Source organism: Vitis riparia, chromosome 13, assembly GCF_004353265.1.
Source record: "Vitis riparia cultivar Riparia Gloire de Montpellier isolate 1030 chromosome 13, EGFV_Vit.rip_1.0, whole genome shotgun sequence".
Lineage (NCBI taxonomy): Eukaryota > Viridiplantae > Streptophyta > Magnoliopsida > Vitales > Vitaceae > Vitis > Vitis riparia.
In genome coordinates this window covers 12,913,464-12,985,552 of record NC_048443.1, presented here as the reverse complement: position 1 = coordinate 12,985,552, position 72,089 = coordinate 12,913,464, and the positions used below count along the sequence as shown (strand labels likewise).

General features: G+C 31.6%; 2 protein-coding genes across 2 annotated transcripts; both read right to left on the bottom strand.

The window, feature by feature from the left end:
- Positions 1 to 64: 64 nt before the first annotated feature.
- On the bottom strand, positions 65 to 7,829 carry LOC117928579 (calcium-dependent protein kinase 1-like). Its single transcript, XM_034848496.1, has 8 exons — positions 7,737 to 7,829; positions 6,259 to 7,235; positions 2,863 to 3,006; positions 2,564 to 2,716; positions 1,683 to 1,798; positions 1,330 to 1,497; positions 752 to 976; positions 65 to 492 (listed from the first exon to the last, which is right to left on the bottom strand). Exons 2-8 carry the CDS (start codon positions 7,040 to 7,042, stop codon positions 373 to 375), a joined length of 1,710 nt encoding a protein of 569 aa, XP_034704387.1. The 5' UTR covers positions 7,043 to 7,235; positions 7,737 to 7,829; the 3' UTR covers positions 65 to 372.
- A 27,587-nt stretch (positions 7,830 to 35,416) lies between these two features.
- Positions 35,417 to 46,539, bottom strand: LOC117929036 (SUN domain-containing protein 1-like). Its single transcript, XM_034849222.1, has 2 exons — positions 45,147 to 46,539; positions 35,417 to 35,976 (listed from the first exon to the last, which is right to left on the bottom strand). Exons 1-2 carry the CDS (start codon positions 46,227 to 46,229, stop codon positions 35,671 to 35,673), a joined length of 1,389 nt encoding a protein of 462 aa, XP_034705113.1. The 5' UTR covers positions 46,230 to 46,539; the 3' UTR covers positions 35,417 to 35,670.
- Between the last annotated feature and the right edge of the window lie 25,550 nt (positions 46,540 to 72,089).

Below are 72,089 nucleotides of genomic sequence, written 5' to 3'. Positions count from 1 at the left end.
CAGCATCCCCGGCATGCCCTTCATCTCAAACTCGGTGTGTATTCATTCATAATTGCTCCATTAGTGAAGGAGAAGTGAAGTTCACTAGGCTTAAATTAAAGGATTACCAAAGAAAGATAAAGAGACAAGTATCTTTCCCTACTACATAAGAGTACAAGATAGTAGACCTTTCAAAATCCATTTCAAATGGGAACCTGAATGAATTCAAGGAAGAGTTGGGTTGCTTCTTAGATTAAGCACCTATGCTCTTTACTATACATACAATCTTCAACTCAACAAAGTCAAAATGAAAAGTGAAAATGAACAAATAAATAAAGAGGGGATAAAGAAGAAAAAAAGAAAACAAGAACCTCATAATCGACTACTCACCAACTAATGTTTTAACGCCTCTCTAAACCCCATACTGAAACTGGTTTGCAGGCCCTTCTTCCCAATGCCTGGATTTCCCTTTTGCATCATGGCCACAAACTCATTGTAATCTATGCGTCCATCCTGAAAAATCAAAGTACAAAATTATAACCTCACAGTTCACTACAATTTGATATTAATTTTAATGCAGACAAATAAAAAAAACCCTACTGAGTTGAGTAAAGTTAGCCAACTTTTGAGTTGACCCACTAAGTTCAAGATCTTAAAAGTATCCAAGCTTGGTGCAATAAATTCTAAACGGTAAAAGATACAGCTTCTGACTTTTTCCCAACCCTTACAAGTCTTTGTTAAAACATTGAGATATTAAAAGAAAATTACTTACATTGTCCTGATCAACTTCTCGGATCATTTCTTCCAGGCGGACATCCTCTAAGCCAAACTCTTCGCAGGCTTGTTGAAGCTCATCTGGGGTTATGTAGCCACTTCCATCCTTATCAAAGTAGGAAAAAGCTGCAAATAAATGATCTTCTCTCTCAACTTTGTTTAGATGTAGTGTGGCAGCTATGAACTCCCCATAATCAATGGTTCCATTGTTATCAACATCAGCCTGAAATTCCAAGCACCAGCTGAATTAGAGAGATATTATTTATATTTCTCTGCTACTGAAAATAATAATAATAATAATAATTATTATTATTATTATTAACCTTTTTTCCTTTCCACATCCTTAGGTAACATTGTCCCCAAAGATGTGGGGAAAAAACTACAAATAGGAATAGTAACTAATACTTGACAACAGATCTTCAAATATTATGTCACTTATGGAAAAGCAACCTCTCTGCAAATGCTAAGTGCTCCTTTTGGTCAACTGATTAAATAGAATCATGACTAGAAAAATGAGCAACCTTTTGAATTGAATAGCTTAAAAGGACTGACAGCCATGGTGTTTCCAATACTTACTGCATGCATTAAATCATAAATTTCAGACTCTTTAAGATTAGCACCAACTCTTTTTAATCCAGCCTTGAGTTCTTCAAAAGTGATTTGGCCACTGTTGTCTGTATCTATCATCTTGAACATTTCTTTTAAGCCAGCTATTTCTTCTTCTGATAGGTTCTCTGCAATGACCTGAAAGATTAAACACATTGATTAAGTAAACCAAAAGACTTTTATCCTAAGTTGCAAACAACAATGAATATCTAAAGACATAATTTTGTACAGTAACTACAACTATCAAGCCTTCCAATTTGCAATATATAAAGCATGTTAATTAGTGTCCAAGAACAATGTCTTTTGCACGTCTAGAGACTTACTATAAGAGCCATCTTCTTGAGCTTGTTCATTGCTGAAAATTGTTTCAAGCGACTTAAAACTGCCGAATCAAGAGGCTTGTCAGGAGCTACACCATCAACCTGAACCCAAGGGTGACCTGCAAAAGTTTAAACCAGACATTTCACATTGATATCTAAACAAAGTAAAAGTCTTTTTTTCTTCTTTTTTTTCATTTTTAAAACTGAGATAAAAAACAGAAACAACAGAAGCAGCTAGCTTTGACTTTCTGAAGAAGTTCAAAAGAAGTTGGAAACTTCAATCAATTGTAAATAAAATTGCTGTCTAACTGTGAACAACAAGGCAGACCTGGGCCTAGACATCCTGAATAACATGCTCAAGGTTTCACCTTTTATATTCAAAATGTTGCTTACAAGAGAATAACTCCGCATCAGTTAAATTCATAAGCTCCCAAGTTTGTCAATAATCTTTAAGACAACAAATGATCACTTTTATCATTCAAAGTGCAGAAACCTAGGATATATGAGTGTAGGAAACCTCACATCTTCCATGTGATTTGTGTTTTGCAAAAGAACCCAAACACAAGAGATCACCACAAAGAGCTCCTGGAGAACCATCAATCACCAGGACAACAATGCCAGTCAAAAAGGGTGGGGATTTAAATGTCACACACACACACACACACAAAAACAAAACAAACAAACAAAATAAGATGGCCTACTGCAAAATAGTAAAAATTTAGGTGCATATTTCCACCCAATGATGTCAATATGTCATAGTATTAAGAAACAATGATTGTTTATGTTTGACACACTCCCCAGCTATGGATCAATGACCATAAGATATCATTATCAACACTTTTTTCAAAATAAAAAATAATAAAATAAACTTGAATTGAACTCACACAAAACTTCATGTGCAGTCAACCGCCGTCTAGGGTCTCGAACAAGCATTCTCCTTACTAAATCTTTGGCACTTTCTGAGATACTCGGCCAAGGGTCTGATGAAAAGTCAAGATCACCATGCAAGACCTGTTCAAATATACCTTGCTCGGTTTCTGTAAATCATCAAACAAGGAAAAGGAAGAACAAGAAAGCAGTGGGAAATAATTACAATCAGTAAACTTCATAATCAGAGATGTTAACACACAAACTAGAGAGATGGAAGCATGTTGGCTTGTAGGGTATCAAATTCCACACTCACCAGACCAAAAGGGAGGCACTCCACTCAATAAAATGTATAGGATCACCCCAGCACTCCAAACATCTGCTTCTGGACCATAACGCTTTCTCAGAACTTCTGGTGCGACATAGTATGGGCTGCCAACCACATCAGTAAATTTTTCCCCTGAAAGGAGAGAGTTATCAGTACTTGATTGGAGATGGAATTTGGAGCTTCTTCAAAGTATTTAGTAAGGGAAGAGCAATAGAGCCATAGAAATAAAACCAAACTCAATAACAAGATGCAACAATTGATAAACGAACCCGCAGGTGTGAATCTTGAGAGCAGCAAAATTGTGCAGAAAATTCCAGAGTTCAGGACCACTAAGGCATAGACTAATAATAGTGGCATTTTCTCTTTGGTTTTTTTTTTTTTTTTTTTTGAACTTTTCTTTTTCCTACTTTTGTTTCCTTTTCCTACTCATAATATTCTTACACATGCAAATGAAACTAACAGCATTATGCTAACTTGATTGCTGACCAATTCTTAACCACAAAGTTAAAAACCTAGCAAACACATTATTTTGGTTAAGGCATAATTATATATAAAATGCCAATTCCACTTACTGCAATCGTGTATAGAATAGAAGCATAGGCTAGAATAGATGTGTACAAGTTCCAGTTGGGTTGAGTTCCAGCAAAAGTTGGAATCCAAAATGAACTGAATGAAAACCTAAATCTGAATCAGACAAAATTAGTAAGGGTGTACAAGAATCTAAAACATGATGGAGCTTCCTACCCAACTTGTTCAAGTTCAGGTTGGGTTGACTTCCACAAAAGTTGACTCAATCATGAATAGAAGACCAAATAAGTAAGGGTACATAAGAATCTCAAACCCAATAAGCCTCTGACCAACCCCTAACACCACCAGCCCACCCACTTGGTACCTCAACAGTGGGTTCAAGGGAAGACCATAGCAAAAAGTGAGGTGTAAGGGGTGAGAGAAAATGGAAGTGATCTTTATCAGTAAGGTCTCAAAATGTAAAACTTAGGGCCAACTTTTGAGACAAGAGAATTTATCCTCAAAGAGAAATTTTCTGACATTTTTTTGGGTCACCCTTTATGTCCAGATATGTGTAGATAAGAGCTAAGTGAAACAACACAAATCAATGAGATGGTACCCATGTAAATGAACCAATGAGATGATGTACACTTAAAACAATTAAAAGGCATGCGGTGTACACCTAGTCGATCCATAAAGAATGGAAGGATAGTAGCGTTTGTGAACACAAATTATGGCAAATAACACAACAAAAGCACAATAATGGTATGATACCTCATAAAACACACAAGAACTTCAATAGTGCATCACATTTAGTTAGGAAACACCTCCATGAGTGACGATGATGTGCAAGCTCAAACTTCAGATTATAGAGCAGAAACAGTCTAGTAAGCAGGCTTTCTGGAATTTTTATGCCCAATAGCATAGAATAGGTGTGTTCAAGTTTAGGTTGGGTTGAGTTCCTATAAAAGCTGACTCCAACATGATAAACTAAATCTGAACCAGACCAAATCAGTAAGAGTATATAAAAAGTCTAAAACCTAGTAAACCTCTCATCTAACTTGTTCAAGTTCAGGTTAAGTTGAGTTCCAACAAAAGTTGACTCCATTATGAATAGAAAAGGTTGAAAACTAAATTTGAACCAGACCAAATAAGTGGGGGTATACTAGAATGTAAAACCTCAAACCATCTCATATACTCAATGGAGGTGAAAGTTAAGCACAATACCTAGGTAAATCAAGCTCAATTGGGCTCCTCAAACCTTACCCCCTACCTGCACAAGCATGAAGCATTTGGGTGCCATCACACTAGGCATCACTCATATAAGTATAGAAAATATCTTGATGCAACGATACGCTTACAAGACCCTCTCTCTAAGAGGGGCATGGAGGCAATTATTGAAGATATACTCTTGATGAGTGCGAAGAAACCAATGAAGCCAACTAGTGGAGGTGGCAAAGTGACCTTTTATAGCTCACCTTAGGATGCAGGAGTGGCTCTTATTTCATTCACTCCCCCTAACATGAATCTTCTCATTCTCAAACAAGTTGAAGATGACAGGTGTGCTGTAAAAGCGGCAAAGATAGTGGTGGAATAGACATAGATTCAATGATAATATTGTCAATGGTGACATGATAATGCAATAAGATTGGTGTTACTACTGACTAACATTTGTCACTGATCTTGCGAATTATGATAATCATGTGGCTTATAGATAAATCCAATGTTGGCACAAAATTAGCTATCAACAAGATATAGTGGCATATTAAGTTTTAAATCTAACCCATTTTCCAAATTGTAAAGGACGGTTTGTGGGTAAAGAAACTCATTATCCTACCTAAAATAATGACCACGATGCACAAAGTGCAGAGGAAAAAGCATTCTAATATGGTGGTTTATAAATAGAGTGGGATTATTTTTTTACTGTACCTTTTGTTTACTTGCTCCTTTCTCATCCTATGGGCTGATAGGCAAGAGTGGAAAAGAAATAGTCCCATCCAATATATATAATATCAGTCTAATATAAATATAATTTACTAAACATTATGCAAACAACGCTTATTAATGTGTCTCAAGGCCAGCAACCAAGAAAGATGGATGGTTACAATGGTTTAAGTGCTGTTCCAGTCCAAGTCTGGACAAACTGGTGAGATACATAAGTATGCATTTAAGAATGTATTAAGTTAATCAATCAAGCAATATCAATAAATAATCTGCCATGCCACTTGTAACTCCAAAAGAGATAAAATTAAAGGATTAAAGGAAGTTCATATAAAGAAATAAAATTTCATTCATTTGATTATAAAGGAAACAATATATACTTAGACACAAATTTCATTGGAAGTTCACATAAAGAGAAGAAATTAAAGAAAGCTAAAAGGCATTATTGCTGGGTAGCAAGTTTCTTATAACCATTTGCATGAGTAAATAAGCTTCACAGTGCTGGTATGCTTATAATCCTACTACTAAAGAAAAATGATGGAAATCTCACTGTAGCTAAAGTTCAAAATGTTAAATCAGCAGCAGGTTTTCAAACAACACCATACTCTGTACAAGATGGAGCATAGATTTAAATATATCTGCTGAAACAGGTTCACTAGAATCATTAACTTAAGGATATCGCAAATATCAAATGAGAAATTACATATTCATGTAACAATAAGTTTAAAAAGCAAACAACTTGAATGTCATGCTATTATGTAATTTAGTTTTTGAAGACAGTTAGTTAGAGTTGGCAACTTTATTTTTTATTTATTTGTTTATTTATTTTTGTTGGAAAAACAGCTAGAGAGTTACCAACGGGGGAAAAAATAGCAACTAAGAAAGAATTTAAGACAAGTATCACAAGAAATTTCAGAAGTCCCCACAAGTATATACCTGGCTTGAAGAAAACTGATAATCCAAAGTCAATTGTTTTGAGAAGTGAATCCTCCTCCTCATTGACTAAAAGAAAGTTCTCAGGCTTAAGGTCTCGATGCATGACCCCAAGAGAATGACAAGCCTCCACAACCCCAACTATAGTCCTAGTAAGCTCAGCTGCCTTTCTTTCAGTGTAATGGCCGTGCTGAATAATCCTATCAAATAGCTCCCCACCTTTGCATAGTTCCATGACAACATGAACTGCCACAGCATCCTCATAAGCCCCCTCGATAGATATGACATTTGGATGCCCTGCCAGGTGGTGCATTATCTGAATTTCCCTTCTGACATCCTCCACGTCCTCATCTGTTAACAATTTCCTTTTCGCAATTGATTTACACGCATACTCTTTCCTGGTAGCTTTCTGCACACAAAGAAATGTAGTCCCAAATTGCCCTTGTCCAAGCTTCCTCCCCAGAATAAAAAATTCCTTAAAGTTTCCGGTTTTTGTTTGCAACACAGATTCTATCCTAAGCCCTGCACTCGACACCCTCTTAATTTGATGGGGCTTCTTGGGTTTTGTAGGCTGCTCCTCCTTGGGGATTGTCATTTGCTCTGGGGGTTTGTTTTGGACTGGCAATGGTGACCCGGGTTCTTTAGTTGTAGCCTGTGGCTCATCCATAGTTTCTCCATTCGTGTAAGAAGCCGAGCCTTCCGGTGCACGGCTCCGCCACACTGCAGCCGACACAGATTGGAAGAAACCATTCTTGGAGATGCTTGGACCAACACAAGTATTACCCATCTGATTACAAGCTTCACTGCTTCTAAAAACTTGCTTTATTTCAACATTAAGATCTAATCTAGTTACTTGTGCTAAGCCAACATGGAGGATCTATCTTCAGATCGGAAGCCCAATATGAAAGTCAACCCCTCATTTCTATCCAGAACTCAGTGGGAACGGCGGATTGAAAGCTCAAATTAGCCAACTAAATGAGCTGTAATCGGTAATGAAACTAGGATTAAGTTTAAAAACCAACAAAAAAACAACAAAGAAACTCAAGTGATTCTCACCAATACTTTCAGATTCTTTCCATCAAAAACATAAATCAAAGGCTTTATTATTACGCAAAGAAAAAGGGAAGAAAACAGCTGCCAAACAACAGTCCAACTAAGAAAGAAAAACCAAACTTAATTGAGACGAAAACTCCAACACAAAAGTCAAAATCACTGATCAAACTAAACAAGAAGTAGAAGAGGAAATGAAATGAAAGAAAAAGAGTATGCAGAGTAGCCTCAAACAATTCAATCCGAAACCATGTAAAAAGAAAAGAAAACAAGAGTAGAATCTAAGGAAGAAATCAAGCTGACGGGAAATCAAAAATTGCACATGAAATCGAAGCGTGAAATGAAAGAGGATTATTGCAGAGATGGATCTTAATCTGAAGGGGTATGAAAGATGAGACAAGGTGGAGGTTTGGGTTGGGGGGGGGGCTTACCAGGTGGGTGGAAGCAGTTGAATATTGAAGAAAGACGGAAGAAAGAAAGAGAAAATGGTGCCTTTGGTGGCGTATGGATGTGGCTGTGACGTATCATTTTAAATTTTAATAAAAAAAAAAAAAAAAAAAATCAAATAGAATTGAAGAGGCTTTCAAAGACACCGGATGAGAAAACGCGTCGTCTGAAACTCCAATCCTCCGGCCCTTTATAATAAATTATATTAGATATTTCAATTTATCACTGTGTTGCCAAACGTTTCCCTAAAGTTAAAAATGTCTTTTGGCATCTGCATTGACTTAATAAAGTTTGCTGTTAAATTATTAAGTTACTTTGTACCTAATTTTACATCGTTAGTTTTTCCCTGCTAAACTCTTAATTTTTAAAAATGATTTTTATTAGTTTTTAATTATTAATGATTTTATTTATTTTAAAAAATAATTAAAACAAGTGGGTAGTTGATAAACCAACTTAATAACTTAAATTTACTTAATAATTTAATTTAGGTCATTAAATAAATTAAGTATATTTAGTAAAATAATTTAATTGTATAACTTAAAATCAAAAATAACTTTAAATAATAAGTAAAAATAATTAACTTATTTTTAAGTTCATATTTTTATTTTATCTTTTTATTCTCATTTCTTTTAATTACCACACTAATCTCTTTTACTACTTCACAATCTTTATTGTTATTTAATTTATGAAGATAAATATCTTGATAATTTAAAATAAATTTTAAGTTAATTTTAAAAAAATAAAAACTTAATACTTAAAAATAAAAATTAAGTAATAAGTTTTTAATTTATAATTTAAATATAATTTAACTTAAAATAAATTTAAATCGTTAAATAATAAGTATTAAATTTTATCAAACCACCCTGGAAAAGTTAGTTTGCAAATTGAGAATGAACATGCGCTATATTAGTTATAAAATTGACTTAATTTATATATATATATATTTAATCTTAGGAAATGCTGTCAAATTTTCTAGAAAATGCTTTCAATTTATGTTTAGAAAAACACTTTCCAGCTTTTATTTTACAAATAAAAAAATAAAAATGATTTCAATGTTTATTTAAAAGAAAATTATTTCATTTTTTATCATCAAAAAACAATGTTTTTTTTCAAATAAATAAATAAATGGTTTCAATCATTATTATCTATAAAGGGTTTTTCCGTAGGAATAAGGGATTAGAATGAATATTTTATTTTCATTCTTATTTCCTCTTAAATAAAAATGAATTTGATAATTCCAATTTATGTGTAGGGCAGGAATATAAGGTTGGAATTATAATTTGTTTCCATTTTAATTTTAAATAAAAATGAAAATAAAAATAAATAAATAAATAAATTATCAATAATATCATACATATAGTTTAAAATAATTTTTATTTTATTTTTAAAAAATTCACAGTGTACATGGTTTGAATTTATTTTATTTTTTTTACTTTCATTTAAAAAAATTGAGATTTTTTTTTTGCTAAATAATAAAAGGGTTATTTGATTAAAAAGGTTTTTGAAAATCTAAAATTTTGAAGTTTGACCTCTTGCCTTATTTTGGTCTCATTTGGATAAAAATGTTTCATTATTTTCTTGTAAAAATAACTCTTTCTTTTAAAATGTCTTTGTAAATACTTGAAATGATAAAGGTCATTTATATCAAAAATTGATTATTTAAAAAAAAAAATATATATATATATATATATATATATATAGGGATTAATTCATCCCTTTTAACCAAATATTTTTAATAAAAACTTATTTAGGCATGTGATTTAAAAACAAAATTGATTTTAAAATTTTAAACCAGTATTTGGTTAATATTCTTTACAAACAATTTTTAAAAACAAAATAAAATAGAAAATTATTTTTACGATTTTTTTTCATTAAAAAAATGAATTTCAAATCAAATGAGAGTTTGTATTGAATTTATTAATAAGTTTAATAATTTTTAAAAATAATGTAAAACTCAAAATATATATAATGACTAAGAAAAATAATAAATGTAATTAATGTTTTAAATTCTTTAATAAACCGTGTAATTTGTAAAACTAATTTGAAATTTAAAAAACTGATTAATTAATTAATTATAGATTAAATAAATTAATTTAATCTATTATCTTCATAATTGAGTAATAAATATAGCATATAATTACAAATTTGACTCATTTATGTCTTAAAAATTAAATTTTATTTGTTTTTATATTAATTTAAAAAAGAATAGTATTGGTCGTTATTAATCTTGAATAATTATTCTTTATTTTTTAAAAAAATAAATCAATTAATTTAATATCTATATTTTTATAATATTTATAATATATATATATATATATATATATATAATTTATGATTTTAGTATATTATTAATAGGAAAAAGTAAGATTTGATTCACTAATATGAAAATATACAAAAAAAAAAATAACATCAATAATTTTAAACTAGTATTATTTTCCTTTATTTAAAAATAATTTGAAATACATACACTTTTTAATGAGTCATCCTACTATTCTCAAAAATATCATTTTTATTTATCATGTCATCCAAATCAATTGACAATTAAAATTCCCAACAGATGTTTCATTTCCTTTTATATATTTTATTATTATTATTTTATTTGGGATTTTTTTGTTCTAAAAACTTTATAAAGTAAGAATTTGAAAAAAAATAAATAAATAAAAGAGTTTGTTCAAGTATTAATAAGTTAAAAATAAATTCTTGTTATTGATAATAAATTGGTATTTATTATATAATATTAATAATTGTTTAATATAATATAGAATAAAATTTGTTATACAAGTTTTTTAGATATAAAATGTTTTACAATATGGTTGTACTTTAATATATATAGTATAAAAATAAATAAGTAAATTAATCATAATTAAAATAATTATATATTATTAAATTGATTATTTATTATTTAATAAACAACATTATTACTTTTCGATTGGTAATTATGATTATATAGGATTTGTTTTACAATATTTCTTCTTGACATTCTAGGAAATAAAAAAAAATATTAATAGTATTTAAATAGAAATTTTTTTTGCACAATATTTCCTAAACTTTTAAGAAAATAAATTATTTCTTTTTAGAGAAAAAAATCTCAAATAATAAAATATGAAGAGAAATATCTATGTGGAAGAGTCTTAGTTATCAATTGATAGATGATATGGTAAGTAAAATGGACATTTTTAGAAATAATTAGATGACTCATTAAAAAATACATATATATCAAATTATTTTTAAATAAATGAATATAATTACTAATCTAAAAAATTCATTCTTTTTGTTATATATTTTCATATTAGTGAATCAAATTCCACTTTTTCCCTTATTAATATTCATATATTATTAGAAAATATTTATTTTAAATTTATTTGTAATTAAAAATTGTTTTTATTTTAAATAAGACTTGAATCAAATTTATTTTACGAATTTACAATTTGTGTTTCTTACAAATATATATATATATATATATATATATATATATATATATATATATATATATATATATATATATATATTTAAAAGCTATTTATCTAAAAAAAATCTTTAATTTTTGTAAAATATTTTTAAAAATAACTTATACTAGGGAATCAAAATACCTCCTAGCTAGGATAGAATCACATTTGATCACATTCCCATCATTATTTAAGTTACCCAAACGTAGGAATGAAGGAGAAAATGAATGAGATGTTCATTTTTACTCCTTATTTCCATGTATCAAACACGCCCTTATAGAAGAAATACATCTGTCTAATTTTAATTGCAGGCAAAAACAGTTATCAATCCATTAATTTAAAGAACACATATTCCGTCAAATTTTAATTGCAAAAAAATATTAGTAGTCTATTTTTTTTACAAAGTTAATCTCCATATCAGGCAAAAGAAACCAAGTATCTCCCTAAACAAAGTGAAAAATATGGTAGTTCATAAAACCAAACAGATGCAAATCGCCATCTCCATAAACAAGGACAAAATAAAATAAAATAAAAACTTCCAATCTAAATCAATTTAGCAACTCAGCTCATACAAATCTCATATAGCATGTGGATTATTATTACAAACCCAAAGTGATTCCCAAAACTAACAATGAAGAGACAGACATAATTTGGATCAACCCGAAACCTTCCATCAAATCAAATTTTAATATTATGTTGAACTACCAATTTTCTTAGAAGTTTTAACTTGTAAGATTTTGGTTCAATATGTTTATCATACTCTTTAACATCGAGGAAGGCTATGGTTTCTATCTTGCCAGAGTCTCCCCCTTCTTGTATTAGAAAATTGCTACCCCTCCCTCTCAATCGACATCGTCTTTCAACTTTTTATAAGTTTAACACTAAAAAATGCATATATGCTTTACAACAAAAACATAGTTTTCTTTTACGCTTTTCACAATTAATTATGTCTTCTCAACTTAAATACATGCTAAGTTATTTCTAATAAGATGGACTTGAAAATTTTAAATTAAAAAAAAAAAAAAAACTCCTAACATCAATTTTGAGGTCTATAGTGTCTTAATTTGCATAATGTATATTTATCTTAGTTTAAATATTGTTGAACCGAAAGTACAACTTTAACCCATAAAATTATTCAATTCATGATTTTGAATGTTTCTATCCTCCAAATCAAATTGTGAATGGTATTAAATTATAGTAGATAACTCAATTAATCCATATGGTGATTTCTTAAGCCTTAGGTATCCTAAATTTCATGCCAAAATAGGGTGCTATTATCAAAATGACACAACTTTAAAATATTGGCTCTCCAATGTCCATTGCCATTATTATTATGGCAGTGTTATTTTTGGCATTCCTTTTGGCATTATCAAGTATAAAGCCATTTTTGAGGATTTGGTTGAAGAATAGTGAATGTTAAAAAAAATAACATTTTCTATTGGAGTCTTGTGCTAAAATTTGGCTTTGTTATTTTAATATTTACATTAAAAAGCTACTATCAATGCCAAAAAATAAATTTGGCATTACTATTTTAGTTTTTGCATTGAAAATATTCTTAATTAGTTAGCCTCATCCCAACCCTACTTTTATTCAAAATATTAATCATCCTCATCCCATTCAAAAAATTAAACGGGTTGGGCAGGTATGAGAAATTCTCATACCCACCTCTCTTTACCTGTTTATTTTTTTATTTTTTGAAAATTTTTAATTATTAAAAAAAATTAATTTTTTTAATTGCATTAAAACAAATATATTTTTATAAATAATTAAAATATTATACATTTTTATAACTTATTTTAAAAAGTATTATATTATTATTATTATTATTATTATTATTATTATTATTATTATTATTATATTACAAATAGAAAAATAAAAATTAAATTAAATTAATTTTTGAAATTAAATTTTATATATAATCGAGACGGGACAAGATAATATCCAAACATGTTCCAAGTTTTTAAAAAATATCAAACTTTTTTATTTAAATTTCAAAACTCATCTCATTAGAAGGGAATGGATAGAAACCCAAAAGCCCTATCCAATTACCATCCATGGTAAAAAGTCAAAAATGAAAATATAAAAATTAGGACTCCAAATTTATAATCTAGCTACTAGAACAAAATTTATTTTTTTTTTGTCCAAATTTGTGAGGATTTGCCAATTTTTGGTTTTGCTTTGTATTTCGATGAGATTTTCTTAGCAAACAACTTCCAATCTTAATTTTAGGGTTCCTCTCTGTAGACAACTCTCCTTCCCCCTGTTTCTTTTGCCCTAATGATACAACCTATCTTGTGAGCCTCAAGTTCATGAAAGTCCTTAGGAGCTCCCATAAAACCAAATCACCATTTTATATGTTTTCCAATCTCTCTCTCATATCATTTTATGATTCGCAAATCTCTTAACTTTTTTTCTTTGTAATCGTCTTTCCTCTCTTCACTCACAACCTTCATCGCTTTATTTGAGTGATTTCAGTGATCTATATTTGAAAAAAAAAAATTCCATGAAAAAAATGGATTTATTATTTTTTTTAAAAAAATTCTAAAATATACAAAAATCGGAGTTGTATGGGCATGTGTCCATTTTTTTAATGGATCCTCTTGTCCGGTGGATGGTGCGTGGGTGGTCTCACTTTTTTGGACAACCTCAATCATGTTTGGGAAATTTGTGTTTTGATGGGACCATTTGGGAAATATATAGTTTTCGGAACCCATATTTATGAAATATGAAAACCAGCTTTTAATGTAGAAAGTTATATATTTTTCATGCACTCTAAACTGGGTGCATATTTTGTGCCGAGATTGCCCCCTCATATTTTGAGCAGTATCTTTGGGTCCATGTCAACACGGGGCAAAACTGAACTGCTTGAAAACTCAAAAATCAAAATTTGACCTTCCCACAAAAACACCCTAGCCGACGGTTCTGTCTTCACTCTCTCTCATTTGATACTCATTTCTCTCATCTTTCTTCACTCTATCACTGAGGTGAAGCAGAGAACCGTGTATAGTTTTAAAAAATTTCTCTCATTTCAGTTCAGAAGCCCTTAATCCCATTTGTTTCATCTTAGATTTGCTCTCTCTTGGTAACCCATTCCTTCTTTCTTTTGCATTCACAAAAATCTCATGTTTGTTTGGGTTTTTTCTCAACTAGGTGTGGCTCAAATTTTGGCATCTAAGAGATCATAATGAGTTTTTAAATATGTTCGTAATGACTCAATTCCATGCATTTTTCTCAATTTCTACGGTTTTATTTGGATTGGCAAATTCTTGAAACTTTACTATTTTGATATCAAATGAAGGCAAGAATATGGGTTGGGAATTATTTTGCTGAAAAAAACCCATTTGTTTTGGTTGTGGTTTTGAACTGGGAAAAACGGATTTTGAATTGATTTTCCAAAACTGAACCTTTTTTTTTCCTTTCTGTTTTTGGGTGTTAGGAAATAATGCATTTTTAGTGAAACCCATTTATTGGATTGTGTTTTTGGATTGGGCTTTGCAGTGGATTACCAAAAGGGAACAATTTTTTGGGAGAATGTATTTCTTTTGAGAGCGAAATAAGTGCTTTTGAAATGGTGATTTTTAGATTCCAAATTACTCAGCTTTTTGGGTTTTTGTGATATTGATGGTTGATAGGTGCTAAAGTTTACGTTGTTTTTTTTTTTTATGTCTATAATTTAAATTTACATCCCATTTCTTCAAATATTTTTGGTTAGTATATGTTACTCTTCTTGTTGATTAGTAATTAATATTGATTTAGAGATCCCTTTTAGAAAATGGAAATAGGAAAGGTTGTATAGGAACTGTTGGTATCCATGCAGTGGTTTAATTTCCTTAATAAGATTTTTGGAACTAGGGAATGCAAGTAGAATGGATGAAATGCATATTAAGCTATATATTTTTTGTTTTGTTTGTCTGTGACTACTCCCATTTAGCACAAAATGACCTAGATTTGATAATTTTATCAGTTTGATTTTCATATATTTATATAAAATTACTTGAACTATTAGGCAGTTGCTATAAATGCTTAGAAAAAATGATATAGGTTTTAGCAGTTAAAATTATCTGGTCAAATTTATATTTTATATATGCATGTAATAATTGTAACCCTTCAAATGAAGTAACTAAATTTTCAATGACTTAAATGAAGAAATGAAAATTTTATGACACTCTAGTCTTCAGATAAATGGTTATTTATGAATAAACGGTGCGGGGAGGAGCCATATCTCCATGGGTATTGTTCTCAGTTTTGGTCTTTTGTAGAATAGAGAACTACCTTCGTCTCCATGGTTGACCATAAACCTATTTCCATTCTGTTGCTTTTTGTATTTACTGTAACAATACAAACTTCCCATCTTGATGAAGATGCCCTTAAAAAATAAGTTGATCTAACAAAACCTTGCTTGTCATTATGAGTGACAATTTTTAGAAGTGGTGTGCTAGTTAGAAAATGTTCACTTGTCATATTAGCCTTAGTAACTTCATTCCTTAACATTAGTTAATTCCTTGGTCAATATGTAGTCTGTTTCACAAGGATATAACCAATAAGTGGCATTACATGGGCTACGTGCATAAAACATACTCAATTGCGCATAGAACTTACCAATCTATTAGGTACTACCTTAGCTCAATTGCACATAAAGCCATAGCTGTCTCAATTTTATTCCCTTTTACAGTTATCATATCCATACTCTTGATTGTGAATAAGGCCATTGATTCCCTATAAAATTGCAACGAATAGTTTTAAAAAAAAATTGTTTCACTTTATTGTACTAAATGTGCAACTAATAGTTACTTTTGTTGTCCTTAATATTCAACTATTTGGTTGGTTAAGAAGAAAATTGGTTAATTTTCTTATTGGTAGCTTCCATTGATTAGTGTATATTGTTCAATTTTTTTCCAAATCTATGTTTATTTTTCCTAGACTCAAATAATTTATTTGTAAATAAATTTCTTTATGCCTTATGCATTACCAAACGACACTTTAAGCTAATAGTCTTTACTTTGTAGGGTGTCAAAACTTGAGTTTTTAGTTTCACCTTCCGAACATAAAGTTATCTCATTATACACATGGCCACATAACGCAAAAAAAAAAAAAAAAAAAAAAAAAAAAAAAAAAGAGCATGTTCCGTCGACATGTACACAGGTTGTCAAAACCGTTTTCATTCCAAAATGGATTGAATCTTCATTTTCAACCTTATTGCAAATTTCCATATCTTGCATTTTTTTTTTTTGTCACTAACAAATCTTACATTTTTACTGTAGGAAAAGCTTCCTAAGTCCCGTTGTTCAGGGAAGAAATTTATCAATGTCATTACACGACTATCCGATGAAAAACAACAAGCCATTAAGGAGATGGGCTTTAGGGGACTATTGAGCTTTGCATGTCGCGAACTGAGGTATGAGCTATGCAGGTGGCTCATTTCACAATACGACTTTACATACCATAAACCGAATATGGCAACCGACAATGTTGTCCCTATCAATGAAGAACATGTCAGCAGGGTTATGGGCATCCCTAGTATTGGGGTAAACATGGTTGTCCTTAAGAGAACAACCTCGACCAATCGCACATATAGCCTCAACGTACTAGAACAAAACCTTGAGAATTTTCCAATTTGTGAAGAATTTTTAAAATCATTTTTAATTTGTTTCATGTGCCACTATGCTGGCACCAAACTCGATGCTTAAAGGAATTCATGACCTTTGGGACACCATTTGGGATGGTGATGTTGGTGTCCAAAGGAATTGGGCCAAGTTTGTGCTCCAATACTTAGAGGATGGAATCAAGGATTATCGCAAAAATCATCCTACTTACATCTGAGGTTGCCTCATGTTCCTATAGGTACAATAAAGGCTCCAACACATTATGCAATTAGGATGAACTTAGTTTACATTTTGATTTGAATGTCATGCTTACTGCAATTTTTTGTTTTAATGCTCCTCATCTCTTATACTACCCATGCACAACTATTCTACATGGCATACTTCTACATACCATCAGTAAAGGTTAAAGTTACCAGCCCACTAGCTGCCGCTTGGAGTGACGATGTAATCAAACGTCGATTAGTAGTTGAAATATCAACATTCGGTGTTTATGGACATGTGCATGTATGCTCTAACTCAACAAAGTTTTCCCTACATCTTATAAACAATATTAGCTTATTCAACTAATGACCAATTTGTTGATTATCTCTTTGAACTGTTGATGCAACACGCATGCACAAGAGCAACCAAAAAGTACACCCCACTTGAATGTACCATCAATAGCTTCGACATCCTCAGCTTCTGAGGATGCTACCGAGGTAGTACATGCCCACTCACCACGTATACCAGTTCTTCCATACAATGAATACAAGTATATAAAATTTTCCACTATATAATAGGTACTTCATATTGTAGACCCCTATTTGGGGCTCCTCTTCTATGTAGTTTTTTTACCAAGTGTCACAATCTTGGGAGAACTGGCAACATTTTTGGAAGAGTGGGGGCTAGTTTATGGAGAAGTCGAGCATGCTAGGACGTGTGGCCATAGACACCACCACCTTGCCATGGTGGTGGTTGAGGATGTAGACTGGCTAATGGCTGGAACAGGTGAAGACTTGCAAGAGGGGATAAACAGAGAGCAGGTGAAGGCTGGCAAGGGGTCTTCATTTTTTAGGAGGAAAAAAGAAGAGGATTTGGAGGAGGCAGAGAGTTTTTTCGGATAGAGGAGTGTGAGGTAGGAGTCGGGAAAAGGCATTGAGGAATAAGGGAGTTGCAAAAAAAATGGTTTTGAAAAGGAACTGAAAAGGAGGAAAAACATAGCAAAAGGAAAATGAGGAACATAAGGTAAATATTAATCTTGATTTCATGTCTCTGTTTTTCTCGTCTGCTCCTTATTCTATTGATTCTTTTTTTTTTAATGCAATATTTTATGCTCAGTTCTGGTGTGGATATTGAGTCACACATTTGGTCTTTTGGTCAGTCCCAAAGATGACTTTGGATTTGTTAACATTATTTTATCTGCCATTGTTATCCTGACGTTACCTGCTTTTTTTTTTTTTTCCCTGCTGAAAAGTAACCTCAACTTGTTTTAACTTTGTTGTGAAATGCTCAAGAATCATTTTCCATTCATGTTTGATTTAATCTCCCCCACCCAATAGCAAGTTCACTGATAATCTATGCAATGGAGTTTCCATTGATGTCTTGTGTTGTTCATTACGTTATACTCTATTTCTGGAAACGTTTCCTTGCTATAATCTTCCTCTGTTTTCGGTTCTTACCCAAACGCATGAGCTATAGAAAGGTATAAGGTGATGGGGTTTATGGGGATTCAAACTGGGTTCGGATTTGTGGGGCGGCGGCTGTCACTGAGGAAGTCGTGGATGCCCGCGGATCAGCAAAGACTACAGCGCCTAGAAGATGCTACTGGTTCAGCATTCATGTTTGTTATTGGTATTGCCAACAATAAAGCAAAGATGGCAGAGCTACAGTAAGCCCCAATACGAAATGTTAGCTTTCTTCAAAGTTACCTATGCACTTTTTTGACTTTGAGTTCTTTGTTAAAGTTGATGTTGACATATAAATAAAATTCCAAGGATTGCATGTCACTGCTCTTGGCAAAAGAGTGTTCACACTCTCAAACTTACCTTGGATGCATGAAGAAAGGCCCGGTTTTCACTAACCCAAAAGTCATATGTCATTTTATTTATTTATTATTATTATTATTTTCTTCATCTTTTGATGCCAAAATTTAATTTTTAAAACTTTAATTTTTAAATAATTTTTCAAATTTCCAATTTTCAAATTTAATTTTTAAAACTTTAATTTTCAAATAATTCTTCAAAATTCCAATTTTTAAATTTAATTTTCAAAACTTTAATCTTCAAGTAACTTTCCAAAACTCTAATTTCTTTAAATTTAATTTCCAAAATTCCATTTCCTAAATTTAATTTTTTTAAACTCCAATTTCTTTCAAATTTAATTTCCGGAATTCCAATTTCCTTAAAATATAATTTCCAAAATTCAAATTCTTCAATTTAATTTCCAAAATTTCATTTCTTCCAAATTTAATTTCCAAAATTCTGATTTCTTTCATATTTAATTTCCAAAATTCCAACTCTTAAGTTTAATTTTCAAAATTCCAATTCTAAAATTTAATTTCCAAAATTCCATTTCCTAAATTTAATTTTTAAAAACTTCAATTTCTTTCAAATTTAATTTTCGGAATTCCAATTTCCTTCAAATTTAATTTCCAAAATTCCATTTCCTAAATTTAATTTTTAAAACTTCAATTTCTTTCAAATTTAATTTACGGAATTCCGATTTCCTTCAAATTTAATTTCCAAAATTCAAATTCTTCAATTTAATTTCCAAAATTCCATTTCCTAAATTTAATTTTTAAAAACTTCAATTTCTTTCAAATTTAATTTTCGGAATTCCAATTTCCTTCAAATTTAATTTCCAAAATTCCATTTCCTAAATTTAATTTTTAAAACTTCAATTTCTTTCAAATTTAATTTACGGAATTCCGATTTCCTTCAAATTTAATTTCCAAAATTCAAATTCTTCAATTTAATTTCCAAAATTCCATTTCCTAAATTTAATTTTCAAAACTCCGATTTTCAAGTAATCTTAGAAACTCTGATTTTTCAAATAAATTTCAAAAATCCAATGAATCGGGCTTTAGTGGGGGCCCAACATAGGGAATTTTCTCATTGATTGATTAATTGCTATGCTTGATTGGTTTGCCGCACTATATGACATGCATGCAATTATTTTGTATTCGTGCACTAACCTTGTCTCTTATGATAGCGTTCAGCTTATGACTAAGGTACGTCTCGCACTCGATTGTGTCTATCGATTTATTTGTTAGCATGTGTGTCTTGTTTTCACACCTTTAATCACTGTTCGGTATTCATGTTCAATCAATCAATTATCATACTTGCTTTATCTTATTAGTAGAGACCCGTTTTTAGGATCTAGAGGGGTGCTATGGTCTTTACCGTACCTTCCCAATAAGTAACCTGACCCTCGAGCCCCGATTTAGTTTTTCACATACCACTTTTTCCGAATAAGGAGTCACACTTAGGGTTTTCTTTCTTATTTGGTTTACCCTTTTTAAAAATAATAATAATAAAACAAAAATAAGTAATAACTCCGAATCATTTTCTAAAAAATAAATCATTTTTTTAAAAAAAATCGATATCGCCATTGAGTGGAAGCGCATGAGCTTAGAAATGCGGGGTCCACACATATTCACTTTTATTTGTTTTTTATGGTTTTTTTTTAAATTATGTTTTCCTTTTGATTTTAAAAATCGGTGAAAACAACTTTTACTTGTTTTTAAAAACTATTTTCTATTTCACTTTGTTTTTAAAAACTATTTTAAGAGAATAATGGTCAAACACTCTTATATATGATTTTAAAAAAGAAATTGGTTTTTAATCACACAGCCAAACAAACTCTAATCTTCTTTTATTTGTTTTCATAGTCTATTCTTGGTTTGTCAACATTTTGAAGAAAAAAAAAAAAGAAAGAAAAACGGGTTTTGGCCCACTAATTTAAAAATATACGAAAAAAAGAACTTCACAATTTATAAATCACTTTAATTTTCATCTATTCAAAAATATTTTAAAATACATGTATTTTTTCATTTGTACCCTTTTATTTGATAACATTAAATAAAATTATCAAAAAAAATTAATTTATCATTTTAAGTTAATAAAATTATTTTATAAAAAATATATTATAATTTTTTATTATATAATATGAAGTACAAGTCATTATGGAAAAAAATCTCCAGATCCCAAGTGATATATAAAATATTTTTAATATTTTAATAATAATTTTATATTTTATATCATATAAATTCCCTCATCGTTTTATCCTTTTTAATAAATTGAATAAAAATTTGTTGGTTGACATCAACAATAAAATAAGAAAATTTTAAATTAAGTTTAAACTAAAAAAACTTAAAAGCTCGGAAATTATGATAGTTGAAAATACAAATATCAAGAAAAATATGAAAATATAGGAGTCAATATTTTTTTTTATCTTAAATCAAGCCTCACGGTTGAAAAAAAAAATCAAAACTAAAAAATAGATTAGCTCTTTACAATTAAACATTCATGTGTTTACTGGTTAAATTAATGGTTATTGATACAATAATAACTAATAAGTCAAAAATGGTCATTTTTGAAATTAATTATTTAACTTATGGAAAAGGTACATGTATTTTAAATATTTTTAAATGGATTAGTATAAAACTGACTTATAAAATTTGAAATTATTTTTTCTATGTTTCTTTAAATTAATGAGTCAGAATCCATATTTTCTTTAAAAAAAATAAAGATTATCTTCAACATTTTTATTATTTACATGCATTTTAAAATAAAATGTTATTTTTTTTTAAAAAGGTAATGATATTCTTATGGGTATTTTTTTAAGTAAAAAAAAAAGGTGAAAGGTTAGATTTGTAATTTCATATTTATTTTTTATTCTGTCATCCCAAAAACAAAAACAAAGGAGAAAAAAATTAAAATGACAAGGAAATTTAAGTCGGCATTCGGACTTAGTCAAAAGAATTTGATGGGTAAGTGGGTATCGATGATTGGGAATTGGGAGTGATAGAAGGGAGGTTGGACCTCGATTCTTCTTGGAAAGCGAGTCAGCAGTAGGGGGATGAATCGTGTCTGTCGTTTTAGGTAGGCTGCCAACTTCAAGGCCCTCCTTCCCGTCAATCATTCACATCGCAATTTATGCCGCTCATCGCTGCCTCTTTTAAATATTCGGCCCAACCATCGTGCACCGATAATTCTAGTTTGTATATATATGTGTATATGTGACATTCCAAAGATGCTTTATTTGGCTGTCTTCTTCTTCAATTGTGTACTTCAAGGGCCCATAACGTGTTCTTGTGACACCTATTAAAATAGGACTTCAAATGGAAAAGAATCTCAAAATTATATGGCAAATAGAGAAAAATGCCTTAAAATATAGGGGTAAAATTGGAACTTAAAAATAAAAAAAAATTAAAAAAAAAATGATAGAAAAGTCTTTTCCCATTAAAAACATATAAATTAGATTTTTTTTAACAACGACAGGTTGAGCATTTGGAAGCTTAGAATTTGAAATTAATTTTTCATAATATTCTAACCCTTATATTAGTATTTATGATTCAATAATTAGTTTTAAATCTTTAAATATTCTTTAAAAGATCTATGTATATACGAGGGTTTGTTAATTTAATTTCAAATATTTATATGAGTAGATTCTTGGATGAAAATTGAAAATTTCTAAATATTCAAATGAATAGATGTAACAAAAAATAGTAATAAAAATAAATAGAAGAAAATAAATCATAGATGGTAGATGAAAATGTGTGCACGTGTGACCGGCCAGGAATACGAAGATTAAAAAACCAAAAAAAAAAATCATGGAAAGATACACCTTCTAAAAAAATAATATTTTTGAGAAATTTGATTTTTGACTTTCAAAGTATATATATTTTAGGAAAAATAATCCTTAAAACATGCATTCCAACAATAAAAATCATCAACATTCCAAATTACCCTCTAATCCTCCTTTCATCCTCTCGCTATCCTCAAATTTATTTATTTTTTTATTTTTACTTTGATGTGATAAGTTAAAGAGCTCTGTTTGTTTATTTAATTTTAGATATTTATACAAATAGATTCTTGGATGAAAATTGAAAATTTCTTAATATTCAAATGAATAGATGTAACAAAAAAAATAGTAATAAAAATAAATAGAAGAAAATAAATCATAGATGTGAAAAATTAAAAAGAACGATTATAGGAAAAGTTATGGTATGAATTTGGATATAAAAATAAATAAAATAGAATGTGTGCATGTGTGTGATCCGGAATATGAAGATTAAAAAACTAAAAAAAAATCATGCAATGATACACCATCTAAAAAATAATGCTTTTGAAAAATTTGACTTTCAACTTTCAAAGTATACATATTTGGGAAAAATAATCTTCATGTATTAATAGTAAAAATCATCAACGTTCCAAAATTACCTTGTAACGTTTATTTCATCCTCTCGCTATCCTCAAATTTTTTATTTTTTTATTTTTACTTTGATGTGATAAGTTAAAGAGCTCATCATGATTGTTTTTTTAAAATGATATATGACAACCAATCATGGCACATGATTTTTTCTTTCTCTTTTTTTTTTTTCTTACTTTTTTTTTTTTTTTTTTTTTGTTTTTTTAATGTATTGGCTTCAAAACATCTTTTTAATTTCATTTTTTTTTAAATATTTCATCTTTTCATAATTACTAATTTTAATTTTTTTCATGGATATTTTAAACATAAAATAATAATATATAATAAATAATTAATGAAAACAAATTTAATATATAAATAAATATATAATAAACAAAGTTAGAGATTTAGCACATAAAATTTTCTATATTTCTACTAATAAAATATCTATTTTTTTATAAATCTTATTACATTGTCATATTATTTTATTATTATATTTTAAAAAAATTTTAAATTTTCATATGAAAATCAAAGTCCATAATTATGGTTTTAGCTTTTTGCTCATATATGTAACTTGACCATGGTTTAACTTTTTTCTCGGTTAAAATGTTTAATATTTTTAAATAAATAAAAAATAAAAACTCAATTGTTATAACATTTTACTTTATTAAAATTTTTAAAGAAGAGCGGTATATTCTTTTCATCATAATGATACTTTTATATACCTTAGTGGTACTTCTAACACATTTCAATGGTACTTTTTTTTTTTTTTTTTTTATATGTATATAAAATAGTATTTTTATTTATTTATAAAAAGGTGATACCCTCTTTTTCAAGGTTGTGTGAATCAATATGCAACTTCAATATGTGTGCATGTGTGTGATCCGAAATATGAAAATAAATAAATAAATAAATAAAATAGAATGTTATGGTATGAATTTGGATATAAAAATAAATAAATAAATAAAATAGAATGTGTGCATGTGTGTGATCAGGAACATGAAGATTAAAAAACCAAAAAAAGAATCATGTAATGATACATCATCTAAAAAATAATGTTTTTGAAAAGTTTGACTTTTGACTTTCAAAGTATATGTATTTTGAAAAAAATAATCTTCAAAACATGCATTCTAAATAGTATGAATCATTAACATTCCAAAATTACCCTCTAACGCTGCTTTCATCCTCTCACTATCCTCAATTTTTTTTTTTTTTACTTTGATGTGATAAGTTAAAGAGCAGCATGATTTTTTTTTTAAATGATATATGACAACCAATCATGCCATATGATTTTTTTCTTTCTCTTTTTTCCTTTTTCCTATTACCTTTTTTTTGTTTTTTTTGTTTTTTTTTTTTTAATGTATTGGCTTCACAAAATCTTTTTAATTTCATTTTTTTTTTAAATATTTCATCTTTTCATAATTGCTAATTTTAATTTTTCATGGACATTTTAAACTTAAAATAATATTATAATAAATAATTAATGAAAATAAATTTAATATAAAAATAAATACATAATAAACAAAGTTAGAGATTTAGCACATAAAATTTTCTACATTTATACTAAATAAAATTTTTATTTATTTATTTTATAAATCTTATTACATTGTCATATTATTTTATTATTTATATTTTTTTAAAAATTAAATTTCATATGAAAATCAGAATCCACAATTATGGTTTTTGCTTTTTGCTCATAGATCTAACTTGACCATGGTTTTAACTTTTTTTTTTCTTGGTTAAAATGTTTAATATTTTTAAATAAATAAAAAATAAAAACTTAGTTGTTTTTCTAACATTTTGCTCTACTAAACTTTTTAAAGAAGAGTGGTATATTCTTTTCATCACAGTGACACTTTTATATACCTTAGTGGTACTTCTAATACATTTTAGTGATAATTTTTTTATATATATATAAAAGAATAGTAATTTTTTTATAAGAAAACGATACCCTCTTTTTCATGGGTTGTGTCTATCGATATGTAACTTCAATATGCAAAATTTTAATTTTTAATAAAATTAAAAGAAAAATAATATAAATGATTAAATACAATTTTTATAAATTAAAAATTAAACATTTCAACAAAGCAAAATGTTAGAACCATAACAAAGTATTTTATCTTTTTTAATTAAAAATATTCAATATTTTAATCAAGAAAAAAAGTTAAAACTGCAACCAAGTTAAATTCATAAGCAAAAAAGCTAAAACCATAATCAACTCTTATTTTCACATGAAAATTTAAAATTTTAAAAAAATATAAATAATAAGATAATATGAAAATGAAATAAAATTTATAAAATAAATAAGTATTTTATTTAACAAAAATATGTAAAATCTTCTATCCTAAATCTCTAAATTTATTCATTATATATTTATTTTTGTACTAAATTTGTTCTCATTAATTATTTATTATATATTATTATTTTGTGTTTAAAATATACATAAATAACTAAATTAATAAATATGAAAATGTGAAAAAAGAATTAAAATTGAGAGAATATTAATGTAAAATATGAAATATAATTTTATGAAAAATATATTATATTTTTATTTTATATAAATAAAAAATTAAAATTTTTAATCAAGCAAAAGGTCAGAACATGGTTAAATTTTTATTTTATAAAAATAAAAAATTAAACATTATAACAAAGGAAAAAGGTTAGAACTACAGTTAAGTTATAATCATAATCAAAAAGTTAAAAAATCATGATTATTGATTCTAATTTTCACATTAAAATTTAAAAAATATGAATAATAAAATAATATAAAAATATATTTTTATTTAATCTGTATATGATAAAATTATCAAATAAATAAATATTTTATTTAGTATGGATATATAAAATCTTATGTTATAAATCTCTAAATTTATTTATTATATATTTATTTTTTATTAATTTTTTCTCATTTATTATTATTATTATTTTATGTTTAAAGTATTCATAAATAATTAAAATTAATAAATACGAAAAGATGAAAGATTGAAAAAAAAATTAAAAAGATTTAATGAGAATGTATAACTAGCATATTAAAAAAAAAAGTCAAAAGTGAAATTATTTTCTAGGTGAAATGAAGAAAGAGGAAAAAATAAAAATAAAATAAAGTCATATTGGTTCACAACGGGTCAAGCTTAAAAAAAAATTGACATACATGATGGAGTTCTCGTCATGTCAAGTAAAACAATAAAAGCAAAAAAAAAAAAAAATGGAATGGCTGGCTTGTGGAAGAGAGGAGAGTTGGAGGGCCATTTTGGAATTTTAAAAATATTATTATTGAAGTGCATATTTATTGAATTATTTTGTAAAAATTCTTATACAATCTATATATATATATATATATTTTTTGGGTATTGTACCTTTACATGATTTAATAAATAATAAAAAAAAAAAGCATGACTTGTTGGCAAATGCATTTGGCAGTGGAAAAAATAATTATTAATTAATTAAATTAAAAATATTGCATTTGTGCCGTGGAGAGGTAGTCCTGTATAAAGATTGAAGAGAGAAAAAGTTGCGTACGGACACTAGTAGATGAGAAAAGAAAAAAACGAAAATGAGAAGAATAGAAAAAAAAATATTGAAAAGAAAAGGAAAGGAGGTGATGGTCATAGGAAACTAGTTGGGTAGAAAATAATAATAATAATAATAATAATAATAGTAATAATAATAATAATATGATGTGCTATGAAATGCTCCACTTGTATTTGAGATAATGAAATAATAAATGTAACAGTTTAATACAATAAATAGAACGAACATATCTTTTTAAGAGATTTAATTTGAGAAAAGAAAATTTTGATTCTTGGAGTGGATTTAGTAAGAATTTTAAATTAATGTTGATAATTAGGATTATTAATTTTAATACAAAATATTATTAGGATTGTCAATAAATAATTTTAGATAAATAATCAATAGTGATAATCATTTTTTTCTTATGTAATTTTTAGATAAAGAAAATTAATATAAATTTTATAAAAGAAAACATTTCCTTTTTATATATTATTTTGAACTATCTAAAATGTTATTCTTGTTTTTATGCATGGATCAAATGCATTTTGTATAAAAAATATATTACAATATTTTCTTTTGTTTATAACAAAAAAAAAATGGAGATATTATGTTTTTTTTTCTTTTTCTTTTTATAAGTTTGAAAAAATAAAACAAAGTATTTGATTTTGGTTTATTTGACCTTAGTGAATGAGATATAATTGTTGACCCTTTTTACCTTAGTCAACGAGATATGATTGTTGATTTTGACATTTCTATGTGAAAATGTAATTGTTTTGAATTCTAATCTCGATGATTTTGATTAGAAGTTACTAGTATTAGTAGTTTTTTTGTTTAGTCAATTTTAGAAAAACAAATTAGAGGCTAGTCACCTATTTGTAAAGTTTCACCTAATTGAGCATCATTTGTTATTTAATAATTAAAGTAAAAATGTTTTGAATGTATTTGATTTGAATTTGATATAAAATTGTTATTATCATAAATATGAAAATATTTGGTTGAAAATTTTTGGATGTTTTAACATATTTGAACTTAAAAGTTTTTATAAAAAATATTGTACATTGTATCTCCTATTTATTACCATAATTGAAAATGCTTGATTCATACAATTGTACTAATATTCCTTATTGGGTTTTCAACTCATTCCCTTTGTTTGACATTTTTTTAGGTACTCTCATTTAGGGTGAGAAGTGATTAGTTAAGTTTATCTTTATTAGGATTTTTGGTTTAAACTTTTATTTTTGGACATTGCTTAAATGTTAGAATTTAACTACTATTTGATTTGTTTATATTTGTAATTGTTTGGACAATAGCTTTGAATAGGAATTTGGTACTAGGTAACTTTCCAATTACAAGATAATTATTTGAGTCATTCGTACTTTGAGTTCTCAAACTTATGATGTAAAATGACTGTTACATCCTTGGAGTGGGTCTTGGGATGTGATACTTTCATTGTAAATAATTAGACCCTCACGATTCATGTATACTTTTAGTGTCAAACTCATATTTATTATCATTTCACAACTCATTTATGAACTAATATCATTTCATCATACAAACTTTAATTTCTTGGAAGATTATTTTAACATTTACATTATTAATTATTTTTCAAAGTTTCATTAATAAAAAATTCAATTTTTTTGGTCTATATATTTAATTTTCTCCTAAATTTTCACCAATACTGATATTTCCATTTATATTCATATCAATATTCCTATAAAGCCAATGTTCATCATTGATGATAGCACATTATTGTTTTGCCCTCGGAAACATTTCTTAGAGAGATATTTTCTTTGAGATATCTATAAATATACTTATTTGAAATTCGTCACTAAGATGTTTTCTTCTGTTTTGTCTTATTTAGAAGAGGTGTTTTGTTGGTACAAGGCATTGGAATCGTTTATGCAAGGTCATGTTTTTGTGTTTTTTTTCTTCTTTCACCATATATACCCCTATATCCTGGGCTTAAATACCCATTCCTTCCATCTTTGGATCCCATGGCATCTACACTATGTATCCTCACATCCATGAATTGATATACAACTAAAAGAATAATTAAGAAAATAAACTACTAAAAAATTGGAAAAAAATTAACAACAAATGAGAAAAAATAAAAACAAAATTAATAGTGTTATAAAATATGAGAATTTTTTATATGAACTTGTGGATATCATCCATGATAATGTAAATCTCTTTATGACATCCTCTAAAAAGGGCAAACCTCTAATAAAATATTTATCTAGTTTATTTTAAGCACTCTATTCTCTTTTTCTCATTTTCTTCTCCTTCCACTTTATTTTCTATAACACGTTATCAACACGAGTATAAGTATAGAGCACTAGGCTATAGTAGAGGAGAATGAGACTATAGCAAAGTAAAAAATCTCATCTATTTTTAAAGACTTCTATGTGATAAGATAGATGAATCCTCCTAATTACATAAGATATCATGAATGTGTATGCCTTGTTGACTATGTAACAACACATATAATTCTTTAAGATAAAAAATATTTCTTTAACTGAACAATTGCACCAACCAATGTTAATACAATATTAGTTCTATAAACCTGATTTAAAGCTCCAAAAGAGCTATTATTATCTTACATGATTGAACCAAATTCACCATTGATGATGTGTTATGTTATGCCAAATCCAAAAGGAAGTTACGTAGTTTCAAAAATACTTGTTGAAATGGATATCATATTGAAACTACAAATAAAGATAATATGGAGTATCTCTATATTACTTCAATTATTTTTGGGAAAAAACATCTATTAGAGAAGCTCTTTACTTTTTCTTATGGGTTGTATCATGCAACCATTAGATCCATTGAAGCATATGTTGTCATGAACTAGAGTTCTATGACCCAAATATCGTTATGCTTTGATATGAATGACTTGGTCACCTAGGATCATCTACGATGCGTTGTATCATCGATAACTCTCACGAGCACCCTTTAAAAAACTAGAAGATTTTTTTGCCTAATGATTACAATTGTGTTGCCTATTCACAAGGTAAATTGATTATCAAACTTTCTATTACCCAAGTTGTCACAAAATCCCTAACCTTTTGGAAAGAATGCACAGGGATATATGTGGCCCTATTCATCCTCCTTGTGGACCATTTCATTATTTTATGGTCTTAATAGATGCCTTCACTGGGTAGTCAAATGTTTGTCTTCTTTCTACTCACAATGTCACCTTTGCAAGGCTACTTGCTCAAATCATTGGTTTAAGAGCACAATTTCTAGATTATCCCATCAAGAAAATTCATCTTGATAATGCAAGAGACTTTTTATCCCAATCTTTTATTAACTATTACATGTCAATTGGAATTGGCATTGAACATCTTGTCGCTCATGTTTACACACCAAATGGTTTAGTTGAATTCCTTATCAAAAAACTTCAATTGATTGCTAGACCATTACTTCTCAAAACTTAACTATCTTTTTTTGCTTGGGGTCATGTTACACTCCATGTCACATCCTTAATTCGTCTTCGACCTTCCTCTCACCATAATCTCTCATCCTTACAACTTGTAGTTAGTCAACAACCAAATGTTATCCACGTACGAATTTTTGATTGTGTTGTCCATGTCCCTATTGTTCCTCCTCAAAGATCTAAGATGGATCTTCAAAGGCATTTTGGGATTTATATTGGTTTTGATTCTCCATTTATCATTCAATATTTAGATCCTCAAACAAGTGATGTTTTTATGACATGTTTTTCTAATTTCCATTTTGATGAGACAATTTTCCTATCATTAGGAGGAGGAAAGTCAGTTCCAGAAGAATGACTTAGAAATAATAATAATATTACTTGGAATGCATCGACTTTGTTTCACCTTAATGCTTGAACGAATCAAAGTGGCCTAGAAGTTCAAAAGATTATTCACTTGTAAGAAATTGTGTCCAAAGTTTGCATTAAGATTGTACAGATGGGAATTGAAATAACAAATTTTTGAGAATGTAGGAATGCGGATAAGTAATATAGAGAAGATATTTATTGATATAATTGTAAATGGAGTTAATAAAAGTAACATGGATAGTAGTATATTTAGTACCAACACATGGAGGAGGATGTTACTTCAGGTTAATAGTCAAGGGAAAAGAAATTTTAATTTAAAACAACCTAAACAAAAGTTTAATAGATTACGTGCAACGCATTGCGAGTTTTCTAATCTTTTAAAGCATACTAGATTTGTTTAGGATATGGAAACTAACACGATGCATGCTCTAGAGAAAACATGAAAAAAATTACATTAAGATAAAAACAACTTCTAAACTAATCATGTTTTATTTCAAATATTTAGTATACACTAAGCATAGGGTTTTTTCTTTACCCAAATGCAAAAAAAAAAAAAAAAAAAAAAAAAAAAAAAAATCGTTCGAAGGGATGTCCATACTACAAGTTGCTAGGATTGATCTTTAATCCACCAACAATAACTGGTATCCTCCACTATTCTTCAACCCAAGATCCATCAAACATCAATGATGAGGATGAGATGAATGACAATCTTGAACATGGTAGAGTGCATGTGGATGTAGACTGTGAGATTCCTAATAATCCTTTATGAGCAAAGCCTATGAGAGGAGTGACCACACGTTTTGGAAAGCGTATAATTGATTCTCTATTAAATCATAGGTTGAGATTAAGTTAAATGGGTGATGCTTTGAAAGCTTAAGCCAAGGCATCTAAGGCTAGAACCGAGACATGAAAAGTTGAAATTAAAGCATTATTGGCTAGAGTTGAGAGATATAAAAGTGAAACTAGTAGTGAAGTTACTAGTGCAGTTACTAATGATTTTAGTATAACAAAGTGCATGACAATCTTACAAACCATTGACTTGTTGGATAATAACAAATATTTAAAGGTTATTGAGAAGTTCACGTCTCCAAACTAAAGAGATATTTTTATGAATATGCCTAATGAGAGGAAAAGGGCATGACTTGATAGGCTTTAAATATTATTACATTTAAATGAATTAGTATTATGATGACATTGTAATATGTACTATTTATCTTTTGTTTAGACTCTTCTATCGTATCATTTACGTTTTCATTGTGTGAATGTTAATTATGGTTATGAAACTTATATTATATGTATTTGAATGTTCGTTTGATGTTAGTTTATATTGTGAGTTAATTTATAATGTGTAATAACTAATGGATGGTAACAACACAAGCAGTGGTTTACTACATAATTCAACTTTATCTTCTGAAGAGGATGATGATGTAGATGAATTTTTTATTGCTCACATAATAAATGAGTGTAAGGAAATATTTTTATCCAAGACATCTCAAAGGACATCAATGTTAAGTAGTGCACAATTTATAAGAGATAATAAATGGTCATCTTTAGACATGCTATGAACTATTTCAAATGGATAGAAAAACATTTTTTTAATCCTTAGTGATCATCTAAAGAGACATGAAAACTTACATGATACACAATTAGTGACATTTGAAAAGGCAGTTACTATGTTCTTACTAATAGTAGGATATAATGTGAGAATGTGGGTTTTAGCAAACTATTTTCAACAATTCATAGAGACTATTGTTTGACACTTTAAAGAAGTTAAACAAACATTATATTGACTAGGCAAAATTCTCATATGTCCTAGCAATATGGGTAATAAGGTGTCTTTATATGTTGTCAATAATCCTAAATATTTTCCATGGTTTAAGGTAAGATTTTATAAAACATATTTATAAATGTGAATCTCACGTACATAAGTTTTCATGACCATTGTTTTATTTCCTTAGTAATAATAAATATTTTTTATTGTAGGACTACATCAATGCAATTGATGACAACCATATTAGCGCATAGGTCCCAATTGATAGACAAACTAGTTTTAGGAGTAGAAAAACAGCTATAACATAAAATTTTATGTGTTTATGATTTTGACATGATGTTCACATTTGTTTATGTTAGTTGGGAAAGAATAACGAATGATGCACATGTCTTTTTGAATGTATTGACTAGACCAAAAGTCCATTTTCCTTAGCCAAATGAAAGAAAATATTATTTAGTTAATTCTGGTTATCCTTGTATATCTAGATTTCTACCACCATATCAAGGTAAGAGATATCATTTACAAGAATATTTGGGTAAATGTAATCAACTTGTCAAGTATAAGTAGGAGATATGATTTTTTTTCCTTTTTACACCTACTATATAGGTTCTTTTTTGAAGCTAAGATATGTTTATTTAATTTTAAATATTTCATATGTATGATCATGTCTTGGGGTTATTTTTCATGTAAACTAGACATTAAATGAGTTGTACTTGGTAGGAGTTTATCACATCTCTAAGTTGCTTAAATAATTCACTCTTTATGTGAATTGGAAATATGCCTTGTTTCTAGACCAACTAAGAATTTATGAAAACTGGTATTAAATGACACCTAAATAATTAATTTGGCCTTTTAAGTTATAATCTAGATACATAGGAGAGGTTATCTAATTTTTTTAATGATTAAATTCCACTTCTCGATATTTTTTTAGGTGTTTTATAGACTTCCTTGTTCTGATCATATGTTGATTATTGTGTGTGGTAACCCAATTGTGATTTAATATGATATTAATTGACATATAATTAATTAATGTGAACTCTTGGATTGTGATCTAGACATGTTAAAGATGTAGTCTAATTTTTATTTTGATGAAATAACACCTCTAGATATTTATTTAGCAATTATTATTATGTGTTACATGCATTCTTCATTTGATATTTTATCTAGACTAATTCACATATGTGAATATGTTAGTTAATTATGAAATTTTAAGCATGATTATATATCTTAATTTGAGATGTATTATGTCTGAGATTAGCCTATGATTTTGAATTTATTATTATTATTTGTGAATTAATTTATTTTTTATCAAAGTGTTTTATATGCTATCAAGGTACGCTTCCTCTTTTCCATATCTCCTTGTTTCCATTAGTATGTATATTCTATTCTCATGATTGATCAATCTTGTCTTACTTGATTCCTATTTTGTCATATCTTTGCTTCCTTGATTTTGGTTGAAATACATATTGTGTACATTATGATATTATTGCTTGTGAACTAATTCTTTTGTTTTATGGCAACACTTAACAATGTTATTAAGGTATGCTCCTTTCTTTGTTTATAAAATTCTTCAAGTGGGCATGGGGTATACTCCTAAATTATTTAATGGGAGGTTAAATTTTGATGCTTCTAAGAACTTGTATAGTACTATTAGATGATGGGCGATTCGAAATAGACAAGGTAATATAGATGTTGTATGTATAAGGAATTGAGGAACTAGTTCCATTATTATGGTTGAGTGCAATGCTTTGAGGGATAAAATTATTTATTCTATTTAGTAGAGTATTTACCATATTGTAATAAGAAACAAACTAAGGTAGTCATTTGATGTCTATCAAACTCCCAATCTTCACCGTTAAAAATGCATAAAAAGAAAAAATGCATAAAAAGATTTAGGTCATTGGATGAAGGTACAAAAAATGGGACTACATACAAAAAATAGAACCAGGGTATAAGTAAATGGGATCAAAATACAAAGCAACATATACAAAGTAATGAGACCTAATCAATGGGCATATCTTCAATATTATAACTAGACCAAAGATTCAAAAATTGTCATAGAAGATTTAGAAGTGTTGTAGTCATTTCTAGTAGTATTTGCATGTTTATGAAAAATATTCAAAGGAATTTAGAATTTAATTTGTAATTATGTGTCTAGAGAGGCAACTAGGTTAGAAGAAGATATTGCTAAAAAAATTTCTTTAAATATTAAGAGTCTTTGGTAATGTTTTTACTCGAAGTGAATTCTTTTAAAAAACACTTTTTGAGTTAAAAACGCTTCCTAAAATCATTGTCAAATAGATTTCGAGTCTCCTTGCATTTGGTTTATAATTTTGCTAAAGATTTATTTTTGTTGTATTTGTAGTGTAGAAAAAAAAAAGGTTTTTTCCAACTTCGCACTTTGGTTTCAACTTTGAACTTAAATCTCGAGTGTAATGGATTATTAACTCCCTTTAACATAAGGTAAGAAAAAGAACTTGGGGTAAGAACCTCCTTAAAAATCAAGTCTTATCGGGTATAAATCCTTATTCATAACACTTACCTAAAAGGTGAAAACAGGAAATCGTAATCACAAAGGAACAACTTTAGTATGATGAAAATTCAACTAAAAATGAAACTCCTTATTATCCCTCACATTCTTATTTAAGCGACAGGCCATTTTGGTAGAATTATTCGAACTAATGCCTGTTGAGCTTTAAACTTATGACACATGCCTATACACCAAGAGGTTGTACAAAGCGTGGACAAAATTAAAATCCATATTCAACTCCGTGGCACTTTCATGCTGAATATTGTAAAATGGGGTAAATTGGATGAACGTTAAGTTGAAGACGAAGAATATTCGCCAAGGATGCACAGAGGACTGATTCCTCATAGTGCGTGCCGTTGGACATACACAAATTCTTTGGGTGAAGCACACGGAACACTTTTTGGGGTCCGAAAGTGGACCTGGTCAATAGAATATCAGCACCAATCACGGCTATCTAGATAGATAACCACCAATTTTCTAGTCCGGAACTTGCTCGATGTTGATTGATAGAGAAAGAGGGAGTCATAGTTGTTTGAATATCGGACACCAAGTGCACATTTCTTTTCCTCTTTTCTTGGTTAAATCTATCCAACCAAAAATAAGAAGATAATATCGCCAAAAATAACAACAGAGATGCATCAATTACTAGCCACTATTTTATGAACACATTCATTTGAGAACACATCTAGGTGAGGAGGAGAAACACATCTAAACACAAACATAATTAAAGATTTGTACCTAGTCGATTAAAAAGGTTTAGAACATGAAAGTTGAAGCAAGGCGTGGACACAATACAAAGAAGACTGCAAACAACAATTATAGAACAAGACTAATACCGAGGGAGTGAGCCAGCATTGGACCCTGAATCAGGACTGCATGGCCAACATCGAAACAGAGTCGGGCTCATGACCATGCACCCTCAACCGATAGATGCAAGTATGAGAAGGGCTTCCATGGTTAGATGCGAAGTCAAACCTGACCATATCCACAAGACCAGAGCCCACCAAGTCCAATACATTAAAGGTCTGAGCATTACTCTTCTCAAGGTCGTAACTAAACTCTGCCAAAAGAAACATACTTCCGGTTTCAGCTGCTATATCAGTGTCATGTCCCTGATGCCATCCATAAACCCGACAGTCCTTGGGAGCACTTGACCTGTCGTATGCGACCATCTGCTCATGTTAAAATCAAAGTTATACTTCAGCCTTCAGTCCAAGTAGATATTTGAAGAAACACAGAATAACTAAAATTACACTAGGCAAAAAAAATTAAATAAACACTTAAGAACCGGAACTAAAACTGATGTTGCCATTCACTTGTAAGTAATAAATTCAACACTGATGAGCATTCAATAGTGATGGATGAAAGGACTAGTGTAAACCTAAGACTTGAAGATAGTCAATACCTCCAACATTACACCAACTTAAAATGCAAACATAGTTTGTGATATCAATGGCTAAGAGCAGAATTTGTTCATAAAAAGGGATCTGACTTTTCTGGGCTGCAGGTTTCTGTCTAGTCTGTTCAGAGCAACAGAATTTTGAGACTATTTGTTTGATTGCCTTCCCTATACAATCATAAGTTGTTTTAAAAGGTCCTATTTGGGGCACTGTTTTGATTGTCTAAAGAGATTGGTCCAGACAAGCATTTTACCAGAAGTTACAACTGCAATAGAAGAGTCCTGAATCAATTGCAGACAGGTGTTTTGTCTTGACATAGATGTCAGTACTTTGAAGTTTCCCTATTTTAGGTGAATAATAGTTGATTGCTTGAGGGTCCAAGAAAACCATTATGGCAACCATCTCTAAAAATGTAGGTAAACTTCCTGATTTGCCATCCTATGTTGGCTGTAGTCTGGCTGAGGATTACATTTTGTAGTGAGGAATGAGGATTGGTCCAGGTGAGGAAGAAGGCATACAAGAAGACCAATCACCCAGTCTTACAGGCAAGTTAACAGTCACTTGCAGGCACAGTGGAAGATACTGCCTAGTGCCTATTCATTTCCATGACAGTAAAGACTAATAGGGTTGGCAATACTTGCCTCATAAAGAGACAAGCTAAGAAAGGAGAAGAATCAAGATCCTCCCAAATTCAAACCCAGTTTTTTGAAAGGAGTTAACCTCAGAGGATGCTAAGATGGAATAAGAGGATGTTTCAGAAAGGAAAATATTCAGATGGATTAGGTCTTTTTCTGAACAATTCTGAGGGGAGTTTCACAATGACAGAAAATGAACTAGGGTTGAATTCAGGCTTCGGAGTGGTGACAATCTTTCATAACATGGACACAATGAGAAATCTCTGTTTGTTGAGCCTGGCTTGACAGGTGTTGGGCTGGAGACCCTGAAAGACTGGGTTGAGGCAAGGATTATTTAGGGTTCAGTATTGACAGGCTAAATGTGGTTCTGCTGAAGTGCAGTTCTTAGGGGCACATAGTTTCAGGGGTGATATTGCCAGATGGAATGCATGTATAGTCTGGTTAGTTGATCTAATGAAGATTGAGTGGTGTCTTATGTTCAAAATTCTTTGGAGATCATTGTGAAGGCTCCTTTCTAGAAAAGCTTGCTTCTCATTATTGGACCATTCAGGAAATCTTTCTAATTTGGTGCAGCATGTTAATAGAGGGAGATAACTGTCGGGTGATGTCCAAGGCATAGATTTTTGGCCACTTTGTTCAGAGGTCAACATGTGGAAGATTTTTTTCATGGGAGAACATAATTCAGACACATTCAGCACATCTAAATCTGCATCAGATCAGAGCCCCATTTTGCAGGAAAGGAGGCTTAAGGAGAAGAAATTGTGAATTAAGGTTCAGCAGAATGGGTGAAGGAGTAAGTGTTTGTGGCAAACGTAAAGAGTTCGAGGGAAAGCCACACAATTGGTAGCTCAACTTGAGAATAGCAAGGAAAATAAATGCAATAAAGGATCTTAAAATATAAAATATAAACAAAGAAGTGCTCGGGAATGTAGAAGTTGAAGAGCAAATTCTCTGGAGGAAATAGAGGATCACGTATCAAGTAGAGGGATTGGGTTTGTCAGGGGAACCTGGCAGGGGGCGCAAGGGGAAGTAAGGAAACAGATGAAGACAGGAGATTGGCAAAGATGGAAGAAACTAGAGAATAGGGAGACTAAGGTGGTGTCAAGCCTGAAAACAGAAGGTTCTCACTTCCAATCATTGGAAAAATTCTTGGAAAAAATAAAACCATGCATTTTCTTGGAAAAATTCTCACTTCCAATAGGTAGACAGGCACTTACAAGGTGATTATTTATCCCTATAATGTATATTAAATGGAGGCCTTTAGAAGATCGATGGGCAGGACAGTGGAAGAGGTTGCACCAGGTTGCACACACCTCCTGATGGGCTTGGAGGCAGTGCTGAGTCTGAAGGCCAATTTTAAAAATAGTGCACTTAACTCTGTTAGGGAAATGGGGAAAGTCCACAGTCTGAATGCAATGTTGGGATGCAAGTTGGAGGCCTTTCTTTCTACTAACTTGGGCCTTCCATTGAGGTTCCCCACAAGGTAAATGCACTCTGGGAAATAATAGCAGAAAGATTTGAAAAAAGAAAAAAAGAAAGGAAAAAACATTAGCAGAATAAAAGATGCATTATCTATTTCTTAGCCTATTAAACATTACTGAATTTATCACTGGCATATTTCATATTAGTTTGTCCATTATTAGTGAAGTGGTTGGAGAGGTGGCAAAGTGATTTTGCCATAGGGTGGAGGACGAAATGTAAGACATGTCCAGTGAACTCTGTTGTTTGTTTTCAACAAGTGAGAGAGGCTTTGGTAATAGGAATCCAAAGGGGCTAAATAAGGTCCTCTAAGAAAAATGGCTATATGGAGGTTTACCATTAGAAAGGATAGTTTGCAAGGAGAATAGTATCAAAGAAGTATGAGGGAGAGAGACTTGTATTCTGGTGAAGGGGCTCTTCTGAAGTGGGGCTTTAGAAAAAGGATAACGAGGGATGGCAGAGTTCTCTAAGTGTGAATTCTATCTAGAATGGGGCGGGTACAAAGCAACATTGGGACATTATGTGTGCTGTGAGGAGATTTTTTCAAGTGATATTTTTGTGGAAGATAGAGAAGTGCTAAGATGGCTGATTATTGGGTGTGAAGGGAGACAGCAGAGCATTGGAGCCCTAGGTTCATTAAGGACCTCCAAGACTGTAAAGTGGAGGACTCGAATTTCTCCTCAGAACATACATAAATAAATACATGTGTGTGTGTTGATGGGTATGAAGGGAGATAGCAGAGCCCAAGGTTCATAAAGGACTACCAATGGAGCAACTGAATTCATTTTTGGACCATAAATATATACAAATAGGTATGTGTTTCTCTCTATATATGTTGGAGCCAAAGGTTCATTAGGGATTTACAAGACTGGGAAGTGGAGGAATTGAATTTCCTTTCGGAGTCTCCAACCCTACATACATACATGTTGATTCCCAAGTGTCATTAGCAATTTCCAATGGAGGGATTGAATTCCTTTTTATACTATACATATATACACATATACATGTATTTGTATATATTAAAGGTCCAGACAGAGATTCAATCCCTCCATTCAAAGTCCCTAACGAACCTTCAGCATTAACACACACAGAATCACATATATTCTAGAACTAAGTGATTTTAACAATTAACCAGATCACAAGGAGATAAAATAAAAATAAAAAATAAAAAATAAAAACCCCTTCATGAGTATAGAATCAATCATGTACTACTAGAATATTTGGTGACCTAACCCTATGGTAAAGAGCTTTCATGTTATTTGAAGCCACCTGGTGCTTCCAAAAACCAATCAGTAGGTATGTTATATATGTCATAACCCCATGTATCCTCTTTGAGCCCACTAGCCCGGATGGCTTTAAAACATGTCAGCACATATGAAATGAATTACTCCCCAAGGTATGTAGGATATCACATTCTCCATCCAATGCACAGATGACATTTTCATCAATACCCATGGTGTTTGTGGGTCATGTAGGAACCCTAAGATGGTTATCTATAATCAAATAAAATGGGCTAAGCTTTTAATCTTTTAGGATTTGAAAAGGAGAATAAGAATAAAATTATATCAAAGAAAAAAATAAATAAAAGATAGGAAACAAAAAGATAAAGAAGAAATCAAGAAATATAGAAAACCTTAAGAGCCTCACTACAATCTTCTAGAAGTCTTACCTAGAAGAAAAGCAATGGAGTTTTATCATTGAAAATTGCAAAATATGCAAAAACCTAACATTATTCATCATCAATAATTAATCCTGTTTTACATCAATTTATCTTTTTACAAGCTTTAGAAAACGCTGAAAACTGAATAAAACTATAAAAAAGTAAGCCTAACCTACGTAGCAATTTATTAAAAGAAATCCTTTCCTAGGACATTAAATCTTCTAAAAAAATTAAAAGAAAACAAAAACTTTACTTTTTAGAATAGAGAGAGAGTTTTCATAATCAAAGTTTCTAATCAAGAAGACTTTTAGATTTTAAGGATTCAAATACCCTGAATCGCTCTTTTGGCACTTCTTTTTAATATATCATCTTCTTGATCTATCAATAAAAACAAAAGGATTTTAAGGACTCAAAGAGAAATTTTACAAAATACTAGTTTGTTCCCTTAAACTTTTGTATCCTGAAGTTTTTTTCTAGTCTTGAAATAGTTTCTGTGTCATCATGTTCCATTTCCAGTGAGTAATAAAAAAACAGAAATTCAAATTCCATTTTCCATTGTTCACAGTGATGTATGGGGGTCTATCCCATGTTAATTTTCATTCTGGCTTTAAATGTTTCATAAGCTTGATTGCAAACAAAGATCTAAGTCTTTTAATAAGATAATGGGAGAGAGTACTTCAATAATATCTTGGTGACTTATTTTCTTGAAAATGGGATTATATACCTTTCCTCGTGCATAGCACACTCCAATGAAAAATAGGTATTTGATATAAGTTGCTAGAGCTTTAATGTTTACCCAATGTCCTAGAAATTTATTAGAGTTATGTTGTCTTAATTGTTGAATGTTTAATAAACCACATGCCTTCGAAGACCCTCAAATTCAGGTCCTAAAAAGCCTTGTCTCCTAATGTCAACATATTTGGATTGCTTCCTCTTAAGATCTTTGGATGTTTATCTTTTGTTCATCTCCAAAGTGGAGAACAATCAAAACTTGATCCTAGAGCTCTTAGGTGCATTTGCCAGGTTATTTTTTATTTTTATTTTTTATAATTAAGCACAAAATATATTATCAAAAGGCAAAAAGCCACAAAGCATACAAGGAGTATACCCAATAAACCTCAAAGAGCAAAAAGAGAAAACAAACAGCCTCACCAGCCCTTAAGTGGACGCTAACCACTCCAAAAAGCCTATAAGCGAAGAGGACTCCTCTCCAATATACACTCTAACCCAACTCCACAAGTTACAAACAAAAGAATTTTTGAGTTTCTGTATAGCTAAGACCCCCCCACCCCTAAAAGTTAATCTATTCATTTCCTTCCAAACCGTCCAAAAGATACACAACGGAATGGAATTCCAAATCTTTTTCCTTTTGTTCCCCACAAAAGGGCCGTCCAACTAAATAACACCTCTTTAACTGTTTCTAGGAACACCCACTGAATACCAAACAAGGCAAGGATGATCTCCTAGAGGACTCTGACCACTATATAATGTAAAAGAATATGATTTATAGTTTCTTCTTCACAACCACATAAAAAACAGACCCTCGTTTTTTAAGCCTATCTAGGGTAAGAATCTTCCCCCACGTGGCCTCCCAAGCAAAAAAGACAACTTTGGTTGGGACTCTATCCACCCAAATGCACTTTTTTGGGAAGGCAAATTCGTTTGGAGCAATCAGCAAGTTATAAGCTTCCTTAACCCCAAATTTTCCATTTTCCCCACCCTTCCAAAAAACCGAATCCTCCTCAGAAGATATCCTGAAGTCCCTCAACATAGTAAGCAAGTCTCCTATCAAATCTAGCTCCCAGTCATTAAAGCCTCTAGAGAATCTTAGGTTCCAACCTCCCTAACCAAAATTCGAGTCCACACTTCATTCACCGTTGCATTCCTATGGACCGCCAAAGCGTATAACTAGGGAAAACTTTGGGATAGCGTTGCGTTGCCACACCAACGATCAGTCCAGAAGTTGACTTTAGTCCCTTTACCCACTTTAAACTCTAAATTTTCCCAACACCAGTTTGTCTCCTTCAAAATCTCCTTCCAAACCTCCATTCCAAACGTCCCACTAGCCTCATTAGTCCTCCACCCAAAACACTCTTGGCCATACTTCACCAAAATCACCTTCTTCCAAAGATTGTCCTTTTCGTGGGCAAATCTCCATATCCATTTACCAAGCAAGGCCTTGTTCAAAAGATCAAGCTTCCTTATGCCTAGACCACCCTTCTCTTTTTGAGTACACACCACCTCCCACTTGATTAAGTGGACTTTCCTCTCCAAATTTTCCCCTCCTCAAAGGAAGTCTCTTTGTAATTTTTCTAGTCTTCTTGCAACAATCTTGGGCATTCGAAAGAGGGACAGTTGGTAGAGAGGCATGTTGGTCATCATGCTCTTAATAGGGGTGATTCTCCCGCCTTTGGAAATATATTGTCTTTTCCAAAGAGTTAATTTTCTCCTCATTCTCTCTTCCACCCCATCCCACATAGAAGGGGCCTTGTGATGGGTTCTTAAGGGCAGCCCCAAGTAAGAAGAGGGCAAAGAGCCCACCCTACACCCTAACTCCGTTGCCATTTCCTCAATCTCTTCCACCTCACCAACTGGAATAATTTCGCTTTTAGCCAAGTTGATTCTTAAGCCAGACGCAGCCTCAAACCAAACCAAAATTCAGCTTAAATAGGTTAGATGCTCTTTCTTTGCTTCATAGAAGACAATTGTATCATCAGCAAAAAGCAAATGGGAAATATTCATCTCCGTCCTTCCTCTTCCCCGAATTCTGCATCTTGATATAAAACCCCCATCAATAGCCCTTCTTATGAGAGCACTCAGCACTTCCATTCCCAAAATAAAAAGGTAAGGAGATAGAAGATCTCCTTGACACAGCCCCTTGGAGCTCGAAAAGAACCCTGTTGGCACCCCATTAACCAGAACAGAGAATTTAGCTGTTGAAATACATCTCCATATCCGCTCCATCCACCGAGCCCCAAAGCCCATCTTATGCATAACCCTCATTAGAAAGTTCCAGTTGATGTTGTCTTAGGCTTTTTCAATATCCAATTTACAGATCAACCCTTTCTCTTTTCGTTTTTGTCAGGAGTCAATCACCTCATTAGCTATAAGCAAAGCATCCAAGATCTGTCTGCCCATCACAAAAGCAATTTGATCCAATATCTGTCTGCATTTGCCAGGTTATTCTCCTACTCAAGGAATTCAAATGTTTTCATCCTCCGACAGAGAAAGAATTTGTAACCATGGATGTCAAATTCTTTGAAGAACTTGCATGTTTTTCTAGGAATGATCTCCAGGGGGGAGGGAAAACAAGTGATATGGAAGATCTGTCTTGCTTCCCATGTCAGTCAAGTCTAGTTTATCCAATACCAAATGTCATTTTAAATGATCCTACAATTGCTTTTCCTTTTTGTTACAGCAATTTGAAACACCACATATTCCAAGAGGGTGGTCTCTTAAAACATAAGGCCTCCAAAAACCTCTCTTAAAAGGAAAGTGATCATTTGAGTCTCATTATTTTAATTCAATACTCAAGGAAAAGCTAATCCACAACATTATACACGCAGCATTAATTGTTAAAATTTCAATATATCCTAATCATGCAAAAATTCCATATGCTATAATGCCATATCTTATAGGTTCAATTTTAAACCTTGATCCTAGGGTTCAGCTATAGGGGAAAGCAACAAGTAGCTTGAGAAAAGAGAAAAAAAACAATTAACAAATTCTAATGAAGCAACTGTATTAGTTCATTGTGCAAACTTCATTCTCCCCCTCCCCAAAAGAACCCCAACCAAAACAAAATAAAATGAAAGGAATTAAATCCTCTTCTCTAATCCTATATTGTTGGTACAGATTTGGACTCTTAGATAAACTTGTTATTATAACTCGCTTCTAAAGGTTTTTTAAGTTCTTTCTTCTCATTTTCAGCATATGGCATGCTTAGATCTATTTCCAAATCTGTCTGGGAACATGTTCCACATAAATCAATTTTGATAAACATTGTAATACCACCAAAGGTCAACGAACAGCACCAAGTTTGTAAATCATATGAAATACTCTAATAATCTATAACTTTGATTATTATTACTCAAATAATGAAACACTGTCCCTCTCTTATGATTTCTGTTGGTGAGACTCCAAGTATCATCAATTATGAGTACTATTAATTGTTTCTAATTTTTAAAACTAACAAGGTTTCCTTCTTAAAACTCCAAAATATATTCCACCTCCATCTCCTACATCAATTTCTCAGTTTTATTTAATTCTTTAGACTTAACTGACCATCCTAACTTCAATTTTTATAATTATAGCCAGATGTATCAACCTTCAAAAGACATCTTCCTGGAAATTCTAAAATTTCACCTGATTGATTTCCTTCCATCACCTATTAATCTGTTTCATACTTCAGAAAGAAGTTTCAAGAACTTTCTAGAAACACTTGGGACTCAGCCAGCAGATCTACCACATATGTTGAGGATCATTGGCAAATATGACCACATAGATCACATGATTGACTCATAAATGATGCAAGAGTAAATCCCATATATAGTTCTCGCTCTTTTTTTGGTTTTTTGATTGCTTTGTATACATCGTGTATACTCCTTTTTTACTCTAATACATTTACACTTATTAAAAAAAAAGTGTAAATCCCATGCACAACTAATGCTGCATTATGCAACTCTATTTTCCACATCCATGGCAGGAAATGTTTTTGCTTGTCATATGCAATCCACCTGATCTTAGAACAGAGAACTTGGTTTTATAAAAGATACTATAAATTTCTCTATCTATATTTGAGGTTCCCCTTACATCTCTAAGTACTCGTCTCAGTCCTATATAACTATCACATGTTAGCAAGGGATTTAATCATTGGAATTGCTGCCAATAACAATATCAGTGAAGAAGCCACAAACATCTTGTAGTCAAACATGAAATCTATTACAACCATACTTGCAGTGCATAACTTTGATATTTCATTAAGATCATGTGAATTGTGAGAGTGCACAATATGTTTAATACTTAAACCATCTATCTGCTTCATAAATGCCAAGCAAGGATATGAAACCCTCAATATAATACACACATGTCAATCAACAGCTTGTAAACAGAAGATACCAAACAAATAGGATTGCTAATGTCATAACATAAAAGAGCAGAAACATCACCTTGTCAACATGCTCCAAAGTAATAGCTTCTGGAATAATAGTTGTCCTCAGCCTAATCTGAACGAATCCACTGTCCCCTTTCAGAGGAAAACACTGACCAGGCTCTCCAAAACTCGGTTTCAGCATCTTCTCTGAATCCCTATGAACCCCAGTTAGACTTGTCTTTGGAAACCAACCACTTCCCTTTCCAAGAATATATGGTTCTGAATGCCTAACAACCATGGCCCCACTAGAACTCAGTGCATAGTCGACCCTACCGAGCCCATCAGCAGCATGCCTCTCGATTTCTTTCTCAACTATTTCTCTGGCAATCCCCCTAATCTCGTCCAAACTCATTTCCCTGTCTCCATAATCAGCACTCTTAGCATTCTTCAACTCATCAAATATTTTGTCGAAATCTTCTTTCCTCAAGAATTCCATTGCCCCCAACTCGCCTAACTTCTTCTCCAAAGTCTCACTCTTGGAATCCAATTTTTCCAAGTGGTTATTAAAATCGCCAGCCTTTTCTTCAATTTTCTTACTCAACTCTCTTCTCAGACCCCCAACCTCACTCTCAATCTTCCTATCCACAACCTCCACCTGAACCTGCATCATTTTCGTTGTAGTTTTCAAAAAAGATTCCACTTCAGCAATCCGCCGCTCAAAATCCGGAACCGCCACCAAGGAACCTCCCGAAGAATCCGCAGATTTCAATGCCAATTTCCGAATCATCTGTACCAGTCCAAGAATCACAACCAAGAGTACCAAATTCTTAGTGAATATACTAACTGCAGTTACCCACCGAGGCCTCTCCGACTTGGAAACGACTTTTCTGGTACGGCGAGGCTCGGTGGCGGCGTTGGCGGAGGTTTTCTTGATCTGCACCACCTCTTTCGATCTCTCAAGAATTGTTTCTCCCCTGATTGAATGGCTCAGGTCCTTGCCTCCGCCTCCGGTGAGTTTATCCTCTCCGGCAATGCCATTGAACTGAGAAACGCCGGCATCGCCGGACAGCAATTCAATGTTGGGCTTCTTCTCACCGATGACGACGGGCCTCCGCCTCGCCGCCGTATTCGCAGTGATGGAAACCGTCGAAGCGGACATGACCGGAGCAAGAATACGAATTCAAAGGGGGTTTGGCGGGAAGAAAACGAAACCCTAAGTTATCGGGAAACAGAAAAGAAAATACGAGAAAGGAAAAAGGTGTCCGGGATTTGTAATAGCGATGGTTTGGAAGGATTGAGAGAGATTTGATTCGAGAGAGACTAGGATCCACAACGATTGGAGATTGCGATAACCGACGCGCCGTTTGGATTTGAATCTGCTGTTTGGTTATTGCTCTTAATCCAGACTAGGGTTAGGTTCTCTCCAGGTACCAAACATGGGTTCTATGAATGTTGTGTCGTTCATGTATTCCAAATTCCAAATTGGTGCAAAAGGAAATGGAAGGTTCGAATGTTTTTAGTTTTGAAAATAGAAACTACCATCAATTCTAATGTTCTAGATTCTTATATATTTTCTTATTAAAATTAGTAATTAAAAAATATTCTAAATTTTTTTTTATCATTATATTATTCAACCCACAAGAAAAAAAAATCTCAATTTTCAAATTCAAAAAGAAAACTAACCAAAAAAACTATACAAGTTTAAAAACAATTTTTAAATTAAATTTTGAAAAAATAACAATAACAAAAAAAGACGTTCTTGAGAGAGTATTGACCACTCATTTCATTGTTGGATGACAATCAAGTTGAATGTCCAACTTGTCCAACTTGAAACTATATTAGGACATGTATAATCATGTTTCCGAAAATTTATTTTTAAAAATAAGTTTTAGAAAATACGGTCAAACAGACTCATATTTTTCTTTTATTTTCTAAAAATTGTTCTTTATTTCACTTTGTCTTTAAAAATTATTTTTAGAAAACAACAACCAAACAATGTTATATATTTTTTAAAACAATTTTTTGTTTTTAAAAATGAAAAAATATTTTTAAATCACACAGACTCTTAGTTTTCTTAAAATTTAACTTTTATAAACTTTGTATTCTTTTAGCATATTACACTGTTTATTTTGATGATATAACCCCACTAAGACTAACTTAGATTACTTCTATTAATGATGTTCAAATTAGTATATGAATGTAAATTTTAAAACTATAACATTTTAAATTATATATATAAGCTATCATTCCTCATTTCTTGTGATCAATATCACTCTAGTATCCTTTTCATAGTTCCATGTTTTTCATAAATCTTGATTTTCATTAGTAAGCTAATATTAAAAGAATCAAAATAAAATGTAACTTATTAATACATTCATTATGTCCACAAACATAAATAATATGTTTAAATATGGTTAAATAAGTTGGAGAAACAATATCAATTTACCTTAATATGTCGCATGGACTCCAAAATTATCTCATCACGAACATACCATTTCATATTCTCAACTTTCCCTGATATAAAATATTTCTCTATAGGTTAAACATGCACATAATAAATTGAAAAGTATAGGGCCTATGTGGTTGTTGTTTTTTAAAACTGTTATGGAAAATAGTTTTTAAAAACAGTTTTTGGTGTTTTAAAAAAAAAATAAAAAAAATTGAGCTATCCTATGATAGGTAGCAGTGTGTCTAGGAGCGCGAGCCCTGCCGGTTGAGCCATTGTTAGCCGTGGATAGGCGTTTTTTAGGCTGTAAGAGGGTTGGGGTGACGTCTCATAAGGTTTGTCAATCTACTATTAGGCTCTAGATCAAAACCCTAAAATGAGTTCAATTTTCAAAACCATGTCTAGGAGATTCAATGATTCTCAAGATACTGTTGTAAACAGTGAAGAGATCAATTATCCTAAGATCCAAAATGATTTAGATGATTGGAAGTTACCCAAGGTGTCTAATCAAGAAATTTATAAGAAAGGAACCTTTAAGTTTTTCACGGATTATACCATCAAAACCTCTGAAATGTCAGTTAGCTTAGAACAAGACGACCAAGTCATAAGACTCCTAGATAACAAGTCCATTGAAAAGCAAAAGAAAGATGGCTATAATTTCATACACTTTGGTATGATTCAAGTAGCAGCTAAGCCATTGACAAGATTAGGTTTAAACACCTCTATTGTCATGTGTTTAAGGGATAATAGGCATCTCGAATATCGAGATTCTATTATAGGCGCAGTCCAAGCTGGACTGAATGATGGCCCAGTTTATTTCCAGTGTTTTCCTAACTTCACAGTTAGAATAAGAGATGCAGACATCTTAGATTCTGTTGTCCTGCATATTAAGACCCATGGCTTTAAGATCAAATCAGGAAATAGTCATGTTTCAATCATAACCAAGTTTTCTTATTAAAGCATGAACACAAGCGTTGGTTTTGGGGCTCTTTGCACCAGTCCTAAGGGTGAGACCACTTACTTTCATTCAGATATGCTTGATAAGTCAAATTTCATCGTCCCTAAGAAGATCTTGTGGAAAAATGTTGAGTTTCCTGAAAACTGGCATTTTGCTAATGTCGTTCCAACCATTGAACAGAGATTTGAAAGGATTGAACATATTGTTCAATACCCTGATGGATGAGGAGATCAAATTTTCTCCAACTCTTTCAGACATTCCAGCAGTCCTAGGGTTTCAGTTTATGAACCCTCTAAAGCTTCAAGCTCTTCTATCCCAGTTAGAACCACTAGGGAAGAGGAAGGTTCCAGCTTAGGAAATCCTAAGAACATTAAGCTAATAGGTGTTAGAAGTCACACCAACGTGGCTAGACCATTTTACATAGAGGAAAATGAGTCTACTCAGGAATCCCAACAGGATGAGTCCCTTATTATGTCTCCTACCTATTCCCAGATGATTAACACTATAAGCCTAAGTGATGAGGACTTTGAGATCAACAAGGATCTCTTAAGGAAGGACTTCTATTCTGAAGTCAATAAGAAAAGGAATGATTGGTTCTTTAGCACTGTCCCTAAAGTCATTAGAGCCATTTACCAGGAAGAATTCTATGCCTATTTAAGACAAGAAAAGAAAAATATTAAGTTTTGGATTTGGTTTGAACTCTTCAAACAAGAGGAATATCCAGATTATCCATATAAGCGTGTTAATAACACCAAGAGCACTGATAAAATTAAGTCTTTTGAAATTTCTAAGGAATTCCAGGAAAATCCCTAAATTAACTAGGCTTTTGTTGATAGGATTAACCAGAAGATTAAGGATAATCTTGTTGCCCCTTTGACTGTCTAGCCTCATAAGAGAATCAATATGGTTAAAGGTGATATTAGTTTAGAAGAAGAAGTTGATGAACTAATTAAGATGTTTGAGGAACCCCATAATCAAACTATTTCAAAAAGTATTAATAATTTTGAAGCCTTTAAGACTAGGAATTACTATCCTAGACCTATCTTTGCTGACATGCAGTTTGAGGAAAGAAATCGGTATACTCAAACCTCATACACCAGTGGTACTATCTATGAATAAAACATAGACGGTATGACCGAGTATAACATACTCACTAAGCTTCAAGAAATGACCATGGTAAGTACAACCTATAAATTAAACAATAGACTGCCAGATCATGTTGTAGCTCAAACCATTGTTGTTGGGTTTACAGGTCAGCTTAAGGGTTGGTGGGATAATTATCTCACTTTTGACGATAAAAATAGTATCCTAAAAGCCTATAGGATTAATGAGAATAGTGAAGTTGTTAAGGACGAAAATGGCCAACATATAGAGAATGCAGTGGCTACTCTAATCTACTCAATATCCAAGCACTTCATTGGAGATCCTGCAAAAAATTAAGGATAAAACTGCAGATCTCTTAACCAACCTTAAGTGTCCCAAGCTTCATGATTTTAGGTGGTATAAGGAAGTCTTTCTAACCAAATTCATGCTAAGATCATATTGTAACCAGTCTTTCTAGAAAGAAAAATTCATCTCAGGATTACCCAAGCTTTTCTCTGAGAGAATAAGGATTAAGATAAGGGAACAGTATAATGGTCAAATCCCTTATGACAAGCTAACTTATGGTGAGATTATAAGCATTGTCACAGCTAAAGGGATTAAGTTGTGCAATGACTTCAAGCTTAAGCAACAAATGAAGAATGAACAAAAAATCTACAAGAATGAATTTGGATCATTCTGTAGCCAATTTGGTTTCAGCCAAAAGGAAATTATGCCTCCCTCTAAGCAAAAACCAAGCGGGAAGCCTAGCAAAGATAAGTTTTACCACAATAAGAGAGGTACCTATGACAACTATAGGATGAATGATACTAAGCAGTCAAGACACGTCCAAAGAAGTGTCAACAAAGATACCTAGAAAAAGGTAGAAGCCCCTTTAGATGTCAAACCAATTATCTGTTTTAAATGTGGGAAGGTTGACCATTATAAAAAAGATTGTAGAGTTAAGCAAAAGATTAATAACTTAAGTGTCTCAGATGACCTAAAAAATATGCTTTGTAAGGTAACGTTAAACTCCACAGATTCTGAATCAAGGACTGATTTAGATAATGAAGATGATATTAATCAACTAGACAGTAGTGGTGAAGTTTCTAACCAATCTTCTAGTGACCAAGCAGAATGTATTAAGGGTAATTGTAATTTTCGTCCTAAAACTGTAAATGTCATAAGCCAAGATCAGGAATTTATCATAGATACTTTAAGGAAAGTTGAAGATGAAAAGACCACTACAAGAAAAAAGCCTTTCGTTGACAGTTTTTCACCATCAAGGTAGGGTATATCTGTCAAGGTATGTTACTATTTATATATGTCATCTATGCCAGTGTCAAGAAAAGTTTAAATCTACCTTGACATTTACATATGTCAAGGTTGTTTCTATTTCTACTAATGATCAAATCTTTGTTACTATGACATATGTCAATGTTTCTTTCACTTTTGTCAAGGTTCTCGGACTGAAATACCATTTTTCCAAACTCCAAATCCAATCTCCACTTTAGAATGAAGATCAATGCATCCTAAACGTGCTCCTAAAATTGCAACTCAATCAGACCACGAATTGACCTCGATCAAAGCTAATGATCAAAACAGTTCGGAGAGAAAAGCCCACCAAAACAAAGGTTCTATTTTTAGCCGAAAGATGACTTTCCAAAACTCTAAATCCGATCTTCACCGTTCAAATTGAAGATTAATGATTGTGAACCTCTCCTCCAAATTTCAGCTCGATCAGACCATGGACAAAGTGGCATCGTACCTTTGATGAAATCTGGGCATGATGTAAAAAACCTCCGTTTTTCTCTCTTCTCCTCTTTCTCTCTAATGACTGTCCGAAACTCTAAATCCAATCTCCACCGTTCATATTGAAGATACATGAGCCACGAACCTCTCCTCCAAATTTCAACTCGATCCGACCACGGACGAAGCAGGATCGGACATTTGATGAAATCTGGGTATGATGAGAAAAACCTGGTTTTTCTCTCTTCTCCTCTTTCTTTCTAATGACTTTCCAAAACTCCAAATCCTATCTTCACCGTTCATATTGAAGATGAATGAGTCATGAAACTTTCCTCCAAATTTTAGCTCGATCGGACCACGGACGAAGTGGGATCAGACCTTTGATGTAATCTGGGCAAGATGAAAAAAAACTTGCATTTTTCTCTTCTCTTCTTTCTCTCTAAGAACGGTGGCTCTCCCCTTTCTTTCTCCCTTCTTTCTTGTTTTCCAAAAGTTAGGGTTTTCAATGGAGAGTGAAAATTTAGGGTTTTCAGTAAAGAAAATGGTAAAGGCTTGTTGAAGTATGAAATATGTCTTTCCGTCCCTTCCTTTCTCTTTTTATAGGACTTTATAACAAATTCCAAAATACCATGCATGTCCTTTTTCAATAAACTAAAAATAGTATTCTTTATTTCATCTTCCAATAATAATTTTTATATATTAAACTCATAATGAAAATTGATATTAACATTACTAAAAAAATTTATTAAATATTAACTTCCTTAATCAAAATTGATTGTTGTCACTTCAATTTACAATACTTAGTAAGTAAATTAGATATGCACATATCAAACAAATTATTATCATTATTGCTTTTATTTAAGTACCTTGAATACATTGACTTATAAATTATCTGTCAAGATTCTATTATATAAGTCATGAAAGAATTCGACAAATTTTATATATGTCATTATTGGTTTAAACAAGTTGTATATGTCATAGTTGTTCATTAAAATAAGCAACATTGACACATATCACCTTAAGTCAAGATAATATATGTCAACAATGACATTTTTTCTTGTAGTGGACCAAGCAAAATCTTTATGAAGTTTTTAAGAAATCTGTTGTTAAGATAGAAGCTAAGAAGACTGTAAATCCTTATAACCTTAATGATATCTTAAACAGGTTTGACCAGCAGTCTCCTAAGGAAGTTAGCATTAAGGAACTTCATGATGAAGTTAGGCAGTATAGAAAGGAGATTAAGGAGTTAAGACAATTCATAGGTTTAGGTCTCTCTGATCTCCAAGAACAAATCAATAAAATTGTCAACCAAGGAAACCTTATGGATATTCCAGAATCTTCTCATGTTAATGATAATGAGACAGATACTTTTTCGAATACTATGAGTAGGGTTATCTTCCAGAGGTGGGAAGTCTCCCTTACTATAGTAGTCAAAGATAAATTTGTCTTTGATATTATTGCTTTGATTGATTCAGGAGCAATCGAAAATTGTCTTCAAGAAGGTCTTGTACCTATTCCTTTATGTGAAGAGACTAGTCAGACTCTATTTGGAGCCAATGGCAAAAGACTTGCCATTAAGTATAAATTAACAGATATTCATATCCGTAACCATGACATCTGTATTAAGCAAACCTTTATCCTTGTTAAGGATCTTAAGGAAAAAACCCTCATAGGAATACCCTTCTTAAGCTCTATTTATCCCTTGTGGGTAGATAACCAAGGTATAAAAACAAAGCTTTTTGATAAGGAAATTCTTTTTGAATTTTCTAATCCTGTTGTAAACATTACTCCTTGTGATCAAGAAATTAATCTTGTTGGAATAGATGATCCACCTAAGATATTAGGTACCCAATTCATTCATAATCTCATTATAAATGATATTTTAAGCATTCCTTTATGCATTTCAAAATTTCAAACTGATATTTTGAACCAAGGATTTTTAAAAGTTGTTTTCACATCTGAGAAAACAATTAAGTATATAGTTTTTTAGTATAATTTAACTGATTGGATTATTTTAAACCCTAAATTTCAAATTAAGTTTATTAAAGGAGAAAGTTTCATTCCTAATCACTCAACTCGTGGAATTTGCAGGGTTCACGAGACCATGGCCCCTAAAAAGAATACCCAAGCTCCTAACTAGAAAACCCAATCCAATCAAGCTCCTTTTCCCCATAAAATGCTATGGAGCCAACAAGTTGAAGAAGAAGAAGCAAGGCTTCATTCTTCTAACCCTATGCCTAATAAGATGATGACCTTGTACTATGATCATTCTGATCCAGCTAATCCAGTCAAGGCCACCCAATACCCAGCCATTTCAGGGTCTCAGACCTTCAAGCAAGTCACTAAGGCTAATCCCTCTCAAAAGGAATTAGCATCAAGCTCCTCTTTTTCAAACAAGCAAATTGTGGTGGCTGCCAACCCCACACATCTTTCAACAAAATCAAGATATTGGCAAAATGATTTAAATCAACCTTTTTTGGTTATTGAAAGAGAATTTTTCTCTGAAAACCCCAGAGAGATTGCTGCAAAAGCTTTTCAAGAAAACTTTCATTATCTCTCTGGTGGTATTTTAAAAATAAGAGAGTTTTATGAAGCAGTCCTTACAGAAACTGGTTCTGTTAAAATTAAGCATAACGCTGATAAATTCAGCAATATGGGCTTGGCATTCTCCACCTGTCATATCTATAAGATTCTTACTATCAAGCAATGGGGTGGAAATCCTAATCTTTCAATGGAATTTTCTGAACCATCAAAGCCAAGGTTTTATAATTATTGGGATTATCAGAGAGCATGGTTCAATGCTTTTCTGATCCAGAATAGGGATTTCCATCATTCATGGATGTTCTATTTTCCATCTAAGAATCAGTTTTCCTCTTTCCCATTTTGGTTCCACAATTGGTGGACTTATTATGGTCCGACTATTAAGATTCTTCCTAAGCCCATCCTGGATGGCTTTGAGCTATTCAGCAGTTCTTTTGTTATCCCTAAAGAACTTTCAGCTTTTCCCCATTTACTATTCTTTTTCAGCAAATTTGGCCTTGCTTGGATAGTCCAATGGGACTATATTATCATTGCAGATGAATCAGTAGTCTTTCCAACTATGGGAAGGACTTTTAAAACTAAATGGTGGGACACCTTGAAAAATGATGCATCTATTGATGCAGTTAAGCAATATTTCCTCAAGAACCCCACACAAGTCTCAGCCATTGATGATATGTCTCAGTTTCTCCTCAAAAAGCAACAGCTACATGTCATGCTCGCAGCAGCTAAGACCCCTCAAGATTTCCAGAAAATCCTTGAAGAAGGAAGCCCAAGCTTTTCCCAAGAAAATTCTTATGCAGAATCTGATGATTCAACAAGCTACCTTCCAGACAATGGTGACGACTGTGAAGGAATCCTTCCTCCAATAAGAAGGTCCAAGTAATCATTAGCCTTATGTCTTCATATCGTCAAGAATATTTTACAGCTTTGCAGTTTTAGCACCAAAAGCAGCAAACATGTGACTACACAGTCTAAAGTTGCTTGTCAATAGTCTTCTCAACCGAAAGTGGGTTTTTCGGTGGAATTCGGTGGAAAAGTGAATTTTACTATTCACTATTCATTATTCAGTATTCATGCACGAGATTACTATTCATGGCAGTTAGTCAAAAAGCAAACAGTGCTTTGTTCCCTCTTTTTGGCTATTTAAGGAGGCTTGATCCTCATTTGTAAGCACCTTGAATCTTGAATTTTTCATCTGAAATTTTCCATTTTCTCTCCCAAGCTTACGCTCTCCCTTTTCTCTTATTTCTCTCTCAACATGTAAGTCTTTCAAGCCTCAAGCTTTCTTCAAAGCTTTCCTCCCATTGTAAGATATTTCTCCTTATGTATCTATGTTTTATGATATACCTCCTATGATGGATGGTTTTTAAATTATGTAAATTTTCAAGTTTGTTTTATGTTTACCTCCTATCATGGATGGTTTGTTTTATGTTTCCAGTTTACCCCTATCATGGATGGTTTTAAATTTATGAACTAAAAAAGTTTATGGTTCCTTCTCTTTTTAAATTTCTTTGGTTATTTATCTTGTTTATTTTCTAACCCTCTTCTTTGTTTTGAATCATGACATAATTCCTGTTTTCATTGCATATGACCTTGTCATAAGTGTTGTTGGTATATATATATATATATATATATATATATATATATATATATATATATATATATATTTGGGAATTAAATTCCAAAAAACAGTTTTTCTTCTAAAAAAAATAGTTGGTTGAATTAATAAATAAATAATTAACAAGTAAAACAAAAAATATGTTTGGATGTTAATTTTTTTTCAATTAATGAAGTGTTTTCTTCAATTAATTTGATATTATAAATATATAAATAATTTTTATATGCATAATTCATTTAAATTAAAAAAAATCCATTTAAACTGAATGGAATTTATGGGCTTTGTTCTAACCCAAAGACCGAAGCCCATAATTCTCTTCTTCTCCAACAAGAAACCTAAAACCATTTTCTACTCCATCTCAGTTCCAAAATGCCAAGTTTCAGTCATTTTTCTCTCTACTTTCTCTCTCTAGATTTTCTTGGTAAACAAACATGGGAGATAGACAATACTCATTCTTCCTCACTGTTGGGCTCCCTCGTATGTGAGGGAGTTGGCCCCATATGCTTGGGGCCCAAGTCAGTTACATTAAAAAAAAAAAAAAAAACAGATCAGGAAAAAAAAAAAAACAGAGAAAAAAGAAAAGAGAGAAAAAAAAAAACGCATCTGCCTAGATTTCATCAACAAGTCAATCCCGCTTCATCTATGGTTCGATCGAGTTGAAATTTGGAGGAGAGGTTTGAAACTCGAGTAGCTACAATATGAACGGTGGAGATAAGATTTTGAGCTTAGGAACTAGTGTTACTACCCATGAACAATAACGACATTTTTTGGGTATACTTTCTCCATTTTTTCTTTATTTCTTTTGCCAAGAGAGATTATATAATCCAAGGCTATATGTGCTCTTCATGTATTTTGCAGCCTCTAGAGATTATTCTAGAGAAGATAGGTGTAACCTATTATTGCTGATAGTTAAAGTTAGAACTGAACTAAGTCTCGTGGTTTTTCCCTTCGCATTGGGGGGTTTTCCATGTAAAAATTCTAGTGTCTGATTTATTTTTCTGTTGCATGAGTTTTTTTATTTATTGTTGCTAGTTGCTATTGCCTATTTAATTTTGCACAAATAAATAGTAGAAAAATTATGGTGTTTGTTGGTATATTGACAATTCACCTAGAGCCAAGTTGATTAGCAATGGGATCTCTTGTGTGAATTAAATGGAGGAGATTGGTAGTGGAATGATTAAACTCAAACTTCCAATTATTCAATTTGGAAAACTAGGATAGAGGATATTCTATATTGCAAAGAGTTGTTTGAGCCTATTGAATGCAAGGGTTACAAGCCAGTTACTACAACTGAGGATGAGTGGAAGAAATTAAATAGGAAAACCATTGGACAGATTAGGCAGTGGGTTGATAAAAGTGTCTTCCATCATGTAGCCAAGGAAGTTGATGCATATAGCCTTTGGCAGAAATTAGAGTCTTTATGAGAGAAAGATTGCACAGAACAAAGCCTTTATGATAAGAAGGCTTGTGAATTTAAAGTACAAGGATGGTAATAGTGTTGCAAAACATCTCAATAATTTTTTGGGACTATTGAATGAGTTGTCTACCCATGAAGCTTAGGCTAGATGATGAGGTACATGTTTTACTTTTGTTGAGTTCCTTACCAAACAATTGGGAAACTTTGGGGGTATCCTTGAGTAATTTAGCCCTAAATGGTGTGATAACTATCACCATGGTAAAAGACAACATGTTTAATGAAAAGGCAAGAAGAAAAAAGTTAGGTATTTCCTCTAATACAAAAGCACTTGTTACAGAGAGGCGGAGGAAAAGTAAAAGCAGAAAACCTTACAGTGATTACAATTGTGACAAGTCAAGAGGAAAGTCAAAGTCCCAAAAAGAGATAAAGTGTTTTTATTATGGAAGGTTAGGGCACATTAAGAGAAAGTGCAAGAAATTTAGAAGATAACAATTTATAGGAAAAATTGAAGAAGAGAGAGAGGACAAAGACATTGCAATAGTTGCATATGATGGTGATATGATCATTGTTTGTGATGATGCATGTGTAAACCTTGCATGCCAGGATTCCACTTGGGTGGTTGATACAGCAGAGTTGTTTCATATCATTGTATGTAAAGATTTCTTCTTTTCTTACACCAGTGGCAGTTTTGGTTAGGTTAGGATGGGAAATGAAGCAAAATGTTAAATTGTTAGCATGAGAGATGTAGAGCTAGAAACTAGCATTGGGTGCAAATTGGTTCTGAAATATGTTAGACATGTTCCTGAAATACACTTTAGTTTGATCTCTATTGGGAAACTTGGTGATGAGGGCAACCATAGTCACCTTGAAGAGGGTAAGTAGAAGCTTACTAAGGGTTCTCTTGTTTTAGCTAAGGGGAAGAAAAACAATACTCTCTATAAGAAAGAAGCGAGACTAGTCAAGGGAGAGGTGAACATTGTTAAGAATGAAGCCTTTACTGAGTTATGGCATAAACGGCTTGGTCACATAAGTGAAAAGAGACTTCAGGTTCTTGCCAGAAAGAAGCTTCTACGAGTTATAGGTACATCACTATTACCTTGTACACATTGTCTATCTAGAAAGCAAAGTAGAGCTGCATTTCGTAGATTTCCTTCACGTAGAAAACTAGATATTCTTCATTCAGTTCACATTGATGTTTGTACTATGCAAAGTAATACTCTTGGTGGTGCACTTTATTATGTGACTTTTATTGATGATCATTCAAGAAAGGTGTGGGCATATGCTTTGAAATCCAAAGACTAGGTACTTGATGTATTCAAAGATTTTCATATGAAGGTTGAAAGGCAAGCTGGCAAGCAGTTAAAATCTGTTAGAGCAGACAATGGTGGTGAATATAGGGGGCCATTTGAGCAATACTACAGAAGTCATGGCATCAAGCTTGAGAAGATGGTTCCTAAGACCTCACAACAAAATGGTGTAGATGAGAGAATGAATAGAACCATTTGTGATAGAATCAGGTGTATGCTCTCTCATGCAAAATTACTTAAGTCTTTTTGGGGTGAGGTCATGAGGAAAACCGTTGATTTGATTAATTTGTCTCCATCATATCCTTTAGAAGGTGATATTCCAAAGAGGGTTTGAATAGGAAAATTTGTTTCCTTTGAGCACTTGAGAGTGTTTGGTTGCAAGACATTTGTTCATGTTCCTAGAGGCAAGCGGTCCAAGTTTGATAGCAAGACTAAATAGTGTATTTTCTTGGGTTATTCAAATGAAGAGTTTAGGAATAGGTTATGGGATCCAACTACCAAAAAGATTATAAGAAGCAGAGATGTTGTCTTCTTTGAAGATCAAATCATTGAAGACTTGGATCGAGTTAAGAAGCCAAAGCCTTTCAGTGAAGAACATGTTGATTTGGGTCCAGTCTCTCCTAACTCTATGGGACATAATGAACACATGGAAGTTGTGTAAGAAGAATAGGTTGATACAGTTGACAGAAATGATGAGTCTGCAGTTGATGATGTAGAAGAAAATCCTACAGTTGAGAATGATGGCCTAAAACAGCAGTAAGAACAAGCTACTTTAGAGTTGCCTACTGAAACACAGTTAAGAAAATCTACTAAAGAGCATAAACCTTTGTAGACCCTCAATTTTGTCCCTTTAACACATGTCTTTAAGTTCGTTTTCAGTGCTCCACAGTAGTTCCTTGGTGGCCCAGTACTACTCACCACTTACCTTTTTTTGAGTCACCTTGGAGACTTTGGTTGAAGGATTATTTGATCTCTTATTGTGACCCTTGGTAGCCCTAACTTAGACTTAGGCTTTTCTTGTTTTTTTAGGATAGCTTTTAGATACACTTGGCCCATTAGGCACCACCTTAGGCTCACTTAGACACTTGGCCCATTAGGCACCACCTTAAGCCCATTAGACACCACCTTAGGTTCACTTAGGCATCTTAGGCCCACTTAGGTTACCTTTTAGGGAATTTTTTGCATGCTTGCATGGTTGGTATGGATTGCATTTTTGTATGGCTTGCATGACTTGCATGACTCGTTTATTATGGAGTTGCATATCTTGGCTTTTTATTATTATATTTTTGTTTATTTTATTTATTATTTTGTCTATTTCCTCCTTTATTTTATTTTCCTATTATTTTGTCACATTTTCGTAATACTTGTCCTTAATAATCAAAAAATTTTGTTTAAATGTTTTATTTATTTATTTATTTATTTATTTATTATTATTATTATTAGTATAGTTACTTTTACTGATTTTTTTTATCATAGATTAGCCAAATGGAGGACTTGGAGCACATTTTTGGTAAGGAGTTGGGTGCACATTCTGGAGGATTCTAAGCACGTTTCTATGAAATTCTGTAGGCTGATATTTGATAGAGGCCATGGATAAGGAAGGTTATGCATTTTATGGAATGATGGATCGTTTAGTGTTTTAGAAGGAAGGAATGAATAGAGAATATCTTTGGGAAGGTGACTCAGCAACACGCAACTGCTTGCTAGCTCTCTCCGGGTTGGTGAGTGATTTTTCCTTGAAGGTGGAATCAACGAGAAGGTGCAGAACACGCTCATGGAAAGGGATCACACCGGTTTTGGAAGGGTGGATTCAGGGCATGATAGAAGGACACTCATGGGAATGAATGAAGACAGTTTTGTGGGGAAGATACAAAGGGAGAGAGGAGTTTTTCTTTAGAAGGAAAGGAAATTTTCAGGGAAGAAAAAAGGAAAATAACGCAGCATGGAAGGGAAAAAGAAGATCAACTGGGGATTTGAGAAAAATGGTGAGCACTCTGCAGAGGGGGGGGGGGGAAGAAGTTGCAGCCACACGGGAGAGAGACAGATACACAGGCCTGCCATCTACAGGGGAGTCTAGGGGAAATTCGCATCTGGGAGAAGAGAACCATCAGCCGGTTGAACACGGGTTTCCCACTGAGAGTAGTCTACGCATCAAATCTTCATCTCCACGGGCTGCATCCATCATCAGTCCGTGCATCTGCTCTTCATCGAAACGGTTCATATCAGGTTGCGGAGCGTGATCTTACACTGCAAGTGTCACGGCTGCACCCTGCGCCATACCAGCCGCACATCTCCGGAAGCACCTTCAACACGCACCTCCACCTGAAGGAGATCCACTTACACGACTGCCACTTTGGGAAGAACAGACCACGCACTTAGCCGCTGGGTAAGTTTGGTCTTTTATGTTGTGTTTGCTTTAAAAAAAATATAAAAGTCTGGTCTGATTCCTATTTAGATTATTATATTGGGTTGAATGTTTTATGGTCCAGTATGTTTCCTTTAATATGGCAGCAAGAATACTACTTTTTGGTTTAATTGCTTTAGTTATTATATTTGGTGTACCATTGTCAATTTGGATTATTATATTAGGTGAGTGGGTTGATTTGTTTATTAGTTCCAATACGGGTGTTTGCTTTAACATGGCAATACAATCTCACATTTGTTTATTTAGTTTTTCTTTATTCATCACGTTAAAGGTTAGTTTTAATGTATTATATTAAGTTCATAAAATATAATTTTAGATAGCTTCACATGAAAAATATATATATATATATATATATATATATATATATATATATATATATATATATTTTAATCTTCATTTGATATGGTTTTAATTTATCTAATTATTGATTGTTTATTTATTTATTTGTTACCAATTTAATGCTTTGTAATTTATTTAATTATAAATAAAATTGATTCTATAGGTTAGAGATTTAGTTTTAAAAATCATTTTTGTTAGTTTTTAATTTTACCTTAGATTTAAGGACTCTTATAAAATTTTAGTTCATTAAAATAATTGATCATATATATATTTATCCAACTATAAATTAATTAATTAATTAATTATTATTGATTTATTATTCCATCTTGAAAATTATGATTTTTGTCTAATGTGGTTACAATTCATTTTCTTAGTTTGACAAATTAGTTTTTTTAGTATTGGTTTGGGCAATTTTTGTTAATAATGGAAAAGTTAGGATTTTTTAGAGTTTGGATAATTTGTAATAATGGTTAGAAATTTAGAATTTTGATTAGCATTATTTTTGTTCTCAATTAGGAAATCCATAATTTCATACATTTCAGTTTTAATTTATCTATTAGTTTAGATGTTATTAAAATTCAGTTTATTAGTTCAATTGATTCCATGTCACTCTTTTCATATCTAAAGGTTGTTAAATTTAATTCATGATTCATCCTTCTAGTTTATTAGTTTTAGAATTTAAGTCGGTTAATTTATTTCATTCCGCGTTGATATATTCATGTTTTAAAATAAATAAAGAGAGAAATTATTTTACTCTTGATTGATCCTGTTTTAGTTGATATTTTTTAGAGTTTTAATTAATTCGTTTGGTTTCATATTGTTTAGTTTAGGTTAAGATTTTTTTTAATTCCATTTTTCTATTAATTCTATGCTTTCAAATTTGTAGGCTATTAGTTTAATCTATCCCCATGTTGTCATTTTGTGCTTAAAAATAGTTCATTTCATTTTTTTTGATTAATTTCATTTATTCTATGTGTTTATTTTTATTTTTCATTTGTTTAGTTAGTCGATTAAATTTATGACTCCAAATCGTCAATATTAGTTGATACGTATTGTTTGTACTATTTTAAAGGTCATATAATATTTAGTGCTTGATTAAGTTTATCTTAAGACTAAATGTTGTTAAAGTTTCAGTGCTTGTAAGATCTAAGGTTTTGGTTTATCACTTTGGTCATCCTTTGTCAAAATCAATTTTTAGAGGCTATCGGAAAATAGTGAAGATTGGCCTCCATTCCTACCACTTCAATTTTATCGGTTGTCAAAAATTCTACTTTGTGATTTGTTCTTTTTTCTTTTGCTTGGTATTTTGATTCATACATTTTATTGTTTTTAAATTAACTTCTTTTATCTTTAAAACATAACAATATTCTCAAAATCTCATTTCCTTAAAAAACCATTTCAAAAATTCCTTTAGGATTCTTAGAATCAAAATCTCATTTTTTAAAATAGTGTGCAACCATGTTTTGATCGGTTCACATCTTTCAAATAAAATTACAGTTTTAAACAAAACACGAATCAAAACTTGTGGTCTCAAATAAATGGGATAATTCTAGGCTAAATTCGTGTATATCAATTGGGGAATTGGTGAAACCCCTACATAAGAAAATCTTTTCAAAAATTATTTTTGTTGCCACTTTTGTCACTTGTTGAAATTATGTCTATCTTTTTTTTAGGAATTGTATATAAGATGAGTGTGATAATTAGTGTTTTCATATACTTTGATAATTTTTGCTATGCCAATTAGATAACGAGCATGCTAGGATTTCTATATTTTATTATTTATTATCTAACCCTTCATGTCTTATGGAAGCGCATTGTAAGTTATCTATGTTATCCAGGTACGTCCCTTATCACCTACTTTCTAAATTTTTGTAAACAATCATGTCACTGTGAAATATGCATATGTTTGATAATCCTTAGGTGCTTAGATGTATGCTAGATTCGCTATGATTAAATACATATTGTGTGCTGTACTTCTATACTAACTTTGATGTCTTGTGATAGCACTTAAGAAGCAGTCCAGGTACGTACCCTAAATCTTCTTCATGATTGTGATTGGTTTTCCTGCTAAGCATGCTATTTTTCAAAATCACCTAGCCTACTTAGGTATCCATAATTAACCGATTAATTGCCACGTTTCCCTCAACTTAGTCAGTAGAGACCTTTTTAGGGCTTAGAGGGGTGCTACTTCCTAGAGGTACCTTCCCAATAAGTAACCTGATCCCCGGACCAAGACTCGGGTTTTTCAAGGACATGCTTTTTCCAAAAATTATGGAGTCACATTTTAGGGTTTTTCTTTCTTGTTTTATTTTCCCTTTAAAATAAAAATAAAATAAGTGGCGACTCCAACTTTTTCCAAAAAATTAATTTTTCACAAATAAAAAGCGAGTCTCGCCGATCGAGTGGGGACGCACGTGAAAAATGCGGGTCCACAACCTTCCAGAAGGTATACTAGTGATGAGTATTTGTTGCTTTCTGATGGGGGGGGGGGGGGAGCCAGAAAGTTATCAAGAGGTTTTGTTGCATGATGAGAAAAAAAATTGGTTGAGAACTATGCATGAAGAGATGAAATCCTTGTATAAGAACAACACTTATGAATTGATGGAGTTGCCTAAGGATAAGAGAGCATTAAATAATAAATGGATACTGAAAAGGAAGCCTGAACCAAACAGATCACAGCCAATGTACAAGGCAAGATTGGTTGTGAAGGGTTTTAGTTAAAAGAAAGACATTGACTTTGAAGAGATTTTCTTACCCGTGGTTAAGATGTCTTCGATCCGAGTTGTGTTAGGCTTAGCTGCCAGTATGAATCTAGAGATTGAACAACTTGATGTGAAGATTGTTTTCTTCCATGGTGACTTAGAGAAGGAAATATATATGGAGCAACCAGAAGGGTTTATAATCAAAGGCAAGGAACACTTAGCGTGTCGACTGAAGAAGAGCTTGTATGGTCTCAAGCAAGCACCGAGACAGTGGTACAAGAAGTTTGATTCTTTCATGGTTGAGCATGAGTAAGATAGAACTGCTTTTGACCATTGTGTGTTTGTGAAGAAATTCTCTGATGAAGAATTTATTATTCTCTTGCTATATATAGATGACATGCTGATTGTTGGTCGTGATATTGGTAAAATTGATAAACTGAAAAATGAGTTGAGCAAGTCTTTTGAAATGAAGGACTTGGAGTCTGCAAGTTAGATTCTCGGTATAAAGATTTCTCGAGATAGGACGAATGGAAAATTGTGGCTATCTCAAGCAAGCTATATTGAGAAGGTTTTAGACAAGTTTAACATGGGCAAAGCAAAACCAATGAGTTCTCCACTTGGAAGTCATCTAAAGCTAAGTTCCAAACAAAGCCCTTTAAGTGAGAAAGAAAAAGAAGAAATGCGAAAGGTACCCCATGCATCAATCGTGGGTAGCTTGATGTATTCCATGGTGTGCATGAGGCCTGATATTGCTCATGCTATTGAAGTTGTCAGCAGGTTCCTTTCCAATCCTGGCAAAGAACACTAGGCTGCAGTGAAATGGATTCTCAGGTATCTGAAGGGTACTTCTAAGACATGTTTATATTTTGGGACTGACATATCTGTGCTTGTAGGATGCATAGATGCATATATGGTTGGGGATGTTGATTCCAGAAAGTCTACTTCTAGTTATTTGATAATTTTTTTTCAGAGGGAGCAATGTCATGGCAATTAAAGTTGCAGAAATGTGTTGCTTTGTCGACCATGGAGGCTGAGTATATTGCTATCATTGAAGCTAGCAAGGAGTTACGGTGAATAAAGAAGTTCCTAAAAGAATTGGGTCTATAGCAAGAAAGGTACATACTCTACTATGATAGTTAGAGTGTTATTCATCTCAGTAAAAATCCAACTTTTCACTCTAGATCCAAGCACATTGATGTGAGATATCATTGGATTCGTGATGCATTAAAGATGAAATTGTTTTACCTTGAGAAAATCCATACTAATGAGAATGGATCAAATATGATGACAAAACCAATACCTATAGAGAAGCTACGATTTTGTAGAAAACAAGCGGGCTTGGTAGAGCCCCTCACATAATAGGGAGAGGGAGATTTTTTGGGCTCCCTCATATGTGAGGGAGTGGGCCCCATATGTTTGGGGCCCAAGTCAGTTACATTTTAAAAAAAAAAATATTGGGAAAAAAATAGAAAGAAGAGAATAGAGAGAAAAAAAACACATCTTCCTAGATTTCATCAACAAACCGATCTCATTTCATTTGTGGTTCGATTGAGTTGAAATTTGGAGGAGAGGTTTGAAACTCGAGTAGCTACAATTTGAACAGTGGAGATCATATTTTGAGCTAGGGAACTGGTGTTATTGCCCATGAACAGTAACGACCTTTTTTTGGTATACTTTCTCCAATTTTTCTTTGTTTCTTTTGCTAAGAGATATTGCATAATCCAAGGCTATATGTGTTATTGATGTATTTGGCAGCCTTTAGAGATTATTCTAGAGAAGACAAGTGTAACCCATTATTGTTGATAGTGGAAGTTTGAATTGGATTAGGTCCTGTGGTTTTTCCTTTCACATTGGGGGGTTTTCCATGTAAAAATTCTGGTGTCTAATTTATTTTTTTGTTGCACGAGTTTATTTATTTATTACTGCTAGTTGCTATTTTAATTTTGCACAAAGAAATGGTAGAAAAATTATGGTGTTTGTTGGAATATTGAGAATTCACCCTAACACTCACCACTTTCAAGTAAGTGATTGATTCACTAGATTTACATGCAGAGATTCACATTTTCGATCTTCTCACATCTCAATGTGTGTCACGAGACAGTCCATCGGGAAAGTTGGTTCAAATCGAGCAGGCATTGACCACCATTGGGTCAGGTTAAACATCTATAGGGATCAAAGGTATATTCACCATTTTTATTTGTTTCTTGGAATTTTTTTATAATTTGGAATTCTTTTTATTGTAATGGTCTTATTCATTTTGTTTTAATTCTCTAGAATGTTTAGAGTTGTTTTTGGTGTTTGGTTTGTGGTTTAAGCAATTTGAATTAAACCTCTATTTGGTTGTTGAGAAACCACAATACTAGAGGAGAAACCAAAATGCTGGAGGAGAAACCATTAGAGATAGGTGAGAACAGGGAGAAGAAAAATATGGAGAACAACTTGTTCTCTAATGTTCTCTTTTATTTTTTAAACAGTCAAAAAACAAGGAAAACAACATTTTTTTTTGTTTTCAAAAAAGAGCCCTTTTGAGAACACGGGGAACAATAAAAATAAAAACTACTTCCTCTATCAAATCGGTTTTTAATGTTTTTTGTTTTCAAAAACAGAAAACAGTTCTTGAAAACAACATCCAAACAAACCCATAATGTCATAGACTTAGGCCTTTTCTAAACTCACATGCAACATTTAGACAACTCAAACCACTTAATGTTGCTAAGTCAGTTTTTCCCTAATCTTAGCTTACTATGCTAACCAATGTTACGAACTCGGTAGTTAGGATGCGTAATGAAGGCAACACTTAAGAAAAGAAGTTTTGTATTGTATAAGGAATACTTTACAATGTTAAGAACTCTCAACTTGTTTGGTGTCTTGGTCAAATGAGGTTACCTCTTATTTAAAGACAACCCAGGAACTCTCTAGAAACCGCAAAGGTTCCTTACAACTCTAAAATTTTTTAGAATACCCTGTACAAATCTTATGTACAAATTATGTACAAAATGACCGTAGAACACTCTGAAAGGTCCTACACTATTCCTTTGTTTTCCCGCTTTGTGCAGAGATGTGTGGACATTTTTAGGCTTCTCTAGAATTTTCCACACTCCTCCACTAGTAGGCAAGTGTAGATTGCTCCAATGTGGATTGCTTCAGGACATTTCAAAAGTTTTTTACTCTCTTATATAACCTCAAGGAGAGTCATTTGAGTAGGTTGTGACAATAAGCTAACTAATAGTAAATGGACTCATAGGTGTTGGTGTGCAATAATTGTTACTAATTTTAAAATTGATTTGTGTGTATATTTGTTTTGCCATTTTTTTTTATTGTAAATTAGACATTATATACATGTTTGATTTTTTTGAATTATTTTGTCACACTTCTAAGTTGGTTAAAAAATTTAGTTTATACATGCCTTAAAATTCAATACTATTTTGCACCTTTTAGGAGAGTTTGATAAACCATGATTAATTGGGACTTCAATAAATTGTTCGGCCAATTGGATGATAATCCAAACATGTAGGAGAGGTTTTTTTTTTTTTTTTTTTTTTTGTAATTAAATTCTCATTATAGATATTTTTTTAGGATTTATTTTTGGAAGGCTCCTGTTTTGATTGCATACTAGAAATTATGTATAAATGCTTACTTTGTTATTTAATTTGGTGTTAATTGGCATATCATGACTTGGTTTTAACTTTTGTTTTGTAATATAGATCAGTGTTTTGAAAGTTGCTCTTGAGACATGCTTTGGGGTGAGACATCTAGAAAACGCCTGAAGGCGTTGGCAAAAAAACGTTGAACACAAAAGGCGAACGCTTTTTGTCTTGAGGCACTTCAAAGGCGTGCCCTACGTACACCTTTAATGCCTTGCTCACTAAAACGTGAGCCTATAGTTTGCTGAGATGGCTAATAAAAAATAAAATTAAAATAAACTTCCTGTTGAAGACTTTAAAAACCCCACATACACATTGAAAACTAAATAGAGAACAAGGAGAACGAGTTAAGGGAGAAACCTAACCCTAACCCTAGTTTTTTCTTGGTTTGTAACTTTGATGACTTAAAGATCAACTTCTTCTTTAACAACAATACTGAAGTATTGTTCCCCTTTCTCACTCCAACGACTTCATCTTGACAGAGTTCCTTTCGACAGTGACACAACGTGAAGAATTACATCTTTTTCATCTTGATTCTCAAGAGGTAGGTCTTCTCATCTTTTCTTCTCTCTTTATTTCTCACTCTCTCTTAGTCTCACGCAGTCACACCCTTCTTATCTCCTCTTCTCTCTCTTTGTTTTTCCCTCTCTTCAATGTCCAGTTTCTCACAACTTCAACAACCAACTATTTTTCTTCTTTGGTTCTTTACTTTTTTTTTTTTCTCACAACAATCTCAAATAAATCCCAACAACATTTATTACACCCAGTAGCAACACTTATGGCATGCACAGTGCAGTGAACAATGGTGCACTATTCTTTAATCATTACACCAACATTAATCTTTAAATAATTCACACAACACCATTTTTTAAACAATGCACAACACTAATTTTTTAAATAGGGACACAACAATATCTTTTACTCTTTTAAACAATGCACCCAACACTACGTTTTTACTCTTTTGTGCTTTATTTTTATTTTTTAATTGTTAATTTGATATTTTAATTATGTCTTATTCTTTTTTTAAGGTCAATTATATAATGAAATTTGATTGTTATTGTTATTATTATTTTTTTAAAATGAGTTCCTCTTATTCGAAAGCTTCACAAAGAGATTTTGTGTAGAAATATGTTATTGAAATATCTGAAGAGAAATATATACAATGTTTTTGTAATCAAAGATGCACGAGATAAGTGAATAGACTCAAACATCACTTAGTCGGAACTCATCATGGTAAGAAACCATGTAACAAAGTTAGTGAAGATGATAGATTAAAATGCCAAAAGACATTTGAGTAATTGTAAGGAACAAAAATAAAAATAAATGAATTGCTCTAAGAAATTGGTGTAGGTCTAAATGAAAGTGTTTTCTCTAAAACAATGGGACATTGCATAGTGGGAATGAGAGTGGGAGTGGTAGTGGAAGTGTAAATGGAAGCTAGAAGAAATGAAGGAAGTGTGTAGAAAAATTGATTGATTTATGTAATCAAAAGATCTTTCATTTAATATAGTGAATGATCCTTATTAGGTTCTTATGGTTGATGCAATTGCAAATTTTGGGTCAGGGTTTAAGCCTCCATCTATGTATGAATTGAGGACATGAATTTTGAAAGAAGAGATGAATGATATAAATATCATAATGGAAGAGTACAAAAAAAGCTTGGAAGCAATATGGATGTTCAATTATGTCATATAGTTGGACAAATGGAAAAAGTAGATGTCTAATAAATTTTTTGGTGAATAGTCCTACAGGCACATGGTTTTTAAAATCAATTGATGCATTACGATAAAAAATGAAGAATTGATGTTCAAGCATCTTGATGAGGTGATTGAAGAAATTGGAGAGAAGAATGTTGTGCAAGTTATTACTGATAATACATCTAATTATGTGAATGCTAAAATGAGACTTATGGAAAAGAAGAGAAGATTGTGGTGGACTCCTTGTGCTGCCCATTCCATAGATTTGATGTTGGAGAATGTTGGAAAACTAAATGTTCATGCTAATACACTTTTGTGAGCTAGGCAAGTGATGAAGTTCATATATGGACATACTTGGGTTCTTAGCTTGATGAAAATATTTACAAAAAATTATGAACTTATTCATCCAACAATGACACAATTTTCTATTACATTTCTTACTCTCCAAAGTCTTTATAAGCAAAAACAAGCTCTTATAACAATGTTCTCTTCTAAAAAATGGTGTTCTAGTACATGGGCCAAAAATGTAGAAGGTGTAAAAGTTTGAAATATAGTGTTTATTAATTCAAATTTTTAGCCTTATGTTGTTTTTTGCATTAAGACCACTATTCCATTAGTAAGTGTCTTGAGAGAGGTTGATTTAGAGGATAGACCAATCATGGTTTATATTTATGAATTGATGGACTCAGCTAAGGAGAAAATTGCATTTAATTATGGGGGCACATAAAGAAAATATGACCCAATTTGGAGAAAAATAGATACAAGATGGACTTCGCAATTTTATCGGCCTTTACATGCCATAGGTTATTATCTTAATCCTCAATTGTGCTATGAAGATAAGTTTTCTGATATGGATGAGGCGAAGAAGGGATTATTTGAAGGCATGGATTGGATGTTGGATTACCAAGAACGTCCAAACGATGACATTCAGTTGGACTAATATGATCAAATAATGGGTGAATTTGGAAGTCATATTGCAATTTATTCTTGAAGATTAAGAAGTCCTACAAGTTGGATGTGTTTTGGGGGTTCCACACTGGAGTTGCATAAGTTTGTTGTTCAAGTCATTAGCCTCACTTGTAGTGCTTCGGGATGTGAGAGAAATTGGAACACTTTTAAATCGGTGATACTTCTATTTTTTTAAAAAAAAAATTAGTGTATATATTTTTATTCTAATATTATAGAACTTTAATTTAATTTCAACATACAAATTTGTTTACATTATTATTTTTAGATTCATACCAAAAAAAAAAAAAAAGACTCAAACATAAGAGGTTAAATGCTCTAGTGTATGTGAGATACAACACTAGATTGAGAGAACAAAGTCTATAAATGAAACAAAATGTTGATCCAATTTTGGTAGATGAGATTGATTCGGATGATGAGTAGATTGCAGAGAAAGAAGATCTCTTTCTCCTGCTTGATCTTTGTTGGCTTAAAGATAATGAACTATTTAATGTTTATGTCATTACAATTATGTCATCCCAAGACCAAGAGACTTGAGCGTCATCAGACAAGGGGGTTTTCTTCACATTCCAACAAAAGAAAACATGATGCATTTGCAAGTAAGTACTAAAAACTTTAAATTATAAATTTTATTAAATTTATTAATGAAGTTATAATATTTACACCTAATTTATACTTTATGTTAGGTAAAAGTGGAGACAAAAGCAAATGGAAGGAGTTGAATTTGACACCAATTCATGAAGATGAGGAGTTACATGAATTGAGAGAATTTGATAGTGGGAACTTTCCTACTATTGATACATCAAATGAGGATGATGATGACATTGGAAATGATGATTTAAGTTGAAATGTTATAGTAATAAGTGTTGAACTCTATTTGATATTTTGTGACTTGGTTATGGTTGTTTGTGAAAGCTTGGAACTATTAGTATGGTTGCCTTTATTTTCTATTGTGACAACGTTATGGTTGTTTGTGAAAGCTTGGAACTATTGTATGGTTTGTTGTGAAAGAATGAAACTAGTAAGGTTTTTTTTTATAATTCTAATGGATTGTTTTCATGTTTTTAATTTATGCTATTTTATTTTTATTTTTTATATATTGTAAAATATTTATTAATTATAAAATGAGGGTGTGGACCCGCATTTTTCATGTGCGTCCCCACTCGACGGTGAGACTCGTCTTTTATTTATTTTGTGAAAAATATGATTTTTAGAAAAGACTTGGAGTTGATACTTATTTTTGTTTTATTTTTAAAGGGAAAAAACAAAATAAGAAAGAAAAACCTTAAGTTTGACTCTTGAAAGAAAAACAGGTCTGTGAAAAATCAAGTCTGGGTCCGGGAGTCAGGTTACCTATTGGGAAGTTACGATAGTGAGCCGTAGCACCCCTCTAAGCCCATATACATACGGTCTCTACTAAACGAATTAAGGGAATTGTGGATATTAATTAATTAATTAATTAATTATTGATACAAAAAAAAAAAAAAAAATCACACAAATGAGTATGTGCAAGTCATGATGAAAATCAATATACTAAAAAAATAATGATGAAATCTAATTACAAGAATACACAAAATAAATGACAATAAGATTATACAAATTGATTTAATGAATTGATTAAAAAAATATTTTTTTCTTTAAGAAATTTCAAATGAGTTTATTAGAAACAATTTTAAATTAATGATTTCAATTTATTTATTTACAAAAAAAAAAATTCAATTTATTTTCAATTAATGATTTGATTCAATTTCACTTGTGTTCAATTTTTAAGAAAGTTATTTACACTTAATACAGTTAAAAAAATTTATATATATATATATATATATATATATTATATATATATATATATATATAAAGAAAAAAAGAATTTGATTTTATTTACAAAGAAATGATTTTTATTTACCTTTGTAAGGAAAAGAATGAATTTTTACAATTTTATTTATAAAGTATTTCCAGTTTAATCCTTATTTAAGAAAAAGTTTTTTATTTTTATTTTTATAAAATTATTAAAAAAAATTATAACTTTATCAACGAAAAATGTTTCAATTAAAAAAAGACCAAGACTTTTACACTTTTATTATTTTTTTTTTTAAAAAAACATTCAATCCAATTTTATTAATAAAAAAAATT

Coding starts and splice junctions, on each gene's coding strand:
- LOC117928579 (XM_034848496.1), bottom strand. CDS start 7,042: ATGGGTAATACTTGTGTTGGTCCAAGCATCTCCAAGAATGGTTTCTTC. Junction 1,498..1,682: donor TCAAGAAGATGGCTCTTATA/GTAAGTCTCTAG, acceptor TTAATCTTTCAG/GTCATTGCAGAGAACCTATC. Junction 977..1,329: donor TTTATGATTTAATGCATGCA/GTAAGTATTGGA, acceptor TTGGAATTTCAG/GCTGATGTTGATAACAATGG.
- LOC117929036 (XM_034849222.1), bottom strand. CDS start 46,229: ATGTCCGCTTCGACGGTTTCCATCACTGCGAATACGGCGGCGAGGCGG. Junction 35,977..45,146: donor CTTTGGAGCATGTTGACAAG/GTGATGTTTCTG, acceptor TAACATGAGCAG/ATGGTCGCATACGACAGGTC.